The following is a 72,089-nucleotide window of genomic DNA, read 5'->3' on the forward strand; positions in this document are numbered from 1 at the left end:
GTTTTCCAGCTGGTAGAGAGAAAAGTGAGTTTTCTTATTAACCCATAAGCAAAATGTCAAACTATGGAAAGCCTTAGCCAATAGCATTCTTGCATGGGAGGGCTCAGCAAGGAAAACCTGAAAGCTGCCTAGAACAGTTCCCTTTAATGCTCGAGGTTAGAACTATGTTAGCACCAGCAGCCAACATACCTGAAGATGCTGTACATAGAACTGGATCTGGCAATCTATTTCTGTCACATCCTGGGCACCTAGTGTAGGCCTAGCACTACCCAATACTGGGGATACAGGAGCAAGAAAGGTCAGCACCCTGCCTTCCAGTAATTCATAACTTAGTAAGCCAGACACACCAGTTAACAATCCCAGGTCGCAGATTTAGGGCTCTGTCCAATGAATAAAGTACCATCAACATCCAGAGGAGGACATCAGCTCTATCTGGGGCTATCATGGGGGACTGCCTGAAGGAGACAGCATGAGAAGACAGGCTTGACTCCTTATGTCATCCAGAGGTAGTGAGTCTCCCATAGGGAACCTCAGTTATCCTTGAGTCCTTACAGTCTTGAGCCTATAAGGGCTTTATCCCAGACCCCCCTCCACCTTCACTGGTGATTAGCACAGGTGGCTAAAATAAATCTGCTAGGGAGATTGAGAAAATGATAAATCATGCAATGAAGAGCAAACACAGTTTTAGATTCCTAGGAGAGCTTGCTTTTCCTCTATGGGGTTAGTCCTCAGCTCTCAGATGCCTCACTTCACCCCCACTGCCCCCCTCCTATCTCATCAACATTCCGAGTCACCAGGGCTCCCATCCTCAGCCTCCATATCCACCTCTGCAAAAACCAGAGTCCAAGGTCTGCAAAGAGCTTCTTGAGAACACACTTCAGGGAATCATATAGTGTGATGCAAGAAAGCCTATAGAGAATCTCCTCCCACCCCAGGCTACTAATCAAAATGTTTACCCAACAAAAACCAGGGCTGAGGAAAAAGGTTATCAATATTCTTGCGCTGGGAAGGATTTTTCCCCCAAGTGTAGAAGGTTGAAATGGGATTTCAGGAAAGGAAATCATAAGAGCAGGGACTAGAAACTAAGAACGTGCATGTCCCATCAAGAGTTTCATCCAAGTGGGTATTACACCCAAATATCCCAGCAGCAGAGGTTGTGGTGTGGTTAGAACAAAAGGACCACAGGAGTCTGGGATGACTGAGCAAGACAGAGACACGAGATCACCTTCTTTTTCCAGGGGTAGGGTTTTATGTTTTGTTTTAACTTCTCTATTTTTTTTTATTTTCACTTATTTTTTTTTCTTTCTCACCATAGCACATGCCTCCCCAATATCCCTAACCAAGCCACCCCATCCCACTCCCCCAAATCCCCTCCAGTAACCCTCAGTTTGTTTCCTGAGATTAAGAGCCTCTTATGATTTGTCTCCCTCTCTGGTTTCATCTTGTTTCATTTTTCCCTCCCTTCACCTATGATCCTCTCTCGTTTCTCAAATTCTGAAACATAGTGCCACATTACTGCACTATGTTCTCAGCATGCATTTTAGCTTCCCAAGGTGTCACGGACATTCCTAAAAGGGCTAATTTATTAGCCTGCCTCTTTACTGTGTGTCATTGCAAAATGAAGAACACAGAGAGTAAAGTGTGGTTACAGTCTTAATATCATAGTAACTTGGAGATTATATAGGTCTATATATGCACACAGAGTTGATTCTGTTACATCTGCTTCAGTTTAACCTTTTAACATTATTGTATTCATTCATTTAGATTCTGCCTATTTCCAAAGAGAGAAGGAGGATTTGAAACAGCTTACCTTCAAAGTATATAAGACTTCATTCAAGTTAGAAGGCAATAGCCAAATATTTGAGAGCTGAGGAAAAATAGGAAATTTTAAAGTTCTGGTGAGGGAAGGCTACTGTTCAGTAAAAATGGAAGGCTTCCCAGCAAGCAGGTTAAAGGCTTGCACGTGATGGATTAAAAAATAAGGAAAAATCCATATTCCATGGGGATCCCTAAAAGGGAATGGTTAAAAAAAATGCTAGGAACTAAGACCCACATCTTAGTAAATTATAAGAAAATCGTTTTTATTTCCTTTTCTCTTTCAACACTGTTGAATCTCAAATTCCAACATAATGTTTTCTGTTTATTCTTGCTCTAGATCCACCTTAAGTCCTACTTGAACAACAGAAAGCACACACAGACTCCAAATGGCTCTCCTCTTTCAGCGGCACTTACTTGACAGCAATGACAACCTTCCATTCACCCCCAGCTTAACATCAAACTCACAGTCTGAAGGGTCATTATCTGATCTTCCCACCAAAGAAAGCTAGGTAGAGGTTAGTGTACGTCACCACACACAAAAGGAAAGAAAAAAAAAAAATCAAGATTACTACCTCTCAATCCTTGTTAGCATGAAAACATAATTACACACTTTACATTTTTCTGAGAGGAGGGTCATGCCTGTCAGAATGTCTATCGGCTTGTAATCTTGTCGCCAACAGTGAAAAGGAAAGCATCAATTTATTTGAACAGCCTTTGTCAATGTTGGTCTGAGAGTGTGCTGCATGAAATAACAATAATTTAGCATTAAATTAATAATAATAGCTACTGTTCATTGAGTGTCTCCTACTCCAAGTGCAAGTACTTTGCAAACAGTATGTTATTTAATTCTTACAACAATCTGGTGTATTATCCCTGTTATATTAATGAGAAGCCAAAGTTGATAGAGGCTAAGTAACTTGCCTAATTCAAGTTCCAAGACAGAAGTCAAAGCTATGAGTATCGGACTCTGTGGATTGTAGAGTAATACAATGAACGATAGCCTCAGTAGAAATTTTTCCACCACAGAAGAGAGCTATACAACAAATGGCAGTGGAGACCACTGATATCATGACAGTAAAGCTCTGTTCTATAAAAGCAACTTTACAGGAAGAACAGAGCAGTGAAAACCTAATCCTTCCTTTAAGAACTATCCCTCCTCACCCTCTCAGTTCACATGGACAGTCAAGGTTCCTGGCTCCATTTTATCGAAGGTGATCCAGACTCCTAGGTTCTACAGTGTTGTTGGCCCATGAGTGACCCAAGATAAATAAATCAGACACCTGTTTTCATGAGATTTCCATTTGGCATTATGAGATTTCAGTCCAGCCTAATCTACTGAAAAGAGATGAAAACTCAGGTGCTTTTCTGTGGGTTAATCATGGTTTCTAGCAAAGGGGCCAGGAGAAAGAACAGCAGGTGAGGTCTGGAAAGGCTGTGGGCAGCCAGCTTCTGGTTCCATTCATTCTCAAGGGTCAGCCGCCTTCCTGCCCTGTGTTCTCTGAGACCAATCTATAAGCTTTTTTTTTTTTTTAAAGATTTTATTTATTTATTTGACAGAGAGAGAGATCACAAGTAGGCAGAGAGGCAGGCAGAGAGAGAGGAGGAAGCAGGCTCCCTGCGGAGCAGAGAGCCCGATGTGGGGCTCGATCCCAAGACCCTGAGATCATGACCTGAGCCGAAGGCAGCGGCTTAATCCACTGAGCCACCCAGGCGCCCCCAATCTATAAGCTTTTAATAACCATCCCCCTGCTTTTTTTTTTTTTTTTCTTAGAGCAAATCTTGTAGATTCCTTCTCCATGGAAGTGGAAGAGCCTTATGTACTCAGGACAATCTGATCAAAGAAGATCCGGAGTTCCCTGGTGGTCTACTTTAAGGAATATAGTATGAATCCTGGGGAGGCTTGATAATCTGCCTCCCAAGTACCAGTAACCTCTTTCAGTTTGAAAGAAACTAAACAACTATTCCAAAGTAAGGCTCAGGCAAGATTCTGAAGAGGCAGCGTTCTGTGTTCAGAATATCCACACCCTGGAGCTGAGCTCGAAGATCCTGGGTTTGATATGCTAAAGCCGGGCTGATAAGGTAAGAGCCTTCACTAGCACATCCCTTGGCAGATAGTTACCATCGATCAGTGAGGTTCACTATTAAGTGCTGCTTCCATATATAGCAAAACCTGCAGGTCCTCAAGGAGCTTTCCACAACTGCCCTTCCCCTCCCACAGAGAAGGTTCCCTAATCAACACTCGTTATCAAAAGGGCCAGGTAAAGTTCCTGCTTATCCGGGTAGGTTTTCTTTCCCTGACAGCTCACGGAATTCTTCAAACCAACCAACCACACCCACCACTGCCTCTGCCACCCCTCCCACCATGAACCTGGGGCCACTACAACCTCTTCCTACTACCAAGCCTGCCTTCCACACAGCCCACCATTGTTCATTCTGTTCCCAAGTTCAACATGCCTGTGGCCCTGGGCAGTGCAGTGCCTTCCTAGCCTGGGCTATGAGTATGTGAGATAGGAACCCGCTGCTCTCAATCTCATCCGTCCAGTATTAAGTGCCGCACGTTCGGCCATCCGTATTACCCCAGGGTGGTTCGTTCACCAGTGGGGTGAACAGAAGGTGATGTAACCCAGCGGCACAGAGATTGCTCAGAGGAGGGCCTGTTTGAGTAGTATGTGCCATGCAGATGGGACTACAGACCAGCAAGAGACTCTTGGGGAGGAAACGCTTCTCCAGGCTTCCATAGGAACATGAGAAAATTCACTGCAAGAATAAGGGAGCACACCTGAACCTGCTTGCCCACTATACCATCTGCTGGGACCCTGTACAAAATGACTAAGAAGGACAGAGTCAACCATCAAATAGTTACTAGATCATTAGCTTCAGAATAACCCATACAGAAAAGATAGCCAACCTTCACTGAGGTTCTCAAGCTAACGTCCAAATCTTATTTATCAAAATAATTTAAATAAAATTTAAATTAAGAAACTTAGCCAAGTCAAACCAGGCAAATTGCTTCTGTTGTGATTAGAACCACATTGGTCTTCCTTTTTTTTTTTTCATTGTCCCAGCTCTGATGATCCTCTTCTGTGGTTTCTTGACGCCCCCTCAGTATGCTCATCTGTTAAATGGGGAGAATACTGTGCTGTGCAAGGTCATAGTAATGTCTGCGTGACACTGGGGTGTGTTGAAGCTGCTCTAAGTTCTTACTAAGCATTAGAGGAACATCACCTTAGTGAAACCTCCACAGAGCTGTGATCCCTGCAGAAAGATGTAAATAGCTCGAATGAATCCAAGAACGAGGCTGCATAATGTGTGATCTAAAGCGTTAGAATGTGGAGAAGGGACAATCTTTCAAACACCAGGGGGCAGGTAAGGGTTAATGTGGGCTGGGCCTGCCAACTAAGTTTTTGAGGAAAAGGGATTGATCTTGGCTCCAGAGAAGCAAAGAAGTGTTAGAGAATGCTATTGCATAGGAAATAAATCTAGCAGTTTCTCACTAAACACAGCCTTATGGTCCTGGAAAACGCTGTGATTAGCAAAACTGCATTTGGCAAGATCACCTTTTTAAAAATGCAAATTTCACTAAATCTACACTTATCAACCCCTATCTCATGCCATATCTCCTCCAGAAAGGTGACCTCCCCTGGGGCTGTGTCCCTGTCACCTGGGTTCCTGCTGTACCCGGGGAGGGCCCTCGTGCTCCGTTATGTAACTAACCTGTGTGCTAGGCTTCAGTCCCTATCCACAGACTCAGAGGTTAAGTGAATGTAACTTTCTCTACTACTTTGTGTGTACTCTACTCCAGCTCCAGATGGCATAATTTCCAGGGGGCTCACATTGTGCCAGAGCAGCAACAGGGGCAGGATCTCGTGTCCTCAAAATCATCCGTGTGGGGTTGAGAAGTCCATCACCCTGCCTGGTCCTAGATTTTGGGGCCATGTGCGTTGACCCAGTCTCAGAGCCTCTGCCTACTACTTCCCTCCCATTTCACACCTAAGGAAATCATCCCCCTGCTACAGCCCCTGAGGCAAGACCATTTCTTCAGAGCCCCGCCCTATCTCCAGAACTAAAGCCCGGGAAAACTAGGAACCAGCAACATCAGTGTACTACTCCTCCGATTCAGTCTCTCTCCTCTAAGCCAAAGTGTTCCTTTTCTTAAAACAAAACAAGGAGGACACTGGGAGATGGAGAGAAGTGAGTTGGGGGTAACTGGAGGGGGAGACGAACCATGATAGACTGTGGAATTTGAGAAACAAATTGAGGGTTTTGGAGGGGAGGGTGGGTGGGGGGTTCGGTGAGCCTGGTGGTGGGTATTAAGGAGGGCACGTACTGCATGGAGCACTGGGTATGGTGCATAAACAATGAATTCTGGAACACTGAAAAGAAATCAAATAAAGCGGAAAAAAAAAAAAAAAAAGATGGAGGAGACCGAGAGGCAGGGGCAGGGAGGTAGGGAGAGGTTTTGTTTCCTCGGTATTTTCTTCTAGACCATGAGTCCCTTCTGTTCCCCATAAAGGATGAAATGTTAAAGCCTGAAGCCACAAAAGGACTCCTTTCTTTCCCTTGTCACATCCCTTCCGTAAGCGGGTTAGCACAGACCAGCTGAGCTGCTTATATGGGAGAAAGGCCCAAAGGAGAAAAGGAATGACGGGGGACAGAAATTCTTAGTGTAAAATTATCATCTCATCTCATCTGCCTGTGAATCTACCTCCCCAGCCAGTGTGTGAGTTCCGTCACCATATGCATAGACCAGACCGTGGGTTTCATCTCTGCCTCCCCAAAGCGTATCACGGGCCTAGAGCTCAGACAGCACCCAGGGGAGGAAGGGGGCGCTTGCCCTTCCAGCCCACATATCCTACCATTTCATTATCTCAAGCTGGACTCCCCTGGCTCTCCACAAGCTCACATCCAAAGAAACAGGATATTCTTTCTTTTCACAGGGTTTGGAATGTGTTCTTTTCCTTTCCTAAGCTGCAAAATAAATAATGCCTAGGCTTTTTAACTATTTTTGGCAACTAAAAGAAAATACAAGTGCATGCATGCATGTCTTTGTAGGTTCCCAAACATCCCCACAAATTAATTTACACACGTATGCTAACGTAGTGAAAAGACCTTGCCTCAGTTAAGACTTCCAGGCAGTTTTGATGCATGCACAAGTTTGAGAACCACTGTTCTAGGCTACAGGAAGGTGACAGACAACTGGAAACTGTGAGTGTGACAAGACAACAAGGCCAGATCGCAGGCAGTGGGGCTTTCCACCACTTCCTTTTGGGCATGGCATTTATCCAGAGGCTTCCTCCTTTTGGCCTATAAAACAGTTGTTAACAGTAATACATACTTCTCGTGGGTTTCCATGAGCATGAAATGCAGTAATGCATATAAAAGGTCTTCATAATTGTTAAAATGCCATTGAAATGTGAGGCAAGCAGGCAGGCAGGTTATAAAAAGCCAGCAGCAGGAACAGGAGAACAGCTTGACTGGAGGTTCCAGCACATTCTGAACAGCCCTCTGAGGGCCTGAACAGCTGCTGGGATCAGCCCCACATCTCAACGAATTCAACAGCCATTTGTCTGCCCTTGCCAACACATGCAACAGCCTCTTTCCTCTTTTGCCTACAGCCCCCTGGGACCAGTCTCTCAGAGCAAGCGGCCACTTCCCTCTGATGTCCTCCCTGCATTGTGACTACAGATGGTGATGATTTACAAAGGGCATGTTTTAAAGATGTCTGGCTCCGGCATTTTCTTGCCGCACTGCCTTTTCAAACATACGACTAAAAGAGCCAAGAGCCAGGAGGGAGAGAAGGAGTGAGGGCCTGATCAACTCTCCACATCCCACAGCCTCCCCTCTGCCTGTCTCAGCCTGGCTTCCTAGGAGGCTGGCCTGTTGCGCCTCGAAATGAAGGGGTAATGAGGTCACAGTCAGAGCGGGGTCTAGAATCTGAGGAGGAGGCTTGATTAGATCTGGGCAAGCAGTTTGCTCACGCCCCTTGCCTGTTTACAGCATAAAAGCATGCAGCATCCAAACACCCTGAGTCCTGCTGGGAATGGCTGTCAGTGGGCTCTGTCAGGAGGAAGGACCACAGCACATGAATATCAAAGCATTCTCCCCTCTCTGTGAGTGGACGGTGGTCATGGTTCAGCTTCTACTCCCGCAGTCCCTAATGGCCTCTGGGGCAGAGTGCTGCAGAAAAGCTGATGGGCATAAAAAAGACAACACAATGGGGCCATGATAGATCCAGCACATTTCCCTGGCATTTTATGCATCCTGGAGAGAGGGAGAATTCCCTCACTACCCGTATCTATCACGGTGCTAAGCTTTTCTGGCAAAGAAAGAGCAAACTAAGAGGAATGATCTTAGCGTAGATTTTTGTTTTGTCAAGTATAAAAACTGAGAAGTGATACCAGTTTGAAAAAGAGTGAAAATTTTCTAAAATTGATGTATTTTTTTTCTACAAACTCAGATGAGATGACCTCCAAATCACTACCAATTCTGAGATTCAAGCATCCTAGCAATTCTATTTGCCAGAAAATCTAGAAAACTATAGTCCTTGGACACACAGAGTTACAACTCTAAGCATAAAATTCCGGGAGCTATTTTTACCTGATGTCTAAGATTATTCTCAAGTGTTTAAGCTTTTCCCCTAAGAAGCATAGCCTAGTCCAATTTCCTGAAGCATACACGAGACAGCATTACACTTCTAGCTCCCAGGTTCTGACAGGAGGCCGAGGGGAAGAGAGTGTGGATATAATGGTCACCCAAAGGAGAAAGGAGGAATGATTTCCTCTCTTATGGCTCTAGAAAAATCTATAGATTGACCTACAGCTTGAAACAATACCAAGAAAGGAGGGCAGGAAGGGGTGTTCTCCCCTCCTCCCAGTTCCATACAGACGGCTTACAAAGATCACTGATCACAGTGCTCCAGCCAAGGAAGAACAAGAAATCAAAGATCATACAAGGGAAAACAGCTCAACCCTGTGGTTTTATAAACACAATCTCTTTGCTTTGGACTGGTGTTCCCCTAAGCCTGCAGCTACAGCTTTTCACATTTTTTATTTGTACTGCTGCCAATTTAGCTCAGAGAGCAAAATAAACCACAGTTCTCAATTAAATCTACTGGAGGTTCATGTTGGACGGGAGTCTCACCCACATTAAGCTGAGATCTCCAGCCAGGGAATCCCATTTAGGTCTTCCTTGCGTTTGACACTTCTAGTGTAAGAGGATCAGGGCTGACAAGTTAGCTTCAACTGGAAGGATTTTTGGAAACCGTGTGTACCACAGCACGATGCGAAGCTGTAGAAATTCAGTACTGACCATCTCGTACTGACCATGACTGCACGTAAAGACTATGCCGTGCTTCCTTGAGGCCTCAAAGCAGATCCCTGATGGGTGTTCAAGTGTCCAGTGATGCATGATGCTTTACAAATGTTCACCAGAGACCTATCCTTAGGCAGCCCTGTGTTGGGTCCCCCTGTGGTAGAGGCATGGATTGCCCACCAAGTTCAAGGTTTAGGGTCAATAAGTCCACCAGAGTTTGCTGGCAAAATAACAGGTAAACACACCCAGGAGCATGAGCACCTTTAGAGACAAAAGGTCAAGACCTAGACTGCATTCCCTCTTGAGCTTCAGTGTTTTTATTACAAACCAATTATCACGTCCTTGACATCCATCAAAAGAATAAGATGGTGAAGCCTCCATCCAGAAAATGGTTAATGCTCATTGCTCAGTGAAATGCCTGAAGGCTAAAGAATGAACAGGGTGTTTTGGCAGAGCATCCTTCCCAGCCCATTTGAAGTACATCACGGAGGACACTTCCCAGGCTGAGCTCTCTTCAGCGGCTCCTCCTTTCCCCTACCTGTGTGGTTGCCCCATTTCCAAGGACCACCTACTCCCACTTGTGGATTTGTCCTAGAATAGAGCCTTTCTTCTCTTCGATTTTCTTGCCTCCCAGCACCCGGGGCTCCCCAAACACACACACCCTGTCTTTTCTTTCTTGTCATCTTTCACCTAAATAGTTTGTCACTCCATAAAACCCACACAACATTTTTCTAGAAGGAGCACAGGGTGGTTGGTATCTAGGAGACCAAAAAGGGGGTTATGTGAAAGATTGAAAGCACCAAGACTATTCAGGAGACAAGTGCAGTAGTCTGCACCTAGATGAGGGGACAGGATTGAGGCAATGGAGAGGGTACGAAGGAATAGGACTAAGAACTTAAATGAATTACAGTGGCTTGAATGTCAGGTAGGAGGGGTATGGAAGAGTCCATGGTGATCCCTACATTCTTGTTTTGAGCAAGTAAGTAGGTGGTGGTGTCCTTCTCAGATGGAGAAGCCTGGGAGAGGGTTTGGCAACAGGTAGACACAAGGTCATGTTCGAACTCAAGTCTTGTGTTGCCTACTGCACATCTAACCAGAAATGCTTGAATAGACAGTTCAATATATAAATATATACTAGAGCAAGATATAGATCTGGGAATAATCATGTACCATAACCAATGTTATGCCCTTAAGCTGGTGAAGTAGGACATTTCAGTTAAATGATACCCCTTGTTATGGGCAAGACCCAGAAAGACCAAGAAATTTGATTAAAGACCCTAAACTAAGTAAGTGCCTGATTGTAACAAAGATCACCCATTCTTTTATCTAGTCATCTATTGAGCATTTATGAATCACCAACCATGAGCCAGATACTATGGGATCTAAAAACAATACGAGAATGAAAGAGAAAACTAGGACAGAATAGATGCTGAATAACATTCATATTTGAGGAGCTTCTAGTATAGAGAAGACGAAAAAGGCACACACATAATTATAGTGGTCTTTGGAAGGGTAGCATCAGAACCTGCATAGGACATGGTAACCATACCAAAATAAGGTGCCTGATCCCAGCCAGAGGCTCCATGTGCCTCTCACACCAGCCACATTCTTTCCATCCACTGTGCTCATAATTGAGCCAAGAGCAAAGTTAAAGCTGTAATTTAGTTATATGAATCCCAGTTGGGACTTTACACACCAGTGATACTGCTTATGGTACCATCAAGCCTTCATATCTTGATAAAAAGTGAAGATCTAGGCAACCCCAGAGCTATTTTAATGACCCAGGATCTCCATTTAGGAATTCTGTATCTTCTCCACAGGCATGTTGGTATCTGCAAGGTTGTGACCTGGTGATGAAGAAATCCAGGACTTAATTCTGTCTCATTAGAGGAAGCAGAGCGAGACCTTACAATAAGGGCCCCTCCCTTTACTATAAGGGCCCCTGTACATCCAAATCTCTTCAGGATATAAAATACACAATATGTAGATCATGATATTAGTAGCTTAGACATGTGCTATGTATCAGAAACTGCTCTAAGCACCATTCATGCATTATCTTATCTTCACAACAATCATGCAAGGTACATAAAATTAGCAGCCCTATTTTACCAATGCCATGACCCGTGATTGTAAGTGGTAGGTATGGGATGGGAAGCAGGGAGCGCAGCCACAGAGCCTGCTCTCCTGATTACTATGCTGACCACTATGTTATGATAAATGGACACTCCAAGCGGCAGCATGTTGGCCCTAACGGCTTTGTGTCCCTCTGCACAGTAGCACTCACAGTGTCTACCTGAAGGAGGAAACCCACCCCCCCCACCATGTCCCACCACCAGCCCTCCCTTATGCTCTGCAAACATTCTCCCTCAAGCCATCCCTATTTACATAATTGCTTTGTGCTTCTCTGCACAGAACCAGATTTACACTGTCCAGAAAACCTGCATAAAATGGATTCTTCACAGAGACTAGGAACTCTCCCTTTTGGGGCCATTATTACACAGTTAAACTGCCCATGCATCTGCTGATAAAATACAATAATGGGATTTATCTCCAAGCACACAGAAACATCTCAACAAATGGGATTTACTTTATCTTCTAAGAAATATTGTTTGGGGTTTTCCAAGATGTCCTTTTCACAACATCATCCTCATGATAAGTTGGGATGACTTTGAGAAAGAGGGAAGAACATTTATACTTGCTCTGCCATCTGATTCTGAGAAAGATTTGTCTGCCCCATACTCTCCCTGGAGGTTTTGCTAAGTTCCCAGAGGGCAACACTTCGTTATTCTCCACTCTCTCTTCTATCCTAACCTTGGGTTCTACCTCCTGGGAGAGGGACTCAGGGGCCAAGTGAGAAAGTAGGCCCTGTTCACCCTCTTATCCTGCATCCATCATCCCTAGGATAAGGACAATAATGACCCAAGACGTCTTGTCACTTATTCCCAGTCTCGCTTGCTCCGTCCTCATGCCCTGCAGATCAGAACCTCACTCGCTTGCTCAGATCTTACTCTTTTCTTGAAAGCAGATTGGAGTCTGTATTTTTTTTTTTAGCAAACAATTCCTTCACTGTCATTCTATTTCCTGAATGTTTCCTCTTCTTCCCAAGACCACTACACCACCACTAAACAAGTCTTACGTAAAATAGCAAAGGGAATTCTTTGAATGGAAAGAAAAAGCCATAGTGGGAAGAAAATTAGGAAAGGAAACAATTTCACAGATAAACGCAAACATAATAAAAGTAGATTAATCACTAATAAAACCAGTATGGAGGATAATGCACAAAATTATATATTATTAAAATCAATTATATGTTAAATATTAAAATCAATTATATGTTTAAAAAATTATATTAAAATCAATTATATGTTTAAAAAAATCAGCCATAGGATTCACAAAAGGATGTAAAGAATGACATCATGTACATAAAACCTGGTGGGGGTGGGGTAAAAATGTAGTGCTTTTAGAATGCATTCAAACTTAACCATCAATATAGACTGTTACATGCATGGAATGTTATATGTAAACCTAATGATAACCACAAATCCAAAACTGATGATATGCAGAAAATAAATCCAAGTATGTCAGTAAAGCAAGCCATCAAACCTCAAGGGAAGAAGGAACAGAACAGAACTACAAAAACAACCATAAAACAAACAACAAAATGGCAAAAAATAAATACCTATCAATAATTACTTTGAGTGTAAATGCACTAAATGCCCCAAAAGACTGGATAAGAAAAACAAGACCCATCTGTATGCTGCCTACAAGACACTTTAACCTAAAGACACAGGTGGATTGAAAGTAAAGGGATGGAAAAACATTTATCATGCAAATGGAAGTGAAAAGAATGTTGGGGTAGAAGTACTTAGACAAAACAGACTAAAACAAAAACTGTAACAAGAGACAAAGAAGGACACCATAATCAAAGGGAACAAGTAAGTAAGATGTAACAATTATAAATATTTATGCACCAACATTCAGAGCACCCAAATATATAAAATAGTTAATAACAAACACAAAGGAAGTAGTCAATAGTAATAAATAATAGTAGGGGATTGTAACACCCCACTTATATCAATGGATAGATCAAATAGAAAATCAACAAGGAAACAGTGACTTTGAATGAAACACTAAACCAGATGGGTTTAATAGATATTCAGAACATTCCATCTTAAAACAATATACATTCCCATTCTGGAATATTCTCCAGAATAGATGACATATTGGGCAACAAAACAAGTCAAATTCAAAAAGACTGAAATCATGGGGCACTTGTGTGGCTGTCAGGTGAGTGTCCAACTCTTGATTTTGGCTCAGACCATGATCTCAGAGTCATGAGGTCAAGCCACACGTCAGGTTCTATGCTGAGTGTGGATCTTGCTTAAGATTCTCTCTCTCCTTCTGCCCCCTACCTCCCATTTGCACATATGCTCCCTCTCATGCTCTCTCTCAAAAAATAAAAAAAGACTGAAATCAATCCTGCATCTTTTCTAATTATAATGCTATGAAACTAGAAGTCAACAACAAGAAAAAAATCTGGAGAGAACACAAATACATGGAGGTTAACAACATTCTACTTTATGACGAATGGGTCAACGAAGAAATCAAAGAGAAAATCAGAAGTCACATGGAGACAAAGGAAAACCAAAGCACAATGGTCCAAAATCTTTGGGATGTAGCAAAAGCTGTTCTAAGAAGGAAGATCAAAACAATATAGACCTACTTCAGGAAGCAAGAGAAATCTCAAACAACCTAACTTTATACCTCGAGGAACTGGCAAGGGGGTTTGGGGTGCAGAAGGCTAATGCCAGTAGAAGGAAGGAAATAAAAAGATTACGGCAAAAATAAGTGAAATAGAGGGGTGCCTGGATGGCTCATTGGGTTAAGTCTCTGCTTCAACTCAGGTCATGATCTCAGGGTCCTGGGACCCAGCCCCGCATAGGGCTCTCTGCTCAGCAGGGAGCCTGCTTCTCCCTCCCCCTCTGCCTGCCTCTCTGCCTACTTGTGAACTCTGTCAAATAAATAAAAGCTTTTAAAAAAATAAGTGAAATGGAGACTAAAAAAACCCAATACAATAGACCAATGAAACCAGGAGCTCATTTTCTAAAGAGAAAAAATTTGATAAACCTTTAGCCAGAGAGAAGACTCACAATCTGAAATGAAAATGGGGAAATAAAACTAGATAAATACAAAGGATTATAAGATTATGAAAAATTACATGCTAACAAAATTGGACAACCTGGAAGAAATGGGTAAATTCCTAGAAGCACAACCTTCCTAGACCTAAACAGGAAAAAAAAAAAACAGAAAATTTGAACAGACCAATTATCAGCAATGAAATTGAATCAGTAATCAAAAAATTCCCAACAAACAAAAGGACCAGAGAGCTTCACATGTGAATTGTACTAGATATTTAAAGAGGAGTCACTACCTATTCTTCTCAAACCATTCCAAAAAATAGAAGAGGAAAGAAAGATTTCAAATTCATTCTATGAGACCAGCATTACCCTGACAGCAAAACTATGTAGAGACATTGAAAAAGGAAAAGTACAAGAAAATATCTGATAAACAGACACAAAAATCCTCAATATATTAGCAAACCAAATCCTACAATACATTAAAAAAAAGTCATTTCCACAATTGAGTGGGATTTATTCAAGGATGCAAGGGTGGTTCAACATTCACAAATCAATCAACAGGATATATCATGTTAACAAGAGTAAGAGAAGAACCATATGATCACTTCAATAGATGCAGAAAGAACATTTGGCGAAATACAACAACCATTCATGATAAACATCCTCAACAAAGTAGATTTAGATGGAACATACCTCGACATAATAAAGGCTGTATATGAAAAACCCACAGCTCGCATACGTATGAGGAAAAACAGCTTTTCCCCTAAGGTCAGGAATAAGACAAGGGTGTCCACCCTTACTTTTATTCAATGTAGTACTGGAAGTCCTAGCCACAGCAATCAGATGAGAAATAAATGGCATGCAAGGTGGGAAGGAAGAAGTCAAACTTTCACTCTCTGCAGATGACGTGATACTCTATATAGAAAACCCAAAAGACGCCACCACGAAACTACTTCAATAAAAGAATTCAGTAAGGTCACAAGATAGAAGACTCAACATACAGAAATCTATTGCATTTTTATACACTAATAATGAAGTAGCAGGAGAAATTAACAGTCTGATTTGCAATTGCACCAAAAGTAATAAAATAAGTAGGAATCAATTTAATCAAGGAGGTGAATGACAGGTACTCTGAATATAAATATAAAACACTGATCAAAGAAATTGAAGATGACACAACTATAAAGACCTTCTATGCTCATGAATTAGAAGCACCCAATATTGTTAAAATGCCCATATTACCCAAAGCAATCTATAGATTCAATGCAATCCACATCAAAATACCAAAGAATTTTTCACAGAACTAGAATAATTCTAAAATAAGCATGGCATCACAAAAGATAAAGACAAATCTTGAAAAAGAAGAACAAAATTGGAGGTATCACGATCCTAGATTTCAAGATATAGTACAAAGCTATAGTAATCAAGAGAGTATGGTCCATGGGGCGCCTGGGTGGCTCAGTGGATTAAGCCTCTGCCTTCGGCTCAGGTGGTGATCTCAGGGTCCTGGGATGGAGCCCTGCATCCTGCTCTCTGCTCCGCAGGGAGCCTGCTTCCTCCTCTCTCTCTGCCTGCTTCTCTGCCTACTTGTGATCTCTGTCTGTCAAATAAATAAAATCAAAAGAAAAAAAAAAGAGTATGGTCCTGGTACAAAAATAGATACATAGATCAACAGAACTGAATAGAGAATTCAGAAATAAATCCATGTTGTGGTCAATTCACTTACAACAAAGGAGGCAAGAATATACAATGGGGGAAGTTTCCTCAAGAAATGCTGCTGGGAAAATTGCCCAGCTGCATGCAAAAGAATGAAAGTAGATCATTTTCTTATACCATATACAAAAATAAACTCAAAATGGATTAAGAACCTAAATGTGAGCCATGAAAGCATAAAATTCCTAGAAGAAAACATGTGCAGCAATTTCTCTGACATCTGCCATAGAAATACTTTTCTAGATATGTCTCCTTTGGCAAGAGAAACAAAAGCGAAATTAAACTATTGGGAGTACACAAAAAAGCTTTTGCACAGCAAAGGAAACCATTAAAAAAACAAAATTGCAAATGATGGATCTGATAAGGAGTTAATACCCAAAATATATAAGGATCTTATATAGTGCAACACACACACACAAAAAAAAAATCCAATTTAAAAATGGGCAAAAGACATGAACAGACATCTCTCCAAATGTGGCATACAGATGGCGAACGGATACATGCAAAGATGCTGGACATCACCCATCAGAGAAACGCAAATCAAAACCACAATGAGAGACCACCCACACCTGTCAGAATGGCTAAAATCAAAAATGCAAGCAACAACAAGTGTTGGTGAGGATGTAGAGAAAAAGGAACCCTCGTGCACTTTTGGTGGGAATGCAAACTGATGCAGCCACTGTAGAAAACAGTATGGATGTTCCTCAAAAATTAAAAATAGAATTATCATATGATCCAGTAATCCCTCTATTAGGTATTTTCCCAAAGAATACAAAAGCACTAATTTGAAAAGATGTGTACACCTACGTTTATTGCAACATTATTTACAATAACCAAGAAAGGGAAGGAACTTAAATGTCCATCAATAGGTGAATGGATAAAGAAGATGTGGTGTACATATACTATGGAATACTCAGCCTTAAAGAATGAAATCTTGCCATTTGCAACAACACAGATGGATCTAGAGGGTATAACACTAAGTGCAAAATTCAGTCAGAGAAAGGCACCTACCATTTGATTTCACTTTTATGTGGACTCTTAAAAACAAGCTCATAGATACAGAAAACAGGTTGATGGCTGGCAGAGGCAAAAGAGTAGAGAATGGGCAACATGGGTCAAGGAAGTCAAAAGATACAAACTCCCAGTTATACTCAAGTCATAGGGATGTAGTGTACAGCATGGTGACTATAATTAAGGATACTGTATTGCATATTTGAAAGTTGCTCTAAGTAAATCTTACAAGTTCTCATCACAAAAAAAAAAATCTGTAACTACGTATGGTGACAGGTATTAACTAGTTATTATGGTGATCATTTTGCAATCTTTTTTTTTTTACGATTTTATTTATTTATTTGGAGAGAGAAAGAGATCACAAGTAGGCAGAGAGGCAGGCAGAAAGAAGAGGGGGAAGCAGGCTCCCCACTGAGCAGCAAGCCCAATGCAGGGCTCGATCCCAGGACCCGAGATCATAACCTGAGCCAAAGGCAGAGGCTTAACCCTCGAGCCACCCAGGCGCCCCAATCATTCTGCAATCTACACAGGTATCAAACCATCATGTTGTACACCAACAGGTAACTTAATATTGCCCATCAAATATACCCCAATAAAAAGATTTTAAGAAGGAAAGAAAATCAGTAGCTACTGCTTTCTGTTCCCTGAGAACATTCTTTGTGCTCTATGGAGGTTTTAAGAAGCTGCATAAGGAGTCTGGACCACTCCGAAGCTGCTGTTCTGCAGAAACCATGAGCAGGTACTGTAGCTGACAGCTCTAGCTAAGCCCAGCTTTCCAGAAATCCCCAGCAAGGCCCCAGCTAGGTGCATCCAGCCAGGGCAGTCAGTCCACCAAATGGGGACCACCAATTGACCGCTGCAGACACCACATGGTAAAGAAGAGTTGCCTAAAAACCCTGCCCGAATTCCTGGTCTGCAAAAATCAAGATATATCATAAAATGGCTATTGTTTGAAGCTGCTAAATTTGGAGTGATGATATCGCATACATACTTGCACAATCTCTCATACCAGAAGCATCAATCCTGATTATCTGTATCTGCAGAACTGTGCAAACTACCTGTGAACATTTTGTGCACAGTAAATGCACAAATCTCAAGACCCACTCTAATGCTCTGGGATCTGTTTTTTCAAAGCCAACAAGGCTTTAAAACACATACTTACATACCATAAACCCCACTTTTGATTGACTTGGCCAGAAGTCAACGGAGTCAAAAGGAACACTGTAGTTCTAGAAATCTACTTTCAAATGATGGCACACATTTTTAGATGGCTCCTAAAAAAAATATTCCAGTAAGGAAACCTACGATCAGAAGACTTGTTTTTACATTCCAGCTTGCATGAATAATTTCACCAAATCCCTATCCTCAGACCTCAACAACCTTTTCTGTAAGGTACCAGATAAGTATTTTAGGCTTTTTAGGTCACAGCAAATACACAGCTCTGCCATTATAGCCCACGAGCAGCTATAACCAATGCAGAAATGAATGGGTCTGTGCTCTGAACTGAATGTTTTCATCTTCCCCAAATTTACACGTTGAAATTCTAATTCCAAATGTGATGGTATTTAGAGTAGAGACTTTGGGAGATAGTAGATGAGGTTTAGATGGGGTATAATGGGGTTAGTGTCCCTATAAGAAGAGGAAAAGGTTTATAGTACAGCACACACTCTCCCCCCACCATGTGAGGATAAAACAAGAAGGGGACCAGTTGCAAATCAGGAAGAGAGCATTCACTGAGACTGAATCAGCCAGTGCCTTGACTGTAGACTTCCCAGCCTCCAGGACTGTGAGAAATTAATGTTCATTGCCAGCCACCCAGTCCATGGTCCTCTGTTGTAGTGGCCTGAACTAAGATGGTGTGGCTGTGCCCCAAATAAAACTTTACTGACAAACACACACTGAAGGTGGGTTTGGCCCTGGGACTATAGTCTGTCCACCTCTGGCCTGAACTACTACATGAAGGTAATAAAACCACGCAGGAGGTCTGTAAGCTTTAAATGGATAAAGGTGTGAAAGTCCTTTGCAGACAATAAAGCAGGATACAGATGAGAAGAAAGGACAGCTGAGAGGGGAGACAAGGCAGTAAAGATAACCTCTCCTGACTCTATCGTTTGCTGAAGGCCCCACGTTGATCATGATGTATGAGGTGGCACGGAACAGGAGCACTCTGGAACAATCTGCAGTCCTGCACCTAGAGACCAAATTTGAAACAGTATTTAAAGTCCTATTTCCTACAGCCTCGGTTACTTAAGATTTGGTCTCTTGCTTCTCAGAGCACAGAGAACCAGGATGCAATTTTCAAAATTAGATTAAAACACCTCCTACAACTGGCCATGCAAAAAAAATTTTAGGCAAGGAGTTCCCATAGCTCTCTTCTTTCAGTAGTCAACAAAGAATTACTGCTATGTTAGGCACTGTGCCACAGGGTTATGGATACAGAAATGAATAAGACATCTCCTTAACCCGAGCCCATGATCTCGCAAGGGAAGCACACACATCATGAAAGCTAATCATAATGAAATGCCAAAAGTGTCTTTTAAAAAGAGACTCCATGGGATTCAGTCATTCATGCTGCTCTGTATCTTCTCAGTGTCTTTATATGAGTTTGAATTCTGCCTTCTCAATATGGGATCAACAATGAAACTCTTCCAATCTGCCTTGCTATAACGCAGGCATGTGGCTTTGGTTCCACCCATCAGACTCATCTATAGAAGATCCTGGTTTGTGAGCCCCACAAGGAAACAGGGAAGGGTACTGGACACTGATTCAGTGGGAACGAGTGGCAGCAGACGTAGCATGGTGTGCCACCAGCGGCAGAAATGGCTGCTTTAGCAGGACCAGACCATGAGGCCCATCCTAGGAGCTGCTCCTACTGGAAAAGGAGTCTGGAGCCTATTTTCCCAGTCCCTGCAACAATCCAAGAAGCACTGTAACTTCCACAATTAGTTCATTCCTACCTAGAGGGGATTCTGTTGCCTGACACATGAGAATGTTCAGGGTTACCCAGGCTTAAGTGGTGCAAGAACATTTCTCAGAGGCAATGATGTTAAACTGGAGTCATTCTCGAAGGACATTCTAAACTGAATGAACCCCGTTTGCAAAGACTCTGAAACTTAGGAGAGTCTGCTTTGTTCAGGACTGGGGGCAAACTTGGCTGAAGCCTTTGCAGCATGACAAGTGAGTGGTGAGAGTACTGAAAACGTAGGCAGGGATCATGAAGTTTTCTCGCACGCGTTGAAGGGGCATTTGTATACTGAATAAATGGGGCACCATTAAATGAATTTAAGCAAGGGGTTGCCAGGATCCTATTTGCATTTTAGGAAGCTCCCTTGGCAGCCATCTGAGGCGAATGCAGGGAGGGAGGAAGACCAGGGCAGGGAGAGCTACTGGGAGGTTGTTGCAGTCATCTAAGTGAGAGGTAGTAAGATCGAAGCTGAATCAGTGGTGGCTTAAATAGGAAAAAAAGCAGATTGATTTGCTCTGCTGAGATTTTGATTTAATCAGGAAAGAGGCAATGCAGCAGATTCACCCATGTTGCCTCTCTAGTAGAGGAGATAATATTCCTTGAAAAACAACTGAATTGCAACCTTGGATCCCTATTTCCCCAGGGCAGCACTGCACAGAGCCAGAGTGCGCAAACCCCCATGGATACTGTCGTGAATGTTTATGGGTCTCTAGAAGTAGACTGGAAGCAGGGAGATAAAAAGCTTTATTTTATGACTATTTCCCAAAGCTTTTTTTTTTTTTTTTTTTGAGCAGAGATGCCTCTGGGACATGCTGTGAGATAAATCTTAGGAAGGTGACATGGTTACTCATTTCCACAGAGTCTCATTTTTCACTGGGTTTCTACATCCAACTTCCATCCCCTTGTCTAGGGCAACGCATCAGGAAATTCTCTTACCTAAGGAAATTGAAGTTACTAACTTTCTAGCACAAGGGCTCCAGATTTCTGAACGATTTTCTTATTCAAAGTAAGAAGAGGAGGAGGAACAGGAACATGGGATTCCAGGGACAGGTGAAAAGCCAGCAAGCCAGAGAGCTAACAAAGGTGGCCCTCCGTGCTACATTTTCATGTAACACCTTTTCCCCCACTGCCCTGCTTTCTTCCTATATATAAAAACAGGAGAACATTCTTCCACTTCCCAGTTTTTAAGTGTTGGGCAAGGAACACAGCTTAGTCTGGATTTAAGATAAGGAAAATTCTCCTGTCGGACACCGAGGTTTGGGAAGGATTGAATAAGGTAATGTGGAGGGTATACAGCACACAGGAAGCACTAAGCAAATCAAAGTCACTATGATTATTAGCACCCAGTTACTCTATAGTTGTTGACGCAGTATCTTTGGCTGGCATAATGGCTGCCTACTGTTCCAACGAGCAGACAGTTGCATTATTTTATGTAACCATCTCCTATCTGGAATAAAGGTTGTTACCAATTAATCACTATTAGAGACAATGCAAAATGAGCATCTCTGCCCACATAATACTTCATATAGACAACTTGTTTCCTTATTTTTCTTAGGTTAAAAAAAAAAAATAACCCAAGAAATCGTACTGTTTTGTCAGGTAATTTGGACTCACAGCCGCTGTACTATCCTAATCTCCCAACACATTCTCTGAAACAATTATGAGCCACTTCTCTCAGTGAAAAGTGCTGTCAACCAAAACTTACAACAGAATTTCAGTGGCTCTTTACTTCTCAGGCAATAGTAGAGTCTTTTATTCAAGTAAAAATGTATGAAACTGCAAACAAGTTGAAGTTGTGTTTTGAGCCAAAGGTGTTACATACACAGATTCAAAAGTTCAGTCAGTTCAGAATTTTGATTTCGTAATTGTATTTGTTTCATGATTTTCCCCATTGTACTAAGAACTTATGGTTATAGGGTTACCTGGGTCGTGCTAAGCGACTCTTGGTTTTGGCTCAGGTCATGATCTCAGGGTCATGAGATAGAGCGCTGTGTGGGGCTCCGTGTTCAATGCAGAGTCTACTTGAAATTGTCTCTCTCATCCTCTGCCCCTCCTGCTCATGCTAATAATTTTTTTTTTAATGTATGGTTCTGGGCCCCTGGGTGGCTCAGTCAGTTATATGTCTCCCTTCAGCCCAGGGCATGATTCCAGAGTCCTGGGATCACATCCCACATCAGCCTCCCTGATTAGCAGGAAGCCTGCTTCTTCCTCTCCCTATGACCCTCCTTCCTGCTTGTACATTCTCTCTCGTAAAAATAAAAATCTTTAAATAAAATAAAAAATGGTTCTAGCTGTCATGTCTTAAAATACACATAAGTTTAAATATGAGGTAGGACATGAAAAAAATGCTCAACATCACTCTGTATCAGGGAAATACAAATCAAAATCACAATGAGATACCACCTCACACCAGTCAAAATGACTAAAATTAACAAATCAGACAATGACGAATATTGGCAAGGATGTGGAGAAAGGGGAACCCTCCTACACTGTTGGTGGGAATGCAAGCTGGTGCAGCCACTCTGGAAAACAGCACGGAGGTTCCTCAGAAAGTTGAAAATTGAGCTACCCTATGACCCAGCAATCGCATGACTGAGTATTTACCCTAAAGATACAAATGTAGTGATCTGAAGGGGCACGTGCACCCGAATGATTATAGCAGCAATGCCCACAATACCCAAACTATGGAAGGAACGGAGATGTCCACCAACAGATGAATGGATAAAAAAGATGTGGTGTGTATATATACAATGAGATACTATGCAGCCATCAAAAGAAACAAAATCTTGCCATTTGCAAGGTGGATAGAACTAGAGGGTATTAGGCTAAGTGAAATAAGTCAATCAGAGAAAGATAATTACCATATGATCTCTCTGATAGGAATTTGAGAGGCAGGGCGGGGGTTCATGGCGGGGGTAGGAAGCGAAAAAATGAAATAAGATGGGATCGGGAGGGAGACAAACCATAAGAGACTCTTAATCTCATGAGATAAACCAAGGGTTTCTGTGGGATAGTTAGGTAAGGATAGGGTGGCTGAGTTATGGGCACTGGGAAGGGTAAGTGCTATGGTGAGTGCTGTTAAGTGTGTAAGCCTAATGATTCACAGACCTGTACCCCTGGGGCAAATAATATATTCTATGTAAATAAAAAAATAAAAAATATATGAGGTGGGAAAGGAAACTTCTGCATATTAACACCAAAGACAACTTAAAACAACCAAAATTAATTGCACTAATGGGAGTTAATTTTCGATGGTAGAATAATAGGGAACACCATCATCATCTTCATATTTTTTCAGTATTTTATGACATTTTGTTGGTTTTGGGGGAGGTTACGGTAAGCATTCTTTAAAGTACATGGTTCTGTCTGCTTCAGAGAAAGAGCAGAGCAGTGGAAAAAGTCTTGGCATGTGTCAGACTGACATGAGTGCAAGACCTGTTCAGCCCCTTAGTGGCTGGACAACTCCTCTGAATCTAACTTGCAAACTCACAGGGTTTCTGCGAGGACGAAGATCTGAAAGCAAACCTAACAGTCCCTAGTGACTAGTAGGCAATGAATTGCCCCCTTCAGCCCTAAAATGGAAGTGAGGAAGGCGCCACCCAGTGGCCTGTCCAGGTGTTAGCCTCCTTCCAGCCGGCCAGGTGAACATTTTCCCCTGTCACAATCCACTGAGGCCACCTCCTTTAAGGCTGCATCTAAGAATAGAGACCAATTATAGACCACATAATGGGTAATCGGTTAATTAGCATTCCAGGAATACATAAAGAGGAAACTCAAATCCCCCCGTATAAATCAATACTAGTCTGTGTCAAAAAGACACAGCTCATAATAAGGCTCCCTCAGCACCTGAGGAAGCTTCCTCTTCCCAGCCTGCCTGCACTTTTGCTTTCTCCCCTGGTCTTTCTAAAGCCACTAGCATCCTCTCCCTGACTTTCCCTGGCACTGCGGTTGCGTTTTGCCTATTACCCATAATCCTACTTTCCATCCCCCACCCCATAGTTCCCTGTTGTCCCTCCCCTTGACAAACTGAGATGTTTTGGGTCTGTAATCTTTATTTTAGTAGCAAGGAAATGGAGCCTTTGATTTTTCTACCCCAAAATACGAGACTTTGCTACACAGGATGCAAATAATGGGGCACCTGTGTGGCACTGTCGGTGAGACATCTGAGTCTTGATTTTGGTTCAGGCTATGACCTCAGGGTCATGAGGTCTAGCACTGCATTGCACTGTGCTCAGCAGGGGGTCTGCTTAAAGATGTTCTCTCCCCGTCCTCTTTGCCCCCCCCCCACTAAAATAAAGGATGCATATAACATTAAGCGGAGTTATTTGAGTTGGTGCTAAGTCACAGAGGGAAAGTCTCCTACAGCATTAGTGTTGATCCTGGGTATTTTGCCCCTGTCAATTTGCTGTGTGAGCCTGTTTCCAGACTCCAGAGCAAGAAAGTCTGGTCCTAAGCATATTCTTAGTACTCAGGGAGGCACAGAAAAGATTAGCAGCCTGCCCATTTCTAGAAGATTGTTATGATTGTCACAGTTTAAGGGACTTTAGTCAGGGTAACAGATCTCCTCGGACCCAACCAGCCCAATGAGACAAGACTGGGGGACAGGAGAGTGGTAAAAATAGGAAATCAGGAAGGTGGGTCACAAGAACCTCAGCCACCAAATGCACCATCCTCTCTGGTTTGAACCCCCACAGTAGGCAGTGAAGGGAATGTATATACAGCTAATAGGCACCTCTGTTCCCAAAGGGTCTGTGGTCTTCCAACCAGGTCTAAATCAAAAACACATATTAAATGGTGCTGTCCACTCATGCTTAAACTTTTCCCAGCAGGCAAAGCACTGGTTGGCAGCCACCATTTGTAGAAGAGGCTACAATGGTCAGGAAGTTTGGATGGCCACATAAAATTAAGTTTTTAAGGCAACAAGATCTCTGACCTTTATCTTTTCCAAGACATCTGTCCAAATTCTCTCTGGACTGAATTTTATTTCTTGGATATAAAGATAAAGATATGCCATCCTAGACATTTAAAATAGGAGATGTAAACTTTTGTACACGTGTGAATATTTAGATGCCAAGAATTCAGAACAGTCCATTAGAAGTCCTTGTCTTTTTAGATGACCCAGCTGCAAAAAGCTACAGTTCATAAGAATGGCTCTGTCTCACCTAAGAACAGGGTCCAAACGCATCACATTTGTTAATGCTCCATTAGCCAAAGCAAGTGAAATTGACCATGCCCAGGAACAGGAAAGCTTGAATACTGAGAGGCAGGGTTTATTGGGAGCCACAAAATAGACCCCAGCTCTCGTTGTCTGATCTCTACCTTGCTCCTACCAGCTTTGACAACAGGGCAACCCAGACTTGCTTCACTAAGATCTAGTACCACTTATAACAGTCTCCCATGCAACCTGTACTCCAACCCTATTCAAGGCACACAACCAGGCTTTTGTATACTGCACCCACTCGCTATCTTCCAAGGACCAGGGAACCTGTCTGATGCATTCCTACTACACTAGCACTGACCCTGTCTGGGCACAAGACTGAGAAAGGACAATATGGGAAGCATGGTCTCAGAATACTTCTCTGGAAGAAAGAAATCCTTGATGGTCAGTCCCCACAGCCCAGTCAATTGACAGTAGATGTGGAAGGTCCCTCAGCCTAGAAACCAAAATTAATGGAAAGATGCTAAGTGTGCAAATTAGGGCTATGATATGTTGTACTAGCTAGAAAAAAAGAGGTCACTAATATGGCAGACACACCATGGAAATGGACATGGGACAAGAGAGAGAAGACAGGGAAGAGGTCTGTGAAACTGCACCCACTTTTAAGACTGGAGTATAATCTAAGGCAGCAATTCAGTATGGGACTGAGCCTGGGAGTCCTGTAAGTCCTCTAACTCTGAGGGGATCAGAAACCCATCATTTATTTCAATGACTTTCATAAAAAGTCCCCTGCCCCAAAACTTACTAAATTAAAGCAAAAGCCTTTTTTCCATTTATGTAATCTGTGGGTTGACTGGGGCTCAGCTGGATGGTTCTCTTGCTATCCTCACCTCAGGTCTCTCATGAGGTCACAAATGATGACAAGGGTTGGGACTTCCAAGATGGCTTCTCCAGCACATCTAGCTAGAAGACTGGGATGTCTCTCCATGTGGTCCTTCCACCTGGGCTGCTTTATGTGACAGCTGAATCCTAGGAGTGACTATCCCAAGAGGACAAAGCCCCAGGATCTGACCACATCACACTTGTTAATGCTCCATTAGTCAAAGCAAGTGAAATTGGCCACGCCCAGAAACAGGAAAGCTTGAATACTGAGAGGCAGGGTTCACTGGGAGCCACGAAATAGTTTCTGCCGTCCACCCTCAGCAAACCCTTTGTGTTCTATTTTGTCTATTAGTATTTCATATACATTAGTGAACTTCCCAAATTCTCTCCACTGAACCAGATGAAAATTAGGGTTTTATTCTCCATTTCTGTTGAAAACTTTAAAATGAAAGCAGAGCCCACTACCCTACCCCAAACACACACATCCCCACAGGCACACAATGATAACTGATGACGGCGGCAATCAGTTGGACAAACACCCAGGGACAGCCCAGGCACTTGGCAAGCAGTCAAGACCACGTGTTCAGCAATCCCTATTGGAATCTTGCCCCAAAACAATCGCAGCAAAAATCACAGGGCCATGAGCTTGTTTTTCTTTTTAGGGGAAACTGCTCCCTCACATGATGGGCATTGTTATGGCACTGGTTCCAACCCAAAAAACATCAAAAGCTTCAGGGCAATAGCTGGCACCCAATTACTGTCTGGTGCTGCTTTAATGTCACCCGGCCTCTGCAGAGATATTTAGAGGAAAACTGAGTGAAGCCTCACCACTGGCATGCAACCAGCTCATTACTGGTTCCGGTAACATAGGGGCTTGCTGCAGTTTCTGAGAACTTAAACTGGGAACCAAGTCAATCTCTTTGTTAATGGAAAACTTGATTGAAAGGGAAATTTCATGTACCTCCCTATCTAATCACTGAACGGGGCTAGGAGAGTTTCACCGGCATTTCTGCGTGCATTTTCCACCTTCTATTTCCTTTGCGTGTGAGAAAAATCCACGCATAAAAATACATGGAAGTTAAGTAGGCACTGGGATAGGCTTAGCAAAATACAACCAGGAAATCCGCAATCCAAAGGATTGCAGGACCTAATCTGACAGCAATCTAGCCCTCTCCACTTTCAAACACACAGGAAACAGAAAGCACATTGGATCACAACGCATGCTCTTACTTTTAAGTTTGATTTACTTAAATAAGACTCTCCCCACAGCTCATTCCTGCCCCTCACTGGCATAAGAAAAATGGCAGAAACACTCACCCAAGTTGTGGGTCCGCAGGAAAGGAAAGATCATTTATAATCAAAATCATTCTTGTTAATTCTCTAGAAAGACACCATGTTGGAGACCTACCAGCCGTTTCTCAGCAATTCCAACCTGGACAGTGTATCCTCCAGCTTTGGAAGAGATAGCTGTGTCTTCCATTGAGTCTGAAGGTAAAGCACATGGCTTGCATAGAAGGGCCACATTCAAGGACTATATTTAAACATAGCATCACGATACAGAGAGAGGCTTCCCCCATGAGACACAATCAGAAACAGAGCCCTACCAAAGGAACAACTGATTTCCATTTTCTATCTGATTCTTTCTCTAGGTCTGGAGCACACATTCACTATAAGGAGTAATGGGCTGAACTACCCACTCCATTCATAGGATTCTCCTTCTCCTCCTCCTCCTGACCTCTCTGCGCCAAGTACAAGTTGTTGAATCCCTGAACACCATCTGTTTTGAATACACAGGTGGTACCACTCCACCATATTTGACCTCTTTCTCTCTGGCTGTCCAACAGCTTTGTTCCAAGTTTTAGGAGAGAGTATGCTAACCGGTTAAGAACAGGGGGTCTGACTGTCTAGGTTCAAACCTGCCCCTTCCACTTGTTAGGCTGCAATCTTCACAAGACACTTAACTTCTCAGGGCTTAGTGCCCTTGTTTGAAAAGTAAAAATGAAGTTCCCTTTAGGTTTTTATGAATGAAGCCCTTAATACAGTTCCTGGTTCCTTGGACACAGTCAATAAACACAAGGGTGAATCACAGTAGTATTGTTACTGTCATGGTTATGATCACAAATCAGATCTAAGGCCAAATCTTCACTCAGCCAGGCCAGGCCTTGCCCAGAGGCAGGAGGAATGTAAGATGTCCCTTCTTATGGGCTCATACAAAGTTTACATTGCTGTATATGCCCCCAATCTTAGTATCTCAAATGCCTATTTTCCTAGGCTAAATTCCACAATGCAGATGTGGTCTTGCTACACACAACAGAACCCACACCCAATCCTCCAAGTGCCAGTCTTTCTGCCCATGATTCTGAAGCCCTTATCTACTGAACTGCAACCTTTGACTCCCTTTCAGTAGGCTCTCAGAGCCAGGAGGCTCCAACATCTATAGCCAGCAATCCTGCTCACTTCATCCATTCAGCTTCCTGCATCACCAACTGAACTCATCATGGCTCAGAACCATCCATAATCACCCATATTGGCCCTGCATGGACCTGGCTTCCAACTTCCCCAGCCCCATGAAATAACAGCAAATAAACAGCAGTTACTGAGTACAAACCAAGCACTGTTCAAAGAACTTCTTAGAATTCCTAAGGACTCATTTCATCTTCGCACCAACCCTAAAAACAAGCATTATTTCATTTGTACGGATAAAGTGACCAGAGGGCAGAAAGGCTCACTTCCCCCAAGAAAACACAGCTACTCAACCCTTAGTGGAGCTAAGATCAACTCTGTAAAATTCACTCTGGCTCCAGAATCTACACTACAATATATAGAAGAGTCCTCCTCAAAAAACGTAGGTGCACATGTGTGTATGCAGGAGAGAGGTGATGTATCATACAGACTATGTATGCTGAGTCACGTAGCTGAATAGGTATATAACACATATGATACAACATAAGGAAAAATACCTTGGAAGGGGTTAGTGAAATAAAAACTTTCTCTTTTATCTGAGCATTTAACACAGAGCCTTGTAGACAGAATCAAACATTTATTGATTAAATAATTGGAAAACCTCTTGCCCAAGGACAAGGTTCCTGCCTTGGCATCTCAGTTCCTTCAGACACTGGACTTTCTGGTCCCAAACACCCTTGTCCTCTGGATTCAGATCCGTAAGGTCTGCAGAGCAACCTTCAGACGTGGTCATCGCCTCCTACCAATCTTTGGCCCCACCTCCACATGGAGAGATGTTGGAGATCTGGGGCTTGTTTTTCCCTCAGCTTTGAGATACTGACATATACCATATGTAAGTTTAAAGTGTACAGTGTGATGATTTAGTAAGTGCATATATTGCAAAATGATCACAGTAAAGTTATTTAACTCTCCCTCACCTTAGTGTTACCATTTAAGATCTATGCAGCTCTCAAATACACACTATCATATTGTTCACTGTGGTCACCATAGAGCTGACCAGTAGCCTTCATACGGTGTCTCCCTTTCTACAGACCTTACAACATAGGATTCACATGCATATCACTCCACCTCCCAAATCTTGACCTTAGCCTTGCTCCCATAGTTGAATCCTCATATTTGTCTTGGGTGCAGGTCCCTGCCATGTCACTGCCCATCTAGCCTTGGGACTTTGAAAACAGGCAGATGCGCAACCTGCCACGTCTCACGGAAGCCACCAGGTCATTGAGTGCTAGCCAGGCCCTCCTATTGCTAAGTTTCTTTGGAAATTGGTGATGTACTTTTCACTTGGGTACACAGATAACATCAATAATTTTAAGTTCTTATTAAACACCGGGCCCATTGACTGAGGTTTCAGCCAAAGCTAGATCACTCAATCTTGACTTTATCAGGCGATCTGGAAAGCATTTTCTATGAATACTTACAAGGGACGTTCAAAGTGTATCTTAACACGTGATGTGATTAGAACTCAGTTTAAATTCTAACTAAAATATGTAAATAGCCAAAGCATGCCTCTAAGAGGAGATACAATATTACTGTCATTTTCCCAGGACTATACCAGTTGCTCCATGCTGGGTAGAATCTAATTCAAAATCGATTCTCATCATCTAGAAATCATCAAGCAAACGGACATAAAAACTGTCATCAGGAGGATAAATAATTTGAGGAAAAAAATATATTGAAGTTATACAGCTTTTCTGAGAGAAAGATAAAAGCATGTTTCCAGTTGACTGAGTCTGACTGGAATCACCCAGAGTTTGGATAAAGATGCCAAGCACTCTTCAGCTCAATGAACATCTATAATAACAGTAATAAGGCATTACAATTAGAAAAGACTTCACAGAGTAAATAATCTCATTTAATCCTACAACAACACTGACATCAGTATCATTTATCCCCATTTTATAGTTCAGAAGAACAAAGGTTAGAATTCCACAGTTGCCCAATATTATATCGCAAATTAGCTCATTGATTTAATAAACATTTACTGAGAAATCATGTGCCAGGCATTGAAATACAAGCTGGGAAATCAGAGAAGACATTTTCCCTCTCTGAATGCCATTTGAATATATCAAGCTATGCGATTTCTTCCTCCTAGGTCTTCTCCTTCCCTGGCCTCCCTATTGCCCTTCATGCAATCCCATGGTGAGCTCTGGACTCATAGCCTCAGGGGAAACAATGGCCAGGGTGGAAACAAAAGTAGCTTTGTTTATTTATTTAACAGAGAGCACAGCAGTGGGAACAGTAGGAGAGGGAGAAGCAGGCTCCCCACAAAGTAGGCAGGGAGCCAGATACAGGGCTCTGATCCCAGGGCCCTGGGATAATGACCTGAGCCTAAGGCAGATGCTTAATCATCTGAGCCACCCAGGTGCCCCAGCTTATTTGTCTCTCTGGTTCTGATGTTCCAAAAGTCTAAACTCTGAGAGAAACCTCAAGACATCATAGGAAAAGGTCTTGAAGAAATGCAGGAAAAACTTGTCCTAAACTAGACCAAGATTGCCCTTGTGCTCTGAGGAAAGGAAAACTAGGGGGAGAAAAGTGTCTGGGAGTTCTGGGAGTTGAGGAGGCCATAGCTCCTCTCCAATAGTACCACCAGGGAACTGGAGGACCCTAGAAAGGAAATGGCCACATGTTTGTCCAAGCATCTGGGAACAGAAGTAGCCTCACATGTGTGGCTAGGAGCAGCAGGGAGCAAAGAGATATGATAAGGCCATATCTGAATGCAAAAAAACAAGATAGCAGCATAGTGACCCATCTGACCAATAACCGTGCCAGGCCATAGGACCCTGGAACTGGGAAACAAAGCAGGAAGAAAGAACACAAAGCCCTAAAAGGTCTGAGGTTGTGGGTGCCACACAGAAATAAAGTTACCTTATAAAATTCTACTTCTTCTATACCTAGTTTAAGAATGGAGATTCACACCCACTACCCAGATAATGGAAACCAAGGGTAAGAGAGTTCTATTTGTCAGGTGAGGTACTATCCTGGCCAACCGTCTTGAAAACAGCTAATATAAATTCTGGGCACAAAACGAACACACCGCCTGAATCCTCCATGGAATGAATACAATGAATTTGCAGAGGAGCCGAAATTAGAAGAAGCAATTGGCACCAGGCATTCCTCATCTTCGCTGCTGTGGTCACGGCATGGCATGGAGTTGCTTCTGAAAGAAACCTGTCATCCTTCTGTGCAGAGGGAAAAAGAACCCAGGGCTGCCACTGGGAAGAGAGCAAGAGGCACTTCAGAAAGAAGAGAATAAAAGCAGGGGAACCCAGTGCTTTGTGTAAACTCTGCCCCAGTCGCTGGAAGACTCTTGAATCACAAATGGCAGGGCAGGCTACAAACATTTCAGCTCCTAAAGAGGCAGGTGGAGGGTAATTAATGGAGACTTAGGCTGCAGTCCAGCTATTATAACTAGGCTCATAAAGGAAAATACACAAAGAAATCTTAGAATAGAAAAAAATAAGTGAAAACTTTAAAAAAATATTTAAGAGAGAGAAGAGAGAGCATGAGCAGTAGGGGAGGGGCAGAGGGAAAAGCAGACTCTCTCCTGAATAGGGAGCCCATAACACGGAGCTCAATCCCAGGATCCTGGGATCCTGACCTGAGGTGAAGGCAGACACTTAACCACCTGAGGCCCTCAGTTGCCCCAACACTTTAAAAAGTGAAGAAACTGAAAATTAAGAATCCATGGATAGGCTTAATACTAGAATGAATACAAAGGGAGGACAGAGGGGAATGGGAGAAAGGGAGAAAAAAGGTAAAATCTAAAATTTGAAGAAGATTAATAAAAGATTGAGAAAAAAAATTAAAAGCCTAGTGATATATGGCCAAGTTTCAAGCAGAACATACCCACAGAAAGGACGAGAAGGAATGGGAGAGAAAAAGAAAGGAACAATGGCTGACATTACCTCCAACTGGCATCCCTGCCATTTTTTGTCCCACCTCCACATGGAGAGAGGACCGGGGCCCAGGCTTGCTTTGAAGCTTGTTCAGCCAATTCCAGATAGCACAGGCACATTGTAGCAAAACCGCTAAAATGCAAAGATTTAAAATAAAAACCATGGAGAAAACCAACATATCACATGTATAGAGATCAGATCTTCAAATGAAAATGACTGCAAATTTCTCATCAAAACCTTGGAGGACCGATGACCATGTCGACCTAGAGTTCTGTATCCAACAAAAATACCCCTCAACAATGAAAGCAACTTGAAGACACATACAGATAACATTGAACTTAGGTCATCAGACAAACGAACACCTAACCTACACTGTAAAAAATGTTAAAGTTACTCAGGTGTAAGAAAATGCTGGGGGCAATTCAGATCTTTGCAGAAAAATAAAGAAAATCTAGATAATAAATATCTAGGTAAATGTGAAAAGTTCATTTTCCTCATGATTTCTCTTAAATAGGTAGGACACCAGTTTACTGGGTTTATAAAGTAGGTAGAAGCAATACACATAAGAGTTATAAAGGAGGGACGCTGGTAAATACATGCCTATGGTTGAAGGGTTTCTACATGAGTTCATAGTAAATCCTACAATACTAATTCTAAGGAAGGATATTATATCAGTCAGGATCCAGACTAGAGACAGAAACAATGCCAGTTATTCAAACAGAGCAGATTTAATGGAAAAAGTTAATTTGTTAAAAATTACCTACTTAAAGAGGTCGGCATGGATGCTAAGAAAAAGCCAAGATTGAACCGAGCTACTAGCTCTGGAGCTGAGAGCCGTAACTATACAAGGCAAAAAACAAGGAACTTGGAAGAGACCAATCTCCCCCACAAGGGTGAGATTAATTCCTTGCAGGGCAGATGGTGGCCACCGCAGGAACACACAGCCTCCCAGAAGCAAAGAACCCTGCCAGCCTGAGACAGAGCTGGTCTCTGAACAGCGGGCTGGGTGGCCCAGAAACCCACAAGAAATACGTGGAGGCTGGAGTTGATGTACATAACGTGGCCTGATGGGATGCTGGTGGGCCCGAGCTAGTCAGCAGGATCCCTGGGTGGCGGAAACTCTCTGGAGAGGGCGCAGCCCCTGGAACTTCCATGTACTGACATGCTGGCAGTTAAGTATAGGAGGGAAAAGGACCCAAAAACCCAGAAAAGCAGCCCTCTCCATGGCCATACACTTTTAGCCCTCTAGTGCCCTCTATCGACAAAATTTAGCATTGCACCAGCGGGCAAAGGAGAAGGATGTACCCATTCTGGCTCCAGTACCATACAGAGGGTGGGACGGAGGGAAGGAGGGGGTGGATTTGGAACGGAGAGGCAATAAATTGATGACTAGCCCAGATCAATAGTCTCATCCTTAAAGATGTCACTAAAAAAATGCAAAGATCCTAAAAGCCAATAGATAAATTCAGAATTCTAAAAAACATTTAGATAATCCAGAAATAGGAGGAAAGGGAAAACAAAGAAACAAGAAACAGAAAGGATAAAAAATATACATATAATAATAGACTCAAATCTAAAAATCATTCTGAGTGGGGAAACAAGGTCAGCCAAAAAGAATACCTACTGGTAGATTTCATTTATATGAATTTCTAGAAAATGCCACCTAACATAGAACAACAACAAACAGATCAGTAGTTGTCTGGGGCTAGAGTTAGAGGGAGGGTGACTTACTACAAAGCAGTATAGGAAAACTTTGAGAGGCAATGTTCTGTATATTTATTGTAATGGTCATTTCATAGGTATACACATCTGTCAAAAATCAAATGTATACTCTAAATAGATGCACTGTATTGTACATGATGTCTACCTCAGTTCTTAAAAGGCAACAGATAGGGGCACCTGGGTGGCTCAGTGGGTTAAGCCTCTGCCTTCAGCTCGGGTCATGATCCCAGGGTCCTGGGATCAAGTCCCACATCCAGCTCTCTGCTCAGCAGGGAGCCTGCTTCCTCCTCTCTCTCTCTCTCTCTCTCTCTCTGCTTGCCTCTCTGCCTACTTGTGATCTCTCTCTGTAAAATAAATAAAATCTTTAAAAAAAAAAAAAAGTCAACAGATAAAATGTTCCGCTAGGAATTTGGGGGAAGAGCTGAATGGCCATCTGATGCACCCAGTCCCTGTGCTGTGCCTGCAGCCTCTGGCATCATCAATGAAACTCAGTCTTATCTAGTGTGATACACAGCCTCAAAGATTAGAGCTCCCCAGACCCAAGCTCAGTGGAGCTAAGGGTAAGTAGTATTTCTGCTGTCCAAGGCACCTGCTGCATTGACCCAGCTGCTTAGAGTGGAATGAGAGAATCACCATTAGTAGGGCCCAGATATAGAAATATCCTGGGCAGGCCTGGGCTCGGGCTCAGCCTCCGGAGCTGACTTCTGCTTTGATGGACAGATATCTTCAAGGGCCCAAGAGGCCCCCCTCCCCTCGGGAGGACAGCTGAGGGGAAAAGGTACAATCAAATAAAGACAAGAACATTGAAGTCAGAAACCACATTTAGAGTCAGGACTATAATAAATACCGAACAACTCACTTCCGTTTTCCCCCTTGGAGGTCCAAAAAGAAAAAAAAAAAAAAAAATCACAACTCAAAGCAAATAAATCTGTCCTTGTGATTCACCAGTATGGCAAGACTTCCCAAGGCCTACCAGCCTCTGAGAGCTTGAAATTGGAGGATTTGCTGGCTTGGGGGGAGAGAATGAGAAGAGTTTTCTGAGTCTAATAAAATTGAGAATTACTTTAGCAGTAACAAAATGGAAAACACCTCGTAACGAAAATAGTCTTTAAAATAAGTAACATTTTATTTTTGCACATAGAAAGCATTGAACTAATTGCTCAGTGGTAATGGAAGGCTTTTGAAAGGACTGACCTTTCAAAACACAGCGATCTGTTTGGGGTGACATAAATAGAACTATATGAACTGAAGCCACAAAAATGTTTTTCTCTTAGCAGATAAAATGTTAAAAAGATCCAAATGAGGGCCATTGCCTTCAAAGTCATCATGTTGGCAAGCTGTGCATTTATTACCACGTCTGCTCAGAATTTCTATTTTGGAAATGAATTATCCAATCATCATCTTGAATCATCTTGATATTCCCAGGGCCTCTGTGCTACCTGCGGTCTGAACACAGCCACTCTGGAGCAAACAATATATACAGGTAATGTTGGTTGGCCCACTGGACAGATTTTAAACCACAGCCCCTACCTATTGCCATCTCTGAGATATTCAGCAGCTTCAATTTCTCTCAACCCAGGTATCCCCTTCTGTAAAAATAAGAATACTCCTGTCAGGAAGGATTTAAAAAAAAAAAAAAAATGAAAAAGTATCAATAATCAAATGTTCAAGTCCTAAATCTTCCCTTGGTAAACACCCCCTCCACTGAAGATTTTTTTGGTAATAGAAAGGATTTCAAATCAAAATCACTTGCTTTTGAATTCTTTATTAACTCCACTATACTTCAGCAACTACTCTGAGTCTTGGTAGGGCAGAATGGTCTGATGCTCTAGAGAGTTCCAGAGTCTGCCCTGGCAGTGTGGCTTTGAACAGGCTACAAACATTTCTAGAGCTCCATTTCTTCATCTGCAGTAAGGAAAAATAGTAATGACCTCAAAATAGTTCCCTTAGAATGCTGTGTACATATTCCAGAATGAAAAGCTATTTGGGGCTGAATGGTGTTTCCCCAAAATTCACTCCCCATAAAGTACTGAAGCCCTAAGCCCCAGTAGCACAGAATGGAACTGTATTGGGAGACAGGACTTTTAATGGGTGTAACTAGGATAAAATGAGGTCACATGGGTGGACCCTAATCCAGTATGGTGGCATCCTTGAGAGAGGAGATTAGGATGACAGACCTGAACAGAGCAAGGGAAGACCACATCTGCAAGACCAGAAGAGAGGCCTCCAAAGAAACCAACCCTGCCGACGCCTTGTACTTTTAGCTGACAGACCGGTGAGGAAATGCCTTTTCCTTCTTTAAGCCACCCCTTGGAAGTATTTTATTATGGCAACCCTAGAAAATGAATACAAGAGGGAAACATATTCTGGTCCTACATGCTCCTGTAGGACCACTCCAACTTCCCCACTGCCATTACCGGCAAGAGGGAAGACAAAATCCCAGCACATTAACAGTCCTGACCAGATCCCACCCCCTTCTTCCCCCACAACCTTTCAGAACTCAAAGCTTCACCAAACAGCATGCCCTGACTCCAGCAAGACTGATCCCTTTCGCCATTTCTCTGGTTATTATGAGAAGCCACAGACAGACTTATCTCCCCTTCACAAGACTGTTTATTCTTAATTGTACCCCACTCCTTGAACCTTTCATTTTTACAAATTATCCTCACGATCTTTTTACTAAGAGTTTCCTTTATTCTTCTGTTTTACTAGAAGTTGGTTTTCCTCAAGAACATGGATTTCTCTGCAACCTGCTCAAATGCTGAGTATTTTCTCAACCATTAAGCATAGCAATGAGGTAGGTTATCCTCTTAGTTGCAAGTTTCTCAACCTATTTCCCTTTCTGTTAAACAAAAAAACCTACCTCCAGTCTTAAAATCTATACTATGAGAAAACATATCATTCCTTCCTGTCACAATCATTGTCAATAGACCTCATCACTCCCAGATTTTGTCTCCTCTTTGTCACACTAGCAATCTACCAAATGTAGTGACTTTTAAATTCTTGGGGGTAGTCTTCCCAGTTTCCTCAATCTCCTTTTCTCCAATGACTTTGTTCTTTACCTGTCATACCCTAAGACAATGCCATGCCCCATTCGTAACTGTTCTTCCTCTCCAAGTGCAGTTTCAAGACTTACCCTGTTCATCATCCCCTGTATTTCATTCTTCACTCAACAATTACTATGTCCCAGGCACTGTTCAAGATGTTGCCCCCACAAAATGGATCAAAATGAGCAAGAATCTCTACATTTGTGGAACTCACATGGGATTGATAAGAGCATAAACCATAAAGGAAATACACAGTATTTGTGATAAATGTTACCAAGAAAAAAAAAAAAAAAACCAAGTGTATGCCCATTTTAATTCAATGAAAAAAATTAATGATAAAGTAAGTCAGGAAGGGGAACAAGGGAACATTGGAAGAGTTTGGAGTTTGTTTTTTATTTTTTAAAGATAGCCACAAAGGTGTTTGAGCCAAGATCGGTGTGTTGTAGGACAGAGCCTTGCAGATTTTCTAATTGTTCTTCAAAGAGGTAGCAGGAAATGCAAAAGATCCAAGATGATAGTTTATCTGTGGTGTTTGAGGAACCTTGAGTTGACTGATATGTCTCAAAGAGGCTGATAAGGAAAATGGTAGAAAATGAGGCTGGGTAGTAGGAATGGGATGAGGAAGCAGATCCCAGAATTCCAGAACTCCCAGAATCATTGAATACCACCAATCCTTTGACTGGACTCCCTGGTCACCATCCCTAACACTGTTTTGTTTTTACTTCCACTCTTACCCAGCTTGGATTCAATGGTGCATCCTATAATCACTCACTTGCAGAGTCAACTCCTTTGCCCCACTCGCTCTGAGGTATTCAACTGACAAAAGCAATCTCCAGTTAAGTCCCAATCTCTGCTTACTCTGTACCCACACCCACACGGTCACCCATGGCTGGAAACCAGCGCACAGCATACTAAGTAATCATATGTGAAATTCATAGTCGCTAACCTAAAACGAGCCCTTAGTGTGCCCCAGCAATCCCACGGCATTTGTCTCCTTATCCTAGACCATTTCACACCCTCTTCTTTGGAAACCATCCACCACCTCCTCTCAGCTGATGGTCTTACTTCAGTCCCTGACAAAGAGAGACCTTCCATACTATCCCACTGCCATGGTGGGATGTGTACATCCACCTATCTGTCCTTCTAGCTGCCTTCCTTGCCATTACTATGGATATGGTGCTCTCGCTCACCTCTCAAGACCCGTGCTTCTGCTTAGGCCACAGATCTTATACCCTCTCGCCCATAAAAGGACATCTCACAAGCAATTTTCCTTCTCTTTCCTGAATCACCAATTCTTCCCTTTTTTACCAGGTCAAAAACACCAATATGCTCTTATTATCCCATCTTTTAAATATATATACACACAAGTATTTTGCCTCTACATATCCTTCTAAAACAATTTCTTTGTTCCACTTAAGCCTATTCTATACTTCCTGTTATGGATTGAGTTCTGGCCACCCCTCCCAACACCCACCCCAATAACTCATATATTGAGGTCTTAACCCTATTTCAGAATGTTCCTTATTTTGCAAATGGGGTCTTTGCAAATGTAATTAGTTAAGAGGAGGTCATACTGGAAAAGGGCAGGCCCTAATCCACACAACTGCCATCCTTATAAAAAGGAGAAATTTGAACATGGAAGCACATCCATGGGGAGAATGCATGTGATGAAGGCAGAGAGACTGGAGTGATGCAGTAGAAGTCAAAGCATGTCAAAAATTGCTAGCAAACCACCAGAAGCTAGGAGAGGGGTAAGAAATGGATTCTCCTTCGCAGCCTTCACAAAAACCAGGCTTGCTGACACCTTGATCTAGACTTCTAGATCACAACTATGAAACAATACATTCCTGTTGTTCAAGTCACCAGGTTACATAGTATTTCATGATGGCAGTCCTGGCAAACAAATACAGTGGCTACCTCTGATCTTTCTCCTAGCTCTTTTCAACCCACTCTGATCAGGTTTTGTCCCTACTGCTTTCTCAAAGCAATTCAGGCCTAAGTCTCCAATAGCACCCACACAATTGAATTCAGACATTGATATTCAGTCTCTGTATTGACTTCACAGCATGTAACACTTGTTCTTCCTCTTTGACGTATTTTTTGAAGCTGCCTTCCAAGACATGACTTCCTTAGGTTTTCCTCCTATCTCACCAGTCACAGGTTCTCAATTCTTATCTGGGTTGCTTATCTTTGTTTTTTCATTTGTTTACTACTTTTATAGTAACGTTTGATATACAAGCAAAAAAGTGAAAGCGATGCACTCAGTCCAATTAATTATTGTAAAGTCTGGGGCTATGTGATCACCCCCTAAACAAAGATCTAGAACACTACAGAACTCTAAGAAGCCCTTCACAAACCCCTTCCTAATGAAAACTTCCCTCCCCCAAAGGTACCAACTCTCTCAAATTTATGGTAATTTCCCCTAAGACATTCATATTTAAATATCCCATAATGATTGTACATTTTTCTGTTCTCAGCAATCAAGTTTTGCTTTATAGGTTTTGAGACTTAGAACCATAACAAATTTAAATTTTCATGTCATCTTGGTGAACTAAACCTTATACCATTTTGAAGTGATTTTTATTACCACTAGTAACACATTTAGCATGGAAGTCCATTTTTTCTAATACTTTAGTTATACCAACTTTCTTTTGGTTAATATATATATATTTTTTTGCTTGTTTGTTTGTTTTACTTTCAAGGTTTCTGAACCCTTATATTTTAGTTAGATCGGTCATAAACCTATGCTATTAGATGGAATTTTAAGGTCCAGTCTGATAATCTTTGCATTTAACTTGAATATTCAACTTAAACATTCAGTGCATTTACATTTAATGTAACTAAAACTGTGAAATTGAAATATACCATCCTATCTTGCATAATGTTTGTTTCATTTATTTTCTGCTTCCTTCTTTCTCGTGTTAGGATTGACAATATTTTTATTTCCTCTCTTTGTACGTCTTATGAGAGATTTTACTTTATTTCTTTAGAGACTATCCATCTACTCAGCTGCCATTTTAAAAATACCATAGACTGGGTGCCTTAGCAAATTTCTCTGTTTGGGAAAAAGGGAAATTCAAAGTCAAGGTGTTAATAGGGTTGGTGACTGGTGAACACTCTCCTTGGGTTGCTGATGACTGCCTGCCCCTTAGGTCCTCACATGGCGCTTCCTGGGTGGGTGTCAGTGCAAGCGGAGACAGGCTCCTCTTTCTAAAAACCCCTGATCCCATCATGAAGGCCCCGCCTTCAAGACCTTATCTAACTCTAATGACTTCCTAAAAGCCCATCCTCAAACACAATCGCTTTGAAGTGTTGAAGCCCTAACACCCAGACACAAACACTCAGTGCAGAACAGGGATTATTCTAGAAGTTATAACATGCACACAAACGCTCAAAATCTGAAGTTGATCAAAACATTTACATTGTTTCCAGGTAGCATAAAAGCCTTAGAACAGATATCTTCACTTTTAACACCATTACGCATAATTACTATTTCATATCCTGACACTTATTTACCCCTATATTTTCCACTTTCTTTGCATTCAATTCCTTCTGTTCCGTATTCCTGAGATCAGCTACCTTCTACTTGAAGTACGTCCTATAATACCTGCTGATTAAAAACCTCACTGCTTGTTTATTTGAAAACAGCCTATGGTGTTTCCATTTGCAAAACAGATTTTTGCCATCATAGATAGTGTAGCAATTGTTCTCTTTTGGCATATTCCACATATCTTCTGACTTTCATCCTTGCTGTTGGAAAGACAATTGCCAGTTTATCAGCCGCCCCTTTGAAGGGCACTTTGACTTTTTGCTCTGGTTGCTTAAGATTTGGTTTTTACATTTCACTCTGATGTATTCAGCTATACTGTAGTCACAGTTTTGCTTTCTAGGGCTTCAGTGACCCAGGTCAGCAAAGGCCCAGAAGCAGAGAACCCCACTCCTGACATGCAGTCAGGAGGTCAGTCATAGCCTAGTGCTACAGCACAATGCCTAAATCATTCACCTGACTTCATCTCATCCTGTAGGCATCTTATCATCTCACTTTGTCACAAGGAAGAATATACTAGGACAAGGTATTTTGAGAGACACCAGTCACATGATTATATTGTTATAATGGCTTTATTATTGTTAATCTCTTAGTGTGCCTAATTTATGGATTTTATCATAGGTGTGTATGTAGAATAGATACAAGGGCCATGCTATCTACCGTTTCAGGCATCCCCTGGGGGTCTTGAAATGTACCCCCAATGAATGGGACCGAGGAACTACTAAACTTTCTATTTTTCTGGAGTTCATTGAAAGTGTAGGATAACAATATTTGTTCTTACAATCCTTGAGCATGAAATGGTTTTTGTGTGTGTGTGTATGTCTTCCTCAATTTCCTTCATAAGTGTCCTTCATAAGATCCTTTACCTTTGATTAGATGCAACTGGTGTATTACTGAACTGTACATCTGAAACTATTAATGTACTATGTTGGCTAATTGAATTTAAAATTTTAAAAAGGAAACACATGATAACTAGCAGTCAGGAGTTCAAATCTTGCCTCTATGCCCATTCTCTGCTCCTGAAATTCTAACCTCCATCTCCATCCTCTGGGCATTTTTCCCCCCACCTAGGTTTTCCATCTCCCCCCCCCCCTTTTTGTTACATTCTGGATAACTTCTGATATATAGATATGGTACTTCTCTAATTGTCTGATGAGTCTAACCTGGCCAAACCACTCCACTGAATTTTTCATGTTATTAAACTTCTCAGTTTGGATGTTCTATGTAGTTTGTCTGCAAATCTGTCATTTTTATAAATTTGTTAATATTTAAGTTTACCATTTTTTCTTTAAACCGGGAAGCATAATTGTTTCAGAATCTATGACTGATAATTCTATTACCTGAAGTATCTGTGGTCTTTTTCCAGAGACAATAGTTACCTCTTACCTCCAGAATTTTACACAGCTCCTCCTTCCTTTTATTCACTCTCTCCAAAGTTCACTTGAGGAGCCACTTACATGGTAAAGGAAAGATTTCCTAGAGCATCGGTCTAGGTTCGGTGTTCCCCTGTTTTCCCACAGCATGTTGTGTCTCTACCACTGCATTTATCGAGCCCATAATGAAAGCATTTGGTTTACCGTCTAGGGTCTTCCAATAGCTGGTAAAAATCTTGGGGGAAACCAGGACCAACTAATTCACCATTTCTCAAGTTCTAGCACTGTACTTGACATATACTTGACATTGTACTTTACATATAATTCATTTTTCTTAAAAGATGCATGTTAAGAATATTTGAAAAACTTCCCCCAAAAATGAAGAGTTCTAAAAGTCCAAAAGTCTGCAACACAACAACCACATTTGAATAAATAGTCTGCTTAGGACATTCCTTTGAAGGGGAACAATTGTACTGTTGCTCGCAGATGTCTGCAAGTACCTTTATTTTTTTATTTTTTTCTTTGCTATGCACGTACTTTAATATGGTTTCCCCCTTCTACTACAAACCTCCTCTAAGGTTTAATCCTTCGTGCAGAGCAAACGTAAAAGCAGCAGGGATGGAAAACAGCTCTGTTATACCCGGGCAGTGAGAAAGGTGTTATTTGTGGCTTCCACTCTTTATCCTATCATTTTCCAAAGACAGACAATTGGATTGCCAAACAAGATAATTGCAGTCCTTCCACTGGCCCTTTGGATACTATAAGGTAGTAATAAGGAGGCCTCAGGGACATATCTCCCCATCATGCCATCCATCAATTTCAACATTGGGTCAGCCTCATTCAAATGTTAGCCTCGATGGACACAGTGGATCACAGACTTCCACACCAGGTGCTCAAACACAAACAGGTGTATTAGAAACATTGACAAGTACTTTTCTTTACTGGAAAGTATACATCATTTGATGAAGCACCTCCAAACACAATTTTTTGTGACTTACAGAGAAAGGGTAAGAGCAGTGAGAGAAGCAGAGTTGAGGCTGTACTGGAAGGGACATTGGATGTGGACAGAAATTTGACATTTAAGCGGATCAACTCCTAACTCTTCTCAGTGTCCAGATCTCTTTGTCCAGGATCCACTAGCTCTTTTAGGGTCACTGCATCCCAGGACAAGATCATCCGAAAGAGAGACGATAAGAGAGCCAAAGGCACATTTCTTTCTTGTCCATGGAGGCTCTCCGCTCAGCCACAGTACCTGTCTGACATGTTCTGCACATGCCTCAGATGATTTGAGAACGTGGTCCTAGCAAACCACTTTGAGGAGGAGTTGAAATGTATTTACCCTGGTGAAGTTGGTATTCAGTCCAGATAAGTGGCTGTCACAACCCGCAAACTCAAGAGTTTGCACGACAAACATTTACGTCTCACTCACGCCGCAAATCTAATGCAGGCCAGGGGCAGAAGGAGCTAGGATCATTCTGGTGACCCCAGGGCCCTGTCAGCCCTTACACTCACAACCACAAGAGGAGGGAGGGAGTAGGGTGGGTCACCTCCTGGCTGCTCCAGCTTCTATAGGAAGTAGCACACATCACTCCTGTCCACATCTTGTCTGCCACATCTTGTCTGCCACAGCAATTCACAGAGCCACACCTGACCTGGAATGGGATAGAGCAGCACCATCCTACCATGTGCCCAGAGAAAGAACCGGGATATGTGTGAGCTTCATTACTTTCGACCACGGTGACCTTTCTCATATTTTCACATGCCCTGCCTTAAGTGCTTTAAGGGAATAGGATCTTCAGCTGGCACCCCTCAAAGCTGACAGCCACAGTGAGCTTTGGGAGGGAAAGGACGTGTCCCCAGAAGACAACTACGGAATGAGGAGGAGGCAGAAAGTATCGGAGCGCTTGAGGGAATACAAAATTAGATCGCCCACCAACTGCGGCAGCTTGTCAGTTCAGGCTAAGCTAATGCATGTAAAACCAAAGTGAAGTGTTTTTTTTTTTAATACCTTGAATTATCCAGGTAAGTTACCTCGCTGCTTATTAATTCACCCCACGAAGAACAAATGAATGACTACATGCCAGCAAGGAAGGTAGATATGATGAATACCATTATGATAGGAAAATTATTAAGCAGTTACTCATAATCCCTGATTTCTTGGGATAGTGGATACAGAGAAGGATCTTAGATTTTGTTGAGCTGGGGTTAAAAGTAGGAATGCGAGCTATAAAAGAAGCATAGGCTAAATTGAAACATAAGTGATTAAAAGATCTAGAAGGGAACAAGAGATTGGAACCTCTATTGGTAGCCAATAGAGGGCTGGAAATGGAGGGAAGGAGAGAAGAACTGGCAGGGCTTGAGGCTTGGGGGGGTGGGGCGTGGAGGAAGCATGGCAGTTTCCAGGGTTAAGATATTTGGAAAGAACCCAGGAAATGAAAAAAGAAGGTTTTGCTGTTCGGGGTGTAATAAGCCTTTCCTCACAATGCGCTCCTCTGTGAACCATCAGCGTATTTCAGTATAGGATTGTGTTTAGAGGGGAAATGATGGAATACCTAAATTGGCCTCACGGGTCATTCAAGTAGATCTAGGCCTTTGCAGGTGATCCTGTAACAGCAACATGAATAAAATAAGGCAGAGGGAGAAATCCAGGAAAATCCAACTTTGCTGAAGAAGAGAAATAGGGAACAATTTAGAAAGTAGATGTAATGGGAGGAGAATTTTAGAAACTCTGGGATGAAATGAATGTATTTTGCATATGGAAGGAGATGCACCATTGATAGCCACACACACTCTAGGATAATTCCCAATGACGCACACCCAAGTGTAACCCTTACCCCTTAAGTATGTATCAAAATTGCCCTGCTACTGTGCTATTGAATATGGTGACAGTGGTGGGATAGCCACTCCCTTGGTTGTGTTAGGTTACCGAAGACTCCCTCTTAGCAGCCCTGAGTGAGAGCACTTCCAGCTGGCCTTGAACATGTAAGATGCCACATTGTGAGGGGGCCACATAGCAGGAAACTGCAGGGGCTTCAAGGATCAGAGAGTGGCCTGGCTGATAGCCAGCAAGACAGAAACTTCCATGCTACAACCATGAACTGTGCTAGTGACTTCAAGAGAACCTTGAGTTCTGGAAAGGAATTCAGTACAGCCAACTTTGACTAAAACCTTGGAGATCCAGGATTGGAGGACTCAGCTTAGCCATGCCAATCCTACCGTCTGACAAAAACTCTGAAATAATAAGCATGTGCTTTTTTCAGCTACTAAGTTTGTAGTAACTTAGTGAGCAGCAACAGTAAGCCAATACAAGATGCAAATATCAAGGACTAAAGATGAGCTCACCCAGCGGGAAAAGAAAAGGGCTCCAGGCAGAGGAAAGGACACAGGAACATAGAAAATGCTGGCTTACTGGGGACAAAGAAAATGCTGAGTGTACTGGGTTTTGTTGGTCTGCAGAAAGGGTGGGAGACAGTGCGCTACAGATAAGGGCATGGGCAAGATCACCCAAAATCTGCTCTTTTTCCATTTTTCCAGAGGAAGAGTTTAGGTTTTATCATTAGGTTATAGAGGGCTCTTACCAGACTTTTGCTGTGTTTTCAGATTTCTGGGACCTGAGAAAAGAAACAAGCTCTGGACGACAGCTACCCTGGTTCCATCATGTTCTCAGCCTGCTACCACACTCCCTTGAGGCCCTGTTCAATGGACCTCATGACTGAATCGTGATGAAAAGTGTTCCTTTTAACCCCATGATGAAAAGTGTTCCTTCTAAGCTCAGGAGTTGATAATATTTTCTTGTGTCCAGCACCTGAAATCAACTTACTATCCATGTAATATACATTTACTGAATATTCACATGGATCAGCACTTTCACAGAGCTAGGTATAAAACTGTAAACAAGACTTGGCCTCAAGGTTTAAATTCTATTAAAGGATGTTAGTAATCAGTGTTTCAGTGAAACTTAATTACTTTTTAGGGCTTTTACAAAGGAATTCAAATGTTCATGCCCATATCCACTTTAGAGTGAGAACTGGTTTCTCTGTGGACAGACGCATTTTCTGTTATGTAACACCCTCATCCAACACAATTCCAACACAGAGGATTGGACCATATGTGAGCACTGGTTCAAGAGCACCAAATTCATTGGTTAACCAATGACAAATGACCTGGCATTGCCACAAGCTAGACCAGTAAGGTCATCTGAGAAATCTTAGCTAAAAGGAAAACAGAATAAGGCGGTTAAAAAGAGCTGAAACAGACAGGTGTTAAGAAGGAGTTACAATATCATCCGAACTTTTGGTAGACCCTTTTGAGAGGGTAAGAATAGACTAAAAGTTATTTAAAATGTTATAACTACTGCCAATTATGAAAGTGTTACCAAAAATAGTTATAGATACACACTACACAACAAGTAAGAACCATCATAGTAAGAACACTCAGAACGTCCCTTTATCGGCTTTATGCCAGGACTGCTCAGCCTTTATCCTGTGCAATTCACATACCTCACCCACAAGATTTCTTAAGTTTCTTAATGAACTTGTAATCATTTTGCATTTCACAGGCTCAGGCCACAGTACAAGCAAGCTGGCGATCAAGTGGCCATCAGAGGCAGTGCTGAACGTCTCTCCCATAGCCAGCCAGGACAGCGGGTTAGCTCCGGCTGTTCCTAGCTAAAGTGCATCTCTTATTTTTATTTTAAATACATGCTATTTTTGAAATGGGAGATATTCGCTATCTAAGAGGGTCAAGAAAAGCAGTATTATTGTTATCTTTCATATTTAGCCATGGATTAAAATACTACTATCATCACTGCACTGGCATCTCACATTCTACTAGAAAAAAAACCATGGTAGGAGCTAAAAATACAACATGAAGTCCTACCAAACCTGCTCTGGCCTAATTTTAAGGTTATTAACAGTCCATTAAGAATGAAAAATTCAGGGGAGGAGTCAAGATGGCGGAGAAGTAGCAGGCTGAGACTACATCAGGTAGCAGGAGATCAGCTTGATAGCTTATCTAAACATTGCAAACACCTACAAATCCAACGGGAGATCGAAGAGAAGAAGAACAGCAATTCTAGAAACAGAAAATCAACCACTTTCTGAAAGGTAGGACTGGCGGAGAAGTGAATCTAAAACGACGGGAAGATAGACCGCGGGGGGAGGGGCCGGTTCCCGGCAAGCGGCGGAGGAACAGAGCACAAAATCAGGACTTTTAAAAGTCTGTTCCACTGAGGGACATTGTTCCAGAGGCTAAACCGGGGTGAAGCCCACGTGGAGTCAGCGTGGCCCCAGGTCCCGCAGAGTCACAGAAGAATCGGGGGTGTCAGAGTGTCACAGAGCTCGCAGGTATTAGAACGGAGAAGCCGGCTACAGAGACAGAGCCGAGGACTGAACTCTCAGCTCGGGGTTACCTTGAACTGGTCGCGGGCTGGGTGAGCTCGGAGCGCGGCTAGAGGCTAGGGATACGGGAGTGATTGGGTGCTGTCCTCTGGGGGCGCACTGAGGAGTGGGGCCCAGGGCTCTCGGCTCCTCCGGGCCGGAGACTAGGAGGCCGCCATTTTCATTCCCGTCCTCCGGAACTCTACGGAAAGCGTTCAGGGAACAGAAGCTCCCAAAAGCGAACCCGAGCCGATTACTTAGTCCCGCCGCCGGTAAGGGTGGTGCAATCCCGCCTCGGGCAAAGACACTTGAGAGTCACTACAACAGGCCCCTCCCCCAGAAGATTGACAAAATATCCAGCCAGGACGAAGTTCATCTATCAAGGAAAGCAGGTTCAATTCCTAAGACGGCAGCGCAATTCCAGAGGAGGAGAAAGCAAAGCACGGAACTCATGGCTTTCTCCCCATGATTCTTTAGTCTTGCGGCTAATTCAATTTTTTTTTTCTTTTTTCAATTCTTTTTTTTTTCTTTTTTCTTCTGCTAAATTTTTAAAAACTTTTACCCTTTTCTTTTTTAACGTTTTTTGACTAGTTTATCTAAATATATATTTTTTCTTTCTTTTTTATATTTTTTCTTTATTTGTTTTATTTTTAAAATTTTTTTCTTTTTTTTTCTGAACCTCTTTTTATCCCCTTTCTCCCTCCCACAATTTGGGGTCTCTTCTGATTTGGTTACAGCGCATTTTTCTGGGGTCTTTGCCACCCTTTGAGTATTTTATTTGATCCTTCATATCCTCTTAGCTGGACAAAATGACAAGGCAGAAAAAATCACCACAAACAAAAGAACAAGAGACAGTACCGAAGGCTAGGGACCTAATCAACACAGACATTGGTAATATGTCAGATCAAGAGTTCAGAATGACGATTCTGAACGTTCTAGCTGGGCTCGAAAAAGGCATGGAAAATATTAGAGAAACCCTCTCTGGAGATATAAAAGCCCTTTCTGGAGAAATTAAAGAACTAAAATCTAACCAAGTAGAAATCAAAAAAGCTATTAATGAGGTGCAATCAAAAATGGAGGCTCTCACTGCTAGGATCAATGAGGCAGAAGAAAGAATTAGTGATATAGAAGACCAAATGACAGAGAATAAAGAAGCCGAGCAAAAGAGGGACAAACAGCTATTGGACCATGAGGGGAGAATTCGAGAGATAAGTGACACCATAAGATGAAACAACATTAGAATAATTGGGATTCCAGAAGAAGAAGAAACAGAGAGGGGAGCAGAAGGTCTATTGGAGAGAATTATTGGAGAGAATTTCCCTAATATGGCAAAGGGAACAAGCATCAAAATCCAGGAGATGCAGAGAACCCCCCTCAAAGTCAACAAGAATAGGTCCACACCCTGTCACCTAATAGTAAAATTTACAAGTCTTAGTGACAAAGAGAAAATCCTGAAAGCAGCCTGGGAAAAGAAGTCTATAACATACAATGGTAAAAATATTAGATTGGCAGCAGACTTATCCACAGAGACCTGGCAGGCCAGAAAGAGCTGGCATGATATATTCAGAGCACTAAATGAGAAAAACATGCAGCCAAGAATACTCTATCCAGCTAGGCTATCATTGAAAATAGAAGGAGAGATAAAAAGCTTCCAGGACAAACAACAACTGAAAGAATTTGCAAACACCAAACCAGCTCTACAGGAAATATTGAAAGGGGTCCTCTAAGGAAAGAGAGAGCCTAAAAGTACTAGATCAGAAAGGTACAGAGACAATATACAGTAACAGTCACCTTACAGGCAATATAATGGCACTAAATTCATATCTCTCAATAGTTACCCTGAATGTTAATGGGCTAAATGCCCCAATCAAAAGACACAGGGTATCAGAATGGATAAAAAACAAAACCCATCAGTATGTTGCCTACAAGAAACTCATTTTAGATGCGAAGACACCTCCAGATTTAAAGTGAGGGGGTGGAAAACAATTTACCATGCTAATGGGCATCAGAAGAAAGCTGGGGTGGCAATCCTTATATCAGATCAATTAGATTTTAAGCCAAAGACTATAATAAGAGATGAGGAAGGACACTATATCCTACTCAAAGGGTCTGTCCAACAAGAAGATCTAACAATTTTAAATATCTATGGCCCTAACGTGGGAGCAGCCAACTATATCAACCAATTAATAACAAAATCAAAGAAACATCAATAATAATACAATAATAGTAGGGGACTTTAACACTCCCCTCACTGAAATGGACAGATCATCCAAGCAAAAGATCAACAAGGAAATAAAGGCCTTAAATGACACACTGGACCAGATGGACATCACAGATCTATTCAGAACATTTCATCCCAAAGCAAAAGATTACACATTCTTCTCTAGTACACATGGAACCTTCTCCAGAATAGATCACATCCCGGGTAACAAATCAGGTCTCAACCGGTATCAAAAGATTAGAATCATTCCCTGCATATTTTCAGACCACAATGCTCTGAAGCTAGAACTCAATCACAAGAGGAAAGCTGGAAAGAACCCAAATACATGGAGAGTAAACAGCATCCTTCTAAAGAATGAATGGGTCAACCAGGAAATTAAAGAAGAATTGAAAAAATTCATGGAAACAAATGATAATGAAAACACAACAGTTCAAAATTTGTGGGACACAGCAAAGGCAGTCCTGAGAGGAAAATATATAGCGGTACAAGTCTTTCTCAAGAAACAAGAAAGGTCTCAAGTACACAACCTAACCCTACACATAAAGGAGCTGGAGAAAGAACAAGAAAGAAACCCTAAACCCAGCAGGAGAAGAGAAATCATAAAGATCAGAGCAGAAATCAATGAAATAGAAACCAAAAAAACAATAGAAAAAAAAAAATCAATGAAACTAGGAGCTGGTTCTTTGAAAGAATCAATAAGATTCTCAATAAGATTATCAATAAGATTGATAAACCCCTGGCCAGACTCATCAAAAAGAAAAGAGAAAGGACCCAAATAAATAAAATCATGAATGAAAGAGGAGAGATCACAACTAACACCAAAGAAATACAGATAATTATAAGAACATACTATGAGCAACTCTACGCCAACACATTTGACAATCTGGAAGAAATGGATGCATTCCTAGAGACATATAAACTACCACAACTGAACCAGGAAGAAATAGAAAACCTGAGCAGGCCCATAACCAGTAAGGAGATTGAAACAGTCATCAAAAATCTCCAAACAAACAAAAGCCCAGGGCCAGACGGCTTTTTGGAATTCTACCAAACATTTAAAGAAGAACTAATTCCTATTCTCCTGAAACTGTTCCAAAAAATAGAAATGGAAGGAAAACTTCCAAACTCATTTTATGAGGCCAGCATCACCTTGATCCCAAAACCAGACAAGGATCCCACCAAAAAAGAGAACTACAGACCAATATCCTTGATGAACACAGATGCAAAAATTCTCGCCAAAATACTAGCCAATAGGATTCAACAGTACATTAAAAGGATTATTCACCACAATCAAGTGGGTTTTATTCCAGGGTTGGTTCAACATCCGCAAATCAATCAATGTGATACAACACATTAATAAAAGAAAGAACAAGAACCATATGATACTCTCAACAGATGCTGAAAAAGCATTTGACAAAGTACAGCATCCCTTCCTGATCAAAACTCTTCAAAGTGTAGGGATAGAGGGCACGTACCTCAATATTATCAAAGCCATCTATGAAAAACCCACCGCAAATATCATTCTCAATGGAGAAAAACTGAAAGCTTTTCCGCTAAGGTCAGGAACACGGCAGGGATGTCCATTATCACCACTGCTATTCAACATAGTACTAGAAGTCCTAGTCTCAGCAATCAGACAACAAAAAGAAATTAAAGGCATCCAAACTGGTAAAGAAGAAGTCAAACTATCACTCTTCACAGATGATATGATACTATATGTGGAAAACCCAAAAGACTCCACTCCAAAACTGCTAGAACTTGTACAGGAATTCAGTAAAGTGTCAGGATATAAAATCAATGCACGGAAATTAGTTGCATTTCTCTACACCAACAACAAGACAGAAGAAAGAGAAATTAAGGAGTCAATCCCATTTACAATTGCACCCAAAACTATAAGATACCCAGGAATAAACCTAACCAAAGAGACTAAGTATCTATACGCAGAAAATTATAAAGTACTCATGAAAGAAATTGAGGAAGACACAAAGAAATGGAAAAATGTTCCATGCTCCTGGATTGGAAGAATAAATATTGTGAAAATGTCTATGCTACCTAAAGCAATCTACACATTTAATGCAATCCCTATCAAAATACCATCCATTTTTTTCAAAGAAATGGAACAAGTAATCCTAAAATTTATATGGAACCAGAAAAGACCTCGAATAGCCAAAGGAATATTGAAAAAGAAAGCCAAAGTTGGTGGCATCACAATTCCGGACTTCAAGCTCTATTACAAAGCTGTCATCAAGACAGCATGGTACTGAAACAAAAACAGACACATAGATCAATAGAACAGAATAGAGATCCCAGAAATAGACCCTCAACTCTATGGTCAACTAATCTTTGACAAAGCAGGAAAGAATGTCCAATGGAAAAAAGACAGCCTCTTCAATAAATGGTGCTGGCAAAATTGGACAGCCACATGCAGAAAAATGAAATTGGACCACTTCCTTACACCACACACGAAAATAGACTCCAAATGGATGAAGGACCTCAATGTGAGAAAGGAATCCATCAAAATCCTTGAGGAGAACGCAGGCAGCAACCTCTTCGACCTCAGCCGCAGCAACATCTTCCTAGGAACAACAGCAAAGACAAGGGAAGCAAGGGCAAAAATGAACTCTTGGGATTTCATCACATCAAAAGCTTTTGCACAGCAAAGGAAACAGTTAACAAAACCAAAAGACAACTGACAGAATGGGAGAAGATATTTGCAAACGACATATCAGATAAAGGGCTAGTATCCAAAATCTATAAGGAACTTAGCAAACTCAACACCCAAAGAACAAACAATCCAATCAAGAAATGGGCAGAGGACATGAACAGACATTTCTGCAAAGAAGACATCCAGATGGCCAACAGACACATGAAAAAGTGTTCCACGTCACTCGGCATCAGGGAAATACAAATCAAAACCACAATGAGATATCACCTCACACCAGTCAGAATGGCTAAAATTAACAAGTCAGGAAATGACAGATGCTGGCGAGGATGCGGAGAAAGGGGAACCCTCCTCCACTGTTGGTGGGAATGCAAGCTGGTGCAACCACTCTGGAAAACAGCATGGAGGTTCCTCAAAATGTTGAAAATAGAACTACCCTCTGACCCAGCAATTGCACTACTGGGTATTTACCCTAAAGATACAAACATAGTGATCCGAAGGGGCACGTGTACCCGAATGTTTATAGCAGCAATGTCTACAGTAGCCAAACTATGGAAAGAAGCTAGATGTCCATCAACAGATGAATGGATAAAGAAGATGTAGTATATATACACAATGGAATACTATGCAGCCATCAAAAGAAATGAAATCTTGCCATTTGCGACGACGTGGATGGAACTAGAGGGTATCATGCTTAGTGAAATAAGTCAATCGGAGAAAGACAACTATCATATGATCTCCCTGATATGAGGACATGGAGAAGCAACATGGGGGGTTAGGGGGATAGGAGAAGAATAAATGAAACAAGATGGGATTGGGAGGGAGACAAACCATAAATGACTCTTAATCTCACAAAACAAACTGGGGGTTGATGGGGGGAGGTGTGGTTGGGAGAGGGGGAGGGGGTTATGGACATTGGGGAGGGTATGTGCTATTGTGAGTGCTGTGAAGTGTGTAAACCTGGCGATTCACAGACCTGTACCCCTGGGGATAAAAATACATTATATGTTTATAAAAAAAAAAAAAATTGGAGGGGGAGGCGAACCATAAGAAACTATGGACTCTGAAAAACAACCTGAGGGTTTTGAAGGGTCAGGGGTGGGAGGTTGGGGGAACAGGTGGTGGGTAATAGGGAGGGCACGTTTTGCATGGAGCACTGGGTGTTGTGCAAAAACAATGAATACTGTTAAGCTGAAAAAATAAATAAAGTCTGACTCAAAAAAAAAAAAAAAGAAGAAGAAGAATGAAAAATTCAGGACAAAGGCTAAACCAGAAAGGATACCAGGACAAGAGTCATCCGATGGACCAGTCCTGTGCACAGTGGACATTAGAGTACCTCAGTATAATGGCTGATTGCAAATCAAAGTTATGACTCCTGCAGATGTCCACAGTGTATCAGAGATAGAATGAGTGAGACCATGGGAACATAAAGAGGGGAGAGAACAACAGATAACTAGAGTTGCTCCTTACTGGGTTCCACTTTCACTCCAAGCACATCTTTAATTTACCTCCCTGTTCATGAGATAGCTTGAATAGCCTTGTGTCAACATAGACCACAATTACAGTAGCATAACCATATGAGAATTCTTTTTAAAGCAACAGAGCTCTCAACCCAAACCAGAGGAGGTTAAAAGGGAATATATTGGGTCACATAACTAGACACGAAGTAGCTGCAAACAGGTCTGGATATCCACCTCAAATGATATCACTAAGACTTAGTTCTTGGCTTTGCTTCCACAGAACTGGACCCACACTCGGGATCCTGACAATGTTTCCCCGTAACACAGGCTCCTTCCCTATGGGGAGAACCACTCTACCCCTCATGTCATGACCCCAGCCGTCTGTGTCCTAGTCTTCTCTTGAAAAGTCCTAAAGTTCACTCAGATCAAATCAGCTTAGATTATTTCCCCAACTGAGTTAACCAGGATGCCCAAAATAAAAAGAGCAGCTGATTAAACCCACACGGGGACCTATGCTGGTACCCTGGACGGGTTCAGTCCTATTTAAATCTCCTGAGACAGGCTGTGGCTAGCCGTCCAGCAAATGTTTCACTTTGCCCAGAGACACAGTTTCCCTGTGACCCAGTGACTGAGTACCAGCCAATGGTTTGGAGGTGAGGTGCGCCCCCTACTGGCCTAGCCCCTAAACCTCCCATGTAAGCCTCCAGGTTGTGCTCAACCGTGTTTTAATACTGAATATTATTACATTTTAAATTTAAAGAAATTAGAAGTTTAGATTAGAAACTTAGTTCCTTGATGGCCCTAGCCATGTATCAAATGATCAAAAGTCACAAGTTTAACTATCTTAATTGTTATTTCTCTAGTGGTACGGTGGCCTCATGTATATTGGGCTCGGTTTTAGTCACCGCCCTAAGTATTCAGATCTGAGGATGTACTAAAACTTATTCTAAGTTTTAGAGCCTACACTTTGTTCATCAGTATCTAAGTTCAATCATAGGATCTCTTGGTGTGCAGGTGAAGAGACCAACAGGGACATCTGTGTGGCTCAGTCAGGCAGGCATCTGGCTCTTGGTTTTGGCTCTGGTTCGGATCTCAGGGTTCTGGGATTGACGCCCGTGTGGGGCTCTGCACTCAGCAGGGAGTCTGCCTGGGGATTCTCTCCCTCCCCCTCAGTCCTTCCCGTCCCCTACTCTTGCACACACACTCTAATAAATATTTTTTAAAAAATCATTAAGGGCATACCATGTTTTGTAGAAAAAGGACGAGCTCTCTAGAAGGTAAAAGAACTAAGTCCTAATGTCCTCTGTGCTGCCTCGCATTTACAGTCACTCTGTTCAAGTCCACCCTTCACTGCCCCACTGGGATACTGGAGTATTCCTCCCCTGCCTCCTGCACAATATTAACCTGTATCCGTAGGGGGTGCTGAAGGAACATTGGCGAGAGGACAGGTTCTTTCCGCCTGGCTCCAGTAGGTTTGTTCCATATTTGCTCTTGCAGTGCTGAGCTGGTGTGCAAGACAACAAACGACGCTCTCCCCTGGCAGCCTGAAGTGGCACTTGGGCAGATGGAATCCCGGGGAGCTCCATGGGTGCCCCGACTCAAACACGGATTCCTAGTGGCAAGTTCAGCAGCACCCCTCCACAGGGAGCATCAGCACCCCAGCAGGAAGTTTCTGGTCTAGGACAGCCGGCAACTCAACAGGAGTATTTCCAGCTTGCCAGTGCTCGTCCATAGCTCGAATCAACTACAGAGCAGCTCTGGCCCCAGCAATGCTGTGAACTTCTCTTCCCTGTGGTGGGCCATTATCACACCCTCTCCAAGGTGGTCTGAATTTCAGGGAGGAGGAAGGCCCCCCTTCCCAGTTAGTCCCTCCTTGAGTAATCACAGAGCCCTAGGATATATTTTAGAATTCTTTCCTATCCCCCTTCATAAAGTTCCTGTAAATAGTTAATAACTCTTTATATGGAACTTTCATGTTCAAATTACTGCTTGGTTTCTGGCTCCTGACTGAACTGGAATGGCGAGACCTCCTTTGCAATTCTTGGTCAGGTAACACTGGGCGAGACATGTCCCTTCCCCAGGCTTTGTGAATCTTTTCTGGAAAACAGGAATATCTGATTAGCTCAACCCTAAGTAACTAGAGCTGGAATCCTTGGAATATCAGGGGATACCTATTAAAAAGCAACTTCAGGTTTCACACAATTATTAAAACTACTGATTTCTAAGAGACCACAAAAACGATCACAATTCCGGTTTTACGGATAATGTGGGCATTGAGAAAGGTCTTAAAGTAGACGGTGAATGAAACCTTGTCCCATTCGCTAGATTTTTTTCCCCCATATTTAGCACTGTTGAACAGCATCTTCTATCCAGTGTGGGTCTCCAGGGACCATCAGTAGTGTAAGAATCATTCCATGCAAGACTGAAGCAGATCTGAATCTTCTCGTGCTACTGGGCACTCAGAGGGACAGGCGTCTTCAATTATTGATGCTGGCTTCTCTGCAAGTCAAATCTTACTCAGGCTATTAACCTGTCCATCTCAAAGCCCAGTGGGATGGAAACCCTTGGTGAAGCACCCTGGTCTTCTCTAGGCAGCGGTGGCCTGGCTGGTGCTTGGGCGTCAGGCTTGGGGCACTCTGCTCTATGGAAACTTCAAAGAGATATTGTACAGGGGGAAACGCACCATTTGTTTGTTCTTTATTATTTTTACTGAGTTGTTATTTCCTTTGTTGCAAACCCATCAATCATCCCGAACTTAAACCCATAGAGAAATACACAGAATTTAAAAGTGAAAACAAGAGGACGGAAATTTTTCCCAGGCTTAAGAAAATCTCATTCTGCTATTGAAAGGTTCTAAAGGGGGGGTGCAGGGGGGGGACTGGTATGTAAAGAAGCTTGTCCCTTTGCTCCTTCCAGTTCCTAGATCCATGGGGGTTCAGTGCTTTAAAATAAAATGGGAGGATGTATTAGGTATGCCTGAGCCTGGGATGAAGAGGAGAAGGGTCTGCAGGGGCTGGTAGAGACCACCCTCAAAAGCAGCAGAAGGAAAATGGCTAATCACAGTGCACTGCCCTCAAGAACACCCACTGTCAGGATGAAGGTGGGGGCAGGCTGGGCTCCAGAACCAGTGACCAGCTTACCTCACACAGCCGTCCCCCCACCCCCCGGCTCATCTCCTCAGCATCCTGATCCCTGCACCTTCGGTATCTGGCTGCAGACTCGCCTGCACTGGCAGAGAACACTTATTTTCCATCACTTAAAAAGACTCAGATGTGTCACCACCAGCAAGGAGCAGAAGGAGCCACAGGCTTTGGAGTCAGGCAATACTCCAAGAGGCTGGCAGGTCCTAATCACATCAGTGTGAATCAGGATTCCATGTGACCTCCTGCCTTTGCCCAGAGTTGAATTTGCTCCCACTCGCATGCTGTCTCCACACCCCCACACATACTCACGTGCACGTACACTCGCACCCATATGCACACCCCACAGTCCCAGACCCATTTGTCTTCACAGCCCTACGCACACACTGACACACTTGTGCACACTCACAGGCATGCCCACACTCATTCACAAACAAGAACTCACGGCAGCAGCATCTACCACAGAATGCCACTGGGATGCTCTGGTCCTGTGAGAGGCACGGTAGGTTCTAATGAGTATCAAGGAAGTCTGTGTGTCTAGGGTTGGGGGAAGACAATCTGCATCGCTGTTCATAAGGGAGGAAAATATAGAAGAGCTCTACTCTCGGAGTACACGATCTATACATCTCAAGGTGCTGCTTTTAAATGGCTTCCTAACTTTATCACAGCCTTAACCACCATTACGGTAGCATATTACATGAAGGTTTGGGGGAACATGCCACTTTGGGGGGAATGGGGCTCCAGAGAGACCATTTACTCCCCTCCTTCCCTCCTCAAGCCCCAGACATATTTCTGTATTTCTGGGCCTGTTAATAGTGCCACTTTGTTCTAGCAGGTGACACCAGTTAGATCTTCCTCATTTAGGATTTGCCAACATTTCCCTGCTGGTGGTCAAGGCAGAGCTGAGGAAGAGGTATTTTTACATCACGATTGCCAAGGATACATGATGGCCACAAATTCTGCCTTCTCCTATCAAGACATGGAGTCCATGTCCTTTTCCCTGGATTCTGGGCCAAAGACCCTCTCTGCCCTAGTAGAATGTAGCGTACATGACACCCACTCCAGCTCCAGGCCTAGGCTCTAGAGAGCCTGATACGGTCTTTGGCAGTCCTGGAGCTCTCTGCCACCAGAGAAGGTTAGCTACCCTGTTGGAGACATCACACAGGAGGAGAAAGATGCCTAGCCAGCCCCCAGGTGTTCCAGTCATCACAATAGAGCAGCCAGGTAGGCGAGTGAAGCCTTTCATTCTCTGATCCAGCCCATGTCCTGGTGCATGGAGGCACGTGAGTGACCCCAGCCCCACCAGCTGGAACAGCAAAGGAGCTGGGCCTCCTGAGCCCTGCCTAGGTTCTAGAATTCCGTTTTAGGGATGTTTTGGGGTGTTTAGTTGCACAATAATAGAGAACAGATAGAAAATGCTTACTGGGGCTAGTGAGAGTCCCCAGCTAAAGAATCAATGTGCACACTGACCTCCATTCTAGGTGATAATATTGTGGCATCTTAGATCATAAGGCACTTATGTCTCAGGAGATAAATGTAGGGCTTCTCAGATATCCTCAAATCAGGTGCAGTTAGCCCTATTTTGTAGCTGAAGAAACTGATGTTTAAAGACCAACCTAGGGTCACACATTTAGAAAATAGAACCAGCTACAAAACAAGCCAGCTCTGATTCCAACGCCCGTATTCCTTCTGAGACAGCATACTAACCCCTTAATTATGCGATTCTTCTGGTACCCAGCAGCCTGAGGACATTTGTAATATAGGAATTAATTAGGTAGTACTGCACAGTTTGTCGAGTAAACAAAGGTTTCCCCCAAATCCCAGGAACCCTTTATCAGGATCTTTTGCTTTCTTGCTGCAGAGCACATTCCAGTGCCCTGGGTACTGCCCCCATCAAGGACCAATCATAAGCATGTGTTTATTTATGTAAGCCTGACCTTTTACCGCTATTACAACATGAGTGCTTTGGGTTTTGTTTTGACTTTTTGGTTTCATCTTAATGGAGAACATGCTGGGTTTTACGTGGTGTGAAGTCCAACGAAGTTATGATCTTCCCCCACTTTGTAGTGCAAATTAAAGGGACAAGAGTTTTGCAACAGCAATGTCCACAATAGCTGAACTATGGAAAGAGCCCAGATGTTCATTGACAAGAGGAATGGATAAAGATGTGGTGTGTGTATACACACACACACACACACACACACACACACACACAGGAATACTACTCAGCCATCAAAAAAGAGATCTTGCCTTTTGCACTAATATGGATGGAACTAGAAGTTATTATGCTAAACGAAATAAGTCAGAAAGACAATTATGATCCCACTCATATGTGGGATTTAAGAAACAGAACAAAATCCTAGGGGAAGGGAGAAAAAAATAAGACAAAATCACAGGGAGACAAACCATAAGAGACTTAGTCACAGGAAAGAACGTTGCTGGAGGGGAGGTGGGTGGCAAGGTGGGTAATTGATGGGCATTAAGGAGGGCATGTGATGTAATGAGCACTGGGTGTTGTATACCACTGACAAATCACTGAACTCAACCTCTGAAACTAGTAATACACTAGAGGTTAAAGGGATTCAAATTTTAAAAAACAAGGGGATAAAAGTTTTGTAACATATGTATCTGGGGGTGGAGAGAAAAGGGACAAAGGGGTAACAAGACTCTAGAAGATGAGCCACTGTGCCTCTTTCAAGATGAAAGTTGTTCAACACACACTTGGTAAATCCCTCCCTCTTTTGACCTTCAGCATCACAGGAGAAGCTTCTGGAGCAAAACCCTCAGCCCTGGAGTCTGGATCTTTGACCAACATCCACCTGACCTGCCACTCTACTGGCAGAGGATTTTCTAGATGAATGAACCATGATTATTTCCAGAGCAACTGGCCTGATGCACACATGTGTACATTTGGGTGGCCTCACAGACATGACCGGTGAGCCTTCCCATGCGCTCCTGACAGCAGCTTACTGGTGGAATAGGAAGAACAAGGCTTTACTGTCAGACTGACCTGGGCTCAAATCCTGTTCCTACCACATATCGTATAGTCTTGGAAAAGGTACAGAGCATCTCTGAAGTTGCTCATCTGTAAAATACCACCAAGTGTTGTTTTGAAAGAAGGAGCCCTATCCTTCCTCATTGTCGCTCTATCAAAGAAGGGAAAAGCACACCTTGGGTACACTGGTCCAACGTGGCTAACCAGATCTGCTATAGAACAAAGGAAAGGGGTGAAGGATGGACTACTAACTGTCCCCCAGTATCCATTCTCCTTTCTTCCCAGGGAAAAGTCCACTAGTTAACAGAGCTCATGAAATGTGGCCCCCACTGCTGCTAGGTACATGGCCACATGATAAAGCCCTGGACAGCAGAATCTAAGTGGAAGTATCAGCTATGACCCTTGTAAAGACTCTTCTAAAGATTTTAGGAGAGCAGAGGGAGAGGGACCAGCAGACTCCACCCTGAGCACAGAGCCCAATGCGGGGCTCAATCCCACAACCCCAAGATCATGACCCATGCTGAAATCAAGAATCAGACACCTGAATGGGCCACCCACATGCCCCACGACTCCTTTAAAGGAGGAGGTCTGCCCCTGTTAGTTCTTTCCTCATTTCTGCCTAATGGGATGTAGGTGTGGAGACTGGACCCTAAGCAGCCATCTTGAACCACAGGGACAGAATCCTAAGGGTGACAGAGCAACAAAGACAGTTCAACAACAAAGGCTGGTGATCCAAGTTGCCAGACCTACTAGGGCCCTTCAGTAAGGGAGAAGCAAACTTTTCTACCACTATTTTTCCTTTTCCTTTTCCCCCAATAAAGCTGAATTTAAGCTTTATCAGTACTAGAACTTAACAGAATTGGTGGCAAATTTGCTCTTAATAAATGCTCAAGAACAGGTTTTTCAGAAGCGTGTATTCCTGATTCCTTAAAAATGGAATCAGTCCTGTTACCTGAAGCCTTCTTCAAGCAAGGCCACTGTTAGCCCCAATCTAGAATGCTTGTTAGAATCCATGGCATTCAAAGCTCTTCAAAATCATCTAGGAAACCCTGTGACTTCTGGACTGAAGCATTAAGTCCAAAATGAAAGGCACAACTTCGGAGAACTTGTCACCTCAAACCACGTCATATTCAATGAAAATAATCCTACAGGTTTTACTGTTTCCTATGTGCTAAGTGCTATACACTTGACCAGGACCTCATTTAATCTTTTCAACAAACTTGGGAGTAGGTACTGTCATTCCTGTACTACAAATGAACAACAGGTGGCTCTCAGCCACATCACCAAATCCCTTCCCAAAAACCACACTGATGGATTGGGGCAGGACCAGGAGCACCATGGCCCTGCTTCCCCAAGTGCTTGCGTATTTAAATCTGAAGGTGAAGGGAAAACCCTCTGTGAGAGATGTTCCTTGGCAGACATGATTCCTGAGTGTAAAAGCCATCAATTTAAAAAAAGAGAGAGAGAGAGAAGATAAAGGTCTTTCTCTGCTGGTGACATCTTAACTCCATCTCCCAGCTCACACAGAACCTTCCCAACACGGAAGCAGGATTTGGATTAACATCTACTCACTCTTGATTTAGGATATTTCATTTTAAGCCCTATTGATCTACCCAGCATTGATAAAGCTTCTCGACTTTGTGTTGGCTCCTAAGATTAGTTTTGAATCATGCATTAGTGCCCTCCGTCATTTTAAAAGACCTGTCAGCTCTAGGATAAATTTAGGGAACAGCAAAAAATTCATCATCCAACTAGTTTGGAATTTGTACTTGTCTTCACTTGAGTTAACGGGACCTCTAGTCAGATTCCAAAGTCCACACCCTGATTCAGGTTCTGTTCCCTTTATTCCACTTTAAAAAATCTGGATCCATAAAAATATCATGTAAGGTAAATATTTGGCCCAAAGATCTGATGTTAGAGGAAACTAAACAGGCTTTCATCCTAAAATAAGTTATCCTGAAGTACAAAACCTCTCTCAAAACAGTAGTAAATAAAACACCAGAGCTGAAAATGTTCTTACGCTGAAACCAAAGTACGAACTGAATTCACTGATGGTGCTGTAAATGGTTAATGGCTAACAATTCCCGGACAAGAACAGCAGAGGATTAAGGAGAGAAGAAGAGCTGCAGTCCCTCTGCCGTGAGTTTGCTTCCCTTGTCTACACAGTCATAGCCATCTGCGGGGAAATACGCCCATAGAGCCTGGGCCAGGGCAGCGGCTATGACCCGCAACTGAAAAATGAGTGATCTCAAGCCCTGTGTTTGTCCACAAGTATTAGATACTGTTCACTCTTGCCCTTTCAAAGCTGTCATGCACGGTCACTGTAAAAGAGACAATGTGGGCTGCTCTGGAGGGCTCTATGCTCACCAGCTCAACATCAGGGAAGGAGATCTCTGGAGCCCAGAGTTAATAAGCCCAGGAACACCAAGGCTATGGATGCTTTTCATCATATGCTTTGAGGCCATGGGAAATCTGTTAATTGACCAAAAGTGAACCAAGCCTACACTACATGCAGACGTGTATGCTATATACCAGACAAAACTCCTGTCCTCACAAAGTCTACCTTCTAATGTGGACACAGGGGTCAATACAGATGGTATGCAGTAAGTTGCTGCTGCAGATACTTGGATTCTGCACTCACATCTACAGGGCTCCCACCATGCAGTACAGACAGTGGCTCATCACAGACAGAGGAGCTGGGGGACTTTCTCCAGCCACAGGAGTAGGACTGGCCTTTACAGGGCAAAGCCAAAAGTGCTGGTAAATGAACACCCCAGAAGTGACCCTCAACCATAACAGAAGGGAAGGTGATTGATTTGCCTCTCCGTTCCAAATCTACCCTCCACTGGCTTCCTGGGATGCAAGAGCACCCCCACCCCCCACCAACTGGCATGACATTTAACTTCCCCAATAGAAGGTTCTGGAGAGACTCTGGAGGAGGAAAGCACTGCTCCACCTGGTTCACAAGTTGCTCCCCAGGGAGTTTTGCAGCAAGCCATGTCCCCCAGGGGGCCACCTCCCCTGGCACCCTAGAGGGTAGGGGCCCAGGGAGTGCCACAGGTACATCTCCACCTACTTCACCACCCTGTTGGCATCAGCCATGCCCTTCCTGATTAGATCCAGATTTTTGCCCTAATGGGGGCAGGAAGGAAGAAAAACTCCTTCAAGTGTGGTTCCTTCCCTGGTGCTCTGTCACAGTCCTAGACACAGAGACCATTCCCTTTATCTGCCAGTGTTCTTTATAGTTCTAACCCCTTAGTAGGTAATACCTAGGCACAGTTAATTAAACTTGCCCTGTTCAAGTTACAGTGTGCTTTGTCTCCTAATTGGACCCAGACTATTTTAATGACTATTTCCTTTAATTCCTAGCTCAAAACATGCCCCCAAGCCTCCTGAATTACCAGCTTCTCCTAGAACACCTGGAGAGGTTTCCAGAATTTTGAAAACAAAGAGCTTTTCCCTAATAATTCTACACTTAAGAATCCATGCTCCTCTGAATAAGCAAAACCTTGAGTAAACAGTGTTCATTTTAGCATTATTTCTATCTCAGCCTCTCTCCCTTTTAAAAAACTCATAGTTTGTATTATGTTAATGTCTTATTTTGCAGAGGAGGGAGAGTAGAAAGGGGGAAGGAGAGGGAGAATCATCAAGCAGACTTCCTGCCTAGCACGGAACCAGACACAGGACCCCATCTCACAACCCTGAGTCAATGATCTGAGCTGATAATCAGGAGGTGGACACTTAACCAACTGAGCCACTCAGGTGCCCCTTGCCTTTTTAATTTCTAAACCCAAATGGGGTATAAAGTTCATGAAAATAGGTACCACTCAGTCCTGTTCATCTGACCCCCCCACCCATGAGACTGGATGAGGTCACCAAGGGAGCCAGGACACAAAGATCTAAAACAAGTTAAAAAGTATGGGAGAGAGGGAATGGCAAGGAAAACAAGGCAATGAGAGAAGAAGACTCTATGCATCCACCTCCCATCGAATACCGGAGACTGGCCTTGTGGAACTAGAAGAGCAGAGCAACAATCCCCACAGGGGTACCTGGTATGAAGAAGGTGGACGAGATGGCAGAGAAAGCACAACTGAGAAGAGGGACCAACAATCTGAGGTCCAGCAGATCGAGTTGGCTTAGGAAAGATCCAGAACCTCCAAGGATCCTTCAAGAAAAGCCAAGAAGGTGTATTGATTCTGTATGTGAATACTCATGGGAGGGAAGTGGGGAGACGGATAGGCACAGTGGGAGGAGAAGCTGCTGCACACATAGGAGGGGCCGCTGGGCAGCACAGACCATTAGCATCACACAGACCATTAGCATCACGGGCCATACTGAGTGAGGTCACCGGCAGCCCATAGGCTGAATGAGCCATGTGGACAAGGCCCTGCCTGGCAGGGGAAATATAGGAGGCCCAGAAGAAACCTTGCTATTTATACTATTTAACATTTCTCTTTAAGTCCCCTTGCTTTTATATCTAGCTCCATTCTAAGCAATAAATTGTTATATAGGTTTGTCGTGCTCATTTTATTGCATACGTTAAATACCTACTTATACCTATTAAAATAAAAGGTTTGATCTTTAGGCTACTTAAAGGCATCTTCTATACCATTGATAAATGTAACACATTTGGGAAAACGTATTACTGCAAGACGTGTAACGTCCTTCATTATTTCCAAATCACAGTGAACGACTTGCAGGTTCTCTGGGAAATGTCAGAAAGGCTAAGATGGATCCTGTGAGCTGTTGGCATTTTCCTGAATCCTGTGAGCTGTTGGCATTTTCCTGATGTTACCATCAGGAAGAAAGATACTTCCATCAGGTAGATACTCTACCCTATTTTAGGCTTTTCTCTTCAAAAAAATGCTCATCACTGGAGACATTTGGAAATATCAAGAATAGAGCTGCTAGAGGCTTCCATTTCCCTTGTAGGATCTCCATGTCCCCCAAGTGCAGTCAGCTTGTACAGAAGGAGACCTGTAATATTTGGTGCTCTCTAAACAGGTAAAGGGAAGAGATTAAGGCAATTACAATATGCAAACAGCTTAGAGAACCTGAGCACATGTGGAAATGATATAAAGATAGAAAACCAGAACCTGAGGTTCCTTCCCCTGTCTCACCTCTGCCACTTACAGGTTGAGCTGGGGACCTGCAGGTAAACTGCTCCCCATCTCTGGAACTCAATTTTTCTTTTAGAAGTGGGCTAGATCAGACTGGAGCCTGTTGGACAGACATTGTGGGGTAATACCTTAGCAAGAATAGAAAGTAAGCAGTAGCACTAAATTTTTCTAAATTTGGTTATTCTCTGGGGAGAAAAAATAGCAACTACTAGACAATGTGCTCTCTAAGGCATCTTCAGAAATTGATTTTTTTTAAAGATTTATTTACTTATTTGACAGAGAGAGAGAGTACAAGTAGACAGAGTGGCTGGCAGAAGGGGAGGGAGAAGCAGGCTCCTCATGAAGCAGGGGGTCCATTGCGGGGTTCAATCCTAGGACCTGGGATCATGACCTGAGCTGAAGGCAGCCGCTCAACCAACTGAGCCACTGAGGCGCTCCCAGAAACTGACACTCTTTCCACGGTTTTGAGTCCACTATCCATGAGCAGTTCAGAGGGGCAGCTCCATTGTGAGGAGTCCCCAGGGAAGAGGAGGAGAAGCTAGGAACAATCAAGGAAAAATGTTGTACACTCCCAGGACTGAAAGGATAGGGGCTTTTCTCTTGCCCTGGGAGAAGAAATCGGCCCTTGAATATATGAGCACTAAAGGCTCACGGTGCCACAACTTTGTTCAGTGGAAGCATGAGCAAGGAAATCCCAGGGGGGCCGGCTTCCCCTGGGGACACGCAGACTCAGCCAGGAGCACCGAGGAGGTTAATTCATCCGGTCAAGCTTGGTCTGGCCCCGTGAGCCTGGCAGTCCTTGGGTAATCGGCAGTGTGACTGGCAGCGCTTGGGTTCCAGGCACTGATTTCCTCGGAGGTAATCTAACTTTTATGTTTTCTGCTCTGTGAAACCCGTTCAACACAGCAATGTAAGGCTTTGTATTGACGAAGGCAATGCCTTCGAGGTATATGAAATGGCTCAAAGATTTACAGTTGCCTGAATTTTCACTTCTTACTCCTTTAACTGTCGTCTATGGTCTTTTAAGCTTGACAAGTATATCTCCCTTTACATGCATTCATATCCCATATCCCGTAATCCCTTGTTGCTACTGCGTGAACTGCCCTAGAATGGAAGTTTCCTGGTGCAGGGAGGAGTCCGTCCATAGGGGTCACCTTCGCATGGCCCACCTGTTCTCTGTAGGGGCTGCCCACTCCATGGATTCAGTTGCATGGCATTTCGTTATAGGACAGGCTAATGCAGATATAGTCATGTTGGGGTCATACCAAAGACCTCTTCCAGGCTGGCCTTTAGGAAACATAGAAGAGGGACCCAGCTCCCCTGTAGCAGCTAGAATGGGAGTGAAGGGAGCGGTTATCCCCTTCAAATAATCCAAATAATCTCAAACTCAGAAAGGAGGACCCTCATCCAGGCCAAGCCCAGGGGTTCCAGCACGCAGGGCTCTTGCTGTCCACTCCTGGCCTCACTCAAGGCTGTGCACAAAGGAGCCCAGCATCCCTTCACCATGCACGGCTCCCTCCACACCCCCTGGTGTCCTAGTGAGCGCTGACACTCAGTATCACTATTTTAAGTACTTCATACTTATTTCACACAGCATCACCCCACAGGAAAACAAGGCCACTACCACCATTTTACAGATGGGGCAAAAAGAATGAACTTGCCCGAAATCGGATTTCTAAGCACTGGAGCCAATATCCACACCTGGGGAAATGGCCAGCTCCCTCACACAGCTTGGAAAGGTACACATACATGGAGTGCTTGAGCCTGCTTTAGCAGATTTTCACACAAAACCACAGGCAAGATTCAGCTGCAAAGCCCTGGGACTCTGTATGGTTTAAAGCCTTCTGCTGGCAAACAGCAGGCCCCAAAGTCACCACCAGAGAGGAATACAGGTAAGAAACATGGCTGAGGCCAGCTCAGATAGCCTGGAAGTACTGGTCCCCAGGCCAACTCCCCGCCAGGCTGTGGGCCCAGTGTCTGCCCACTCCGTGGAGCTGCAGCCGGTGGAGCTCTGCCCCTGTGCCCCTCCACTAGGAAGATCTTGTGTGACAGGGACTTTTTCTCTTTATAGTTTTTATTACTAACTTGGAAACATTTTTTGCTTATAGCATTTGCAAACAAACTCTAAAAGGTCTGGCTTTTAGTCAGAATCAGACCAGGGGGACAACACCTATCTATCTATCTATCTATATATATATATATATATATATATATATACACACACACACACACACACACACACACACTTTCTCTCTCATTCAAATTGGGCAATTTCTAGTACCTGCCGGTACTTTCTTGAATGTTCTTCCTCCACATAAAATGTCCATAAATTATTAAAACTCCAGCTCAGGGGAACCTGGGTGGCTCAGCAGGTTAAGCCTCTGCCTTCAGCTCAGGTCATGGTCTCAGGGTCCTGGGATCGAGCCCCGCATGGGGCGGGGGGGGGGGGGGTCTCTGCTTAGCGGGGAGCCTGCTTCCTCCCCTCTTCAAAAAAAAAAAAAAAAAAAAACTTCAAAATGCCACATACTCCAGAAAGCCTTCCTAGATCTCTTCAGGCAAAATTCTTGACCCTCTCTAAACACTAAGTTTTTGCTTTAGCTCCTTACGGATACTTTGATCTTCTGTTTGTTACTCGTCTCCCCTGATCTCCTCGGGGGATGGGAGTATCTAGCTATGCCCTCCATCTCCATGGTGATTAGATCAATATCAATGAACATATATTTGCATTTATTCTCTAATTCTGGTCCCCATTGATGGCTGTTAGAAATTAGGTTGTAGTTACCAGTCATGATCTCTGGCGAGGAAAAAAAACCATGAAAGAGACAAGAGGTGCAAATAAAAGTGAATATTTGATTCAAAATGAGAAAAATTAGCAGTTTTTTACAGATTTATTTCTTTGACAGAGAAAGAGCGAGCACAAGCAGGGGGAGTGGCAGGCAGAGGGAGAAGGAGAAGCAGACCTCCTGCAGAGGAGGGAAAGTCAGATGTGGGACTCCATCCCCGGACCCTGGGATCATGACCTGAGCCAAAGGCAGTCGCTTAACCAACTGAGCCATGCATGCACCTCAGCAGTTCACTTCTCATACAAGATTATAAATTTGCATTAAGGATACTATCAGATCAAGCCAAGAGCCTACTGTTATTTCCATCTTACATGCTGGAAACACCTTAATTCTTCTGGTATAAACCCATTCATTGACCAAGTCTTTTTAGGTATATATCAACACAGAAAATTACTTTAATAACCTCTCTTCAACCCTGCCACCCTCCAGTAATATTAGTGGATGCCTTAAAATATGTAAAAATATTCAATGCTTCGATTATCCTCTGGGAATCTTAACTGTTGTTTTCGTGTACATTAATAATTTCTTGGTGTAATTTTTCCCAAGAGAACGTATCAAAGGAAAGTGTGCATAGATTTACATATGTTATTGCTAATAAACCTCCCAAGAAGAAAATAGCCTTCCATCCAGGTGGAAACCATATCGCTTTAAATCAAAGCTTAATGATGATCGAAGTATTTTTATAGAGTTACAGAACAATGCTAGGCTGTAAGTCAAAGGCAACTGGGAAATGTAAGTTGCAGTTTTGACAAGTGGCTACTCACCTGATGGTCGTGTGAACACGTTCCAATCTCTACTAGGCTTTATCTACCATTTTGTCTGCCCAGAATGTGTGCACCCTTCTTATTAGGAAATAATCCCAAGACAGTTTGGGGGGAGGTGGAGGGATGGCCCGGTCTTTCATCATGGATGCCAAAAGAATGGCCATTCCCTCTCCCACTTACCTGGCTCCAAGAACATACTCATGTGAGGATGAATCTTGGAGTAATAGGATTTACTAATAAGGAGAATCCTATTAAGATTTATAAGACAGTATTTCAAATTAGAAGACTGCTGTGGGGAAATTTTTTTAAACTCCTCTGATTAGCTTAAAATAAAGAAATATTTATAAGTGACTTATTGGGATGTCTAGGATTGCTTCAAAATACTCCAGCAAGAAAAAAAAATGCTTAAGAGGATAGATTAAGGTTGGCAGAATTGTAATAAAGAATCTAGGAATGGATTCATGAAGCTTCATGATATTCTTAGGACGTATGCTTGAAGTTTTTCATAAAAAGTTAAGCTTCTTAGAAATCCAAGAGTGTTGCAGGCAATGTCCTAGAGCAGTGGTCATGTCAGAGGTAGTGGTGAGCACCTCATGATACTAGAGTCACCTACCTGTCACCATCCTTGGCTAATCTTGGTTCCTGCCCATTTTCTGAGCTGGGTTCTCCAGTCTTCGTGAAGATTCAGTGAACTACCCAATGCCCTACAATGCATTTGTTTTCTGCTTAAGTTCCTATTGTTTACAACCAAGAACTTGAATATTAAAACCTAGTAAATTTAAAACTCCAAAGACTTTCAGGTGGTCTCACCTGATAAGTGCAACTTGCTAACATGACATTGGACCAATGACGTCAAATAGGTTATAGAAAAACAGCTGTTTTCTCTTAAATAGATGACTGGTTTTGATAGTCAGTGTCCTACTAATTACCTTGTTACACCTGCTCATGGCCTCACAATTCTTCTCAACACGGTTCCAGACAGCCATTACCTCACATAAATGAGAGATTCGATATTAGCCACTCCCAAGCAAATCAGAAGAGGAAACTGCCACTTTTCCCTAAAATGATCATAATTTTAAAATAATTTTGAAGTGATTACAAATGAGTTTGATTACTGTGTCTGCCTGCTTTTCTCCACCTTCCCTTTCCCAGTTGCAAAGGTGTAAACAGCAAACATTAGAAGTACCAAATTCAAAAGGCAACTGTAAGGCAAGATGTTTAGACCTGAAGGGCTTTAGAATCCCTTCTGTTCAACCTCATCTCTGCACCTATTGGTTTGTAACTCCGGGAGTTCCTTGGTGAAATCTGAAACTGGTTCTGAACATATCAAAGAGAAACCCCAGAAAGTTTTGTTACAAGTGCTCCAGATCATAACCTGCACAACCGGAGTCATCCTAGTTTTGCAGACCCGCCCACTAAGCTTTCCCAGCTTATCCCGCTCTCCCACCTAGACTGCCAGCCAAGACGCCAGCAACATCCTGGACGCCTTTTTTTTTTTTTTTAAGATTTTATCTATTTTATTTGATAGGCAGAGAGGCAGGCAGAGAGAGAGGAGGAAGCATGCTCCCCGCCAAGCAGAGAGCCGGACAGGGGCCTCAATCCCAGGACCCCAGGATCACTACCCCCAGCGGAAGGCAGAGGCCTCAACCCACCGAGTCACCCAGGTGCCCCACGGACGCCTTCTTTAACCTTATCTCTTCTTACAACTTTCTAACTCAGACTTCAGTCCGGAGTTGGGCATCGGGGCTAACCTGCCCACAGGAGACGCTAGCCCTCCAGGCACTACCTGCTTCCCTTCTCTGCTTTGCACTTTCCCCGGGGCCTCAAATGTGCATCTTAAGCTGGCTGGTGGTTCCGGGGCACCCCAACGTTCACGTGACTGTCCGCAAGCACCAGAGTGGGGTACAGGCTACCCCTCCCCCGCACAAAGACATATAACCAACCCAGGATCCGCCCCACCTTGCCCCCTCCAGGGGATGCCGCTCTTCTGAGGCTGGTTTCTTTGGTCTACAGGCTAGTTCACCATTTGCCAGTCCACAGTCCTGGGGGCTCCCCGAATGAAACCTGAAACTGCCCCGGTACACAGCAAGGAGAGACGCAAGGCAAAAACAGGCCACGCCGGATTGGTAGATTGGAGGATTTAACCGCAATGGAATTTACTTACAGGCCGGTCCCCGGCAGCAGCGAGAGGAGTAGCTCCATACCCGCCAGCGGCCGTCCCCCAGTTTATACAGGGGCGTTGCAGCGTCAGCCCCGTGTACCATCCTGGTGGTCTCAATGAGTCCCTGCACCTGAAGCAGGTTCCAGCTGGGGAAGGTAAAAGGACTCGTGTTCCAAACAAGGGAGGGAGTCAGGAGCCCCTGATTGCCCCACCCAGCTCGCAGGCAAACCCGGGCTTGTGTCCTCTCCGTGACCTCCTACAACGTTGTCTTTTAAGTGGTTTGCCACAACCAGAAACCCCTGCCCCATGCCCGCACACACCTCATGCAGGTTTCATGGTAGGGTTTTTTAAGCTCTCTCAAGAGCAGTGGGGCACAAGATTCGGCATTTCCCCGCACAAGAGGAGGTGCCAAATTGCTTACTACAAATTCTGGCTTCTAGAACTTCCATAGCATAAAGGTGGAAATGAATAAACAGGGTGAAGTCTGGCCCACCCAGGCCGTGAAATTCAAAGAAGCCCCCATGAACAGAAAAGTTCTCATTTCTTTTTCAAATTGATCTAAAAGTGTTTTTATTTTGAAGTATAACAACAATCACTCTTCCTCCAAAGTTCAAGAAGGAAGCCCAGCTTCCCCCACCCCACTTAGTTTGCACCTAGGAGCTCCGCACCCCATGTTGGGTTGGGGCATCTATCCACCAACTGTTACCCCCAGTGGTTGTTGGTCACTGGGGGACACCAACTCCCTCCCCCATTCCAGGCCTGAGCACCTGTGCTGAGCAAGCTCCCTACACTTTGGAGAAGTACTAGGGCAGAAAGCTGACACTCATGAGTGCTCAAGCTGGGAGGTGACTGCCTGAGCGCTCCCATCACCCTGCAGCTGAACGAGGAGAGAGGCTGAGGGCAAGCAGCCCCAGACCCCAACAGTACCTGCTTCGTACCTCCTAAACAATGAAGTTCTAACAAGTGTTAACTATTTATGATGTTCCGTGAGGGCTCAGGAGACAGCCGTGATATCTAATCACAGAACAATTTTATAATTTAAAAGGGATTTGATTCTCTCCTCTGTCTAGACAGAAAATAAGCTGGGAGAATGACTCAGACCCTGTATATTTAAACAGAACACTTCGTGTGCCCCTTAAGTTAAAATATGTTAGTCTCTAGTGTGGAAAGTCAGATTAATACACATTACTTTGCAGGGAAACTAATTAAATTTTTCTATCTACCTTCTTGGCCTCTATCAATTAACTGTAATTTAAACTTTACCTGGGTCTTTCCATAGAGGAAATAAAGCACACAGC

The sequence above is a fragment of the Meles meles genome, chromosome 13, assembly GCF_922984935.1.
Source record: "Meles meles chromosome 13, mMelMel3.1 paternal haplotype, whole genome shotgun sequence".
Classification (NCBI taxonomy): domain Eukaryota; kingdom Metazoa; phylum Chordata; class Mammalia; order Carnivora; family Mustelidae; genus Meles; species Meles meles.